General features: G+C 39.3%; 2 protein-coding genes across 3 annotated transcripts in view; one reads left to right on the top strand and one right to left on the bottom strand.

The window, feature by feature from the left end:
- Positions 1–447: 447 nt before the first annotated feature.
- clpb (ClpB family mitochondrial disaggregase) lies at positions 448–42,284 on the bottom strand. Its single transcript, XM_087794851.1, has 16 exons — positions 41,652–42,284; positions 41,528–41,579; positions 35,695–35,781; positions 27,725–27,828; positions 26,455–26,583; positions 20,276–20,373; positions 14,067–14,181; positions 9,511–9,588; positions 7,629–7,684; positions 7,501–7,545; positions 6,202–6,363; positions 5,987–6,143; positions 5,218–5,291; positions 5,026–5,145; positions 3,589–3,693; positions 448–1,139 (listed from the first exon to the last, which is right to left on the bottom strand). Exons 1-16 carry the CDS (start codon positions 42,103–42,105, stop codon positions 942–944), a joined length of 2,034 nt encoding a protein of 677 aa, XP_087650977.1. The 5' UTR covers positions 42,106–42,284; the 3' UTR covers positions 448–941.
- A 7,868-nt stretch (positions 42,285–50,152) lies between these two features.
- stard10 (StAR related lipid transfer domain containing 10) overlaps positions 50,153–60,948 on the top strand; it is a 26,184-nt gene continuing 15,388 nt past the window's right edge. The window contains exons 1-2 of one of the 2 annotated variants that reach the window (XM_087796062.1): positions 50,153–50,317; positions 50,578–50,754. In XM_087796062.1, coding sequence (XP_087652188.1) covers positions 50,315–50,317; positions 50,578–50,754 — 180 coding nt within the window. In that variant the 5' untranslated portion in view covers positions 50,153–50,314. Of the gene's footprint in view, positions 50,318–50,447; positions 50,755–60,948 lie in introns of both variants that reach the window. The other variant, XM_087796063.1, reaches the window with a different exon arrangement.

Below are 60,948 nucleotides of genomic sequence, written 5' to 3'. Positions count from 1 at the left end.
TGTTTAGAAGAGAAGAAGAAGAAGAAGAAGAAGAAGAAAAGAAAATCAATGGACGAACGTTAATTACACCACACGTGTTGGACACGTCTGTCTCTTGTCGTCCTACAGCTGAGACGGAGATGTTCAGTCGACAGAAGCTGTTGGGGGTCCTGGAAAAAAAAAAGAAAAAGAAAAGGCGGGAATCTGTCTTTTCTCCCCGCATGCTAATACCTCCCCATTGGGAAACATTCACACCAAGACTGTGTGTGTGTGTGTGTGTGTGTGTGTGTGTGTGTGTGTGTGTGTGTCGTCCCACAGAAAAGCCGAAGATTCCAAGGAAATTCCTCTGTCATGTCGTCTCACAAGGTGGACAAGCGTCATTGTTGCAGGATTCCCACCCAGGCGCTGACGTGTCGCTCACACACACACATCCATCAGGCGTGTCAGTGTCAAGACAAACAAGAGGAATCTTTTTTCTTTTTTTTTTTTTATCTGCCGAGTCCATGACTTTATTTACACGGGCATCATTTTGTGCCTCGTCAACACGCTGTTCAAACATTTATGACACCATTTTGTTTCTTCTCGACGCCTCGGAAAAATTCCTCGCTCGGCCCCGGCGTTAGCGTCGACGTCGACAACATGGCGGTCGCGGCAGCCATTTTTTTTTTTTTACACAGATGACTCTCGTATCGGCTCGTCGTTCTTCACGCCGACACTAGAAATGCGTTCATCGCGAGAGGATGATCTGAAGCTACAGCACGAGACAAGAGTGTTTCTAAGAATGTTCATTATTAGCATGTGACTTCCTCACTAGTGTTTTCAGTGACCTCTGGACTCATCCATGACCTTGAGGACAAAATATTTGGCCCACTTCTTTGGTCTTTGGACTTCACATTCAACGACTCGTAACAATCTGGACTAAGAACTACCTTTGGATGGGGTGACGTGCTGAGGTACTGGTGTCAGTGCTCCTGACTGAGGGGGGGACGGATGTCCAGAGTTCTGGACGAGCTGTCGTCCCCCACGACCTCCAGGCGGAGGCTGGGGGCGCCACTGTCCTCCTGACCCTCCGCCTGGACGCAGAGACGAAGGGTGCAGCCTTTGGGCAGAAGCTCCTGCTCGTAGGCGGCGGCCAACTGGTTGACGACCCGACGCTCCACCTGCAGAGCGGAGGAGATTCAGTCAGAAAATACTGTCTTTACTGTCAAGGATATTTGGATTAGAAGAAATTAATTTTCCTCTTGGAGTAATACTGAGGAGCCTCTCGGAGTAATACTGTGAAGCCTCTCGGGGTAATACTGTGAAGCCTCTTGGAGTAATACTGAGGAGCCTCTCGGAGTAATACTGTGAAGCCTCTTGGAGTAATACTGTGAAGCCTCTCGGGGTAATACTGTGAAGCCTCTTGGAGTAATACTGAGGAGCCTCTCGGAGTAATACTGTGGAGCCTCTCGGAGTAATACTGTGAAGCCTCTCGGGGTAATACTGTGAAGCCTCTTGGAGTAATACTGAGGAGCCTCTCGGAGTAATACTGTGAAGCCTCTTGGAGTAATACTGTGAAGCCTCTCGGGGTAATACTGTGAAGCCTCTTGGAGTAATACTGAGGAGCCTCTCGGAGTAATACTGTGGAGCCTCTCGGAGTAATACTGTGAAGCCTCTCGGGGTAATACTGTGAAGCCTCTTGGAGTAATACTGAGGAGCCTCTCGGAGTAATACTGTGAAGCCTCTCGGGGTAATACTGTGAAGCCTCTCGGAGTAATACTGTGGAGCCCCTTTAGGAGTAATATTGAGGAGCCTCTCGGAGTAATACTGCGGAGCCTCTCGGAGTGATACTGAGGACCCTCTCGGAGTAATACTGAGGAGCCTCTCGGTGTAATACTGTGGAGCCTCTTGGAGTAATACTGAGGAGCCTCTCGGAGTAATACTGAGGAGCCTCTCGGTGTAATACTGTGGAGCCTCTCGGAGTAATACTGTGGAGCCTCTCGGAGTAATACTGAGGAGCCTCTCGGTGTAATACTGAGGAGCCTCTCGGAGTAATACTGAGGAGCCTCTCGGAGTAATACTGTGAAGCCTCTCGGGGTAATACTGTGAAGCCTCTCGGAGTAATACTGTGGAGCCCCTTTAGGAGTAATATTGAGGAGCCTCTCGGAGTAATACTGCGGAGCCTCTCGGAGTGATACTGAGGAGCCTCTCGGAGTAATACTGAGGAGCCTCTCGGTGTAATACTGTGGAGCCTCTCGGAGTAATACTGAGGAGCCTCTCGGAGTAATACTGAGGAGCCTCTCGGTGTAATACTGTGGAGCCTCTCGGAGTAATACTGTGGAGCCTCTCGGAGTAATACTGAGGAGCCTCTCGGTGTAATACTGAGGAGCCTCTCGGAGTAATACTGAGGAGCCTCTCGGTGTAATACTGTGGAGCCTCTCGGAGTAATACTGCAGAGCCTCTCGGAGTAATACTGAGGAGCCTCTCGGTGTAATACTGAGGAGCCTCTCGGAGTAATACTGAGGAGCCTCTCGGAGTAATACTGAGGAGCCTCTCGGAGTAATACTGCGGAGCCTCTCGGTGTAATACTGAGGAGCCTCTCAGTGTAATACTGAGGAGCCTCTCGGAGTAATACTGAGGAGACTCTCGGTGTAATACTGAGGAGCCTCTCGGAGTAATACGGAGGATCCTCTCGGTGTAATACTGAGTAGCCTCTCGGAGTAATACTGCGGAGCCTATCGGAGTAATACTGCGAAGCCTATCGGAGTAATACTGAGGAGCCCCTCGGAGTAATACTGAGGAGCCTCTCGGAGTAATACTGAGGAGCCTCTTGGAGTAATACTGAGGAGCCTCTCGGAGTAATACTGAGGAGCCTCTCGGAGTAATACTGTGAAGCCTCTCGGAGTAATACTGTGGAGCCTCTCGGAGTAATACTGTGGAGCCTCTCGGAGTAATACTGAGGAGCCTCTCAGAGTAATACTGAGGAGCCTCTCGGAGTAATACTGAGGAGCCTCTCGGAGTAATACTGCAGAGCCTCTTGGAGTAATACTGAGGAGCCTCTCGGAGTAATACTGAGGAGCCTCTCGGAGTAATACTGAGGAGCCTCTCGGAGTAATACTGAGGAGCCTCTCGGAGTAATACTGTGGAGCCTCTCAGAGTAATACTGTGGAGCCTCTCGGGATTAATACTGTGGAGCCTCTCAGAGTAATACTGCAGAGCCTCTCGGAGTAATACTGCGGAGCTCTCGGAGTAATACTACTGAGCCTTGCGGAGTAATACTCCTGAGCCTTGCAAAGAAATATTACTGAGCGTCCTGGAGTAATACTACTGAGCCTCGTGGAGTAATACAGTGAAAGGGAGTAATACTTTGTAACTTTGACATTGGATATTTTAATTTTTGAGTCCAGTGTACCAGAAAAACCTTCTTACAGCCAGTAGTACAACCACAAAGCATAGATAAGGCACACTATCGACCTTTGAGATAGTTAAAGGATTTTAATCGCACATTAACAGTACATTAACAGTATTAAATACCACAGAACTTTATTTATGCCAGTTTCCGAGGCGTGGTTAAAACTGCTGTAGATCCAGCGTTGTATTTGTTGAACGGCTCTACATCAGTGCATGTACCTCGTATTTTATGGAGCGCGCCCCGTAGTGGACGTTATAACCTTCGGCCAACAGATCCAGAACCGGACGATCCCACTGCAGCGTGATGTCATGTCGCTGCTTCGCCTGATGAAGAGCAACAACAACAAAATAAAAGACAATCTTGTAGACAAGAAGCAGCGAAAGAGTGAAGGATCCTGACGAGCATCATGTCCGTCAGCTCTAATCAACGACCCCTAAATGTGTTTCCTCCAGACGCTGATCAATACTAGTGATCGGCTCATTTAGCCGCCGCTGCTAACTTGTCTTTCCATAAACACGACCCTGGGTTTTGGCTCTGGAGGTCCGACGGCTAATAAAAGACATCAGGACTGATTCACGTCCCTGCAGGAAGCTTGTCACGAGCTGCCAGATACAGGAAGACGTCGCCTCTGCCGCGAGGACGTCCTCCGCCCGAGACAAAGGAGAGACACAGATGCACCCGCAGAGGTCTGCAGCACTGATATCCATAATGAAATATTGACGAAGGCTCCACATGTTAAACGCTGTAATCACATTGTAGTGAGTCACAGCAGCACATGGTATTGATCTGCTCTTGAGCAAAGCAAAGGCCTTCCTCGTTCAGGGACGGTTTCAGATCTTCAAATAACTCCACTAGAGCCGAGACTTGGATGAAGAACTTGTATGGAAGTAAATCAGCGCCATTATTGAATGTTACATTTCAAATGTTGAAACTTTGAATGATTTTTATTAAACTTTCTAAATGATTTATTGTTAATTTATTAATTTCATTTTTTAAATATATATTCTCAAAACAATTTTTTTTTTTTACACATGAAGTTGTTTTAATTATTAGCGTTTTAAATTTAATAGAAAATGTAGGTATAATATTAGCACAATTTTGAATTAAAAAGGTGACAAAAAAATGTAGTAAATTAGAATAATTATCAAACTACATGTGTAAAAAAAATACACTTAAAGTCAATATCTTTTAATTTGTAGCCATTTAAATTCAATATAGAAATGTTTGCTTTTTACCACCAATATTTCTATATTGAATTTAGAAAATGGATCAAACTATGTTTAATTTTTTTGTTGAAAATATTGTTTTATAATTTTTGTTAAATTTATTAGAAAGCTAATCATTTTAGCCTTTTTACATACAAATGATTTAATTCGATATTCAATAAATGAGAATTATAAGTTTTTATTATAGAAATTATTTAATACAATTATTCAATAAAAAAAAAACATTTTAGTTAAGAAATGTCATAATAAAATAAACATTGGAAATGTTAAATTCAACCATTTGAATTTTAATTGCACTTATATACTTCCATTAACTTGAGTTAATCAGTAACAAAAACATCAATAAAACACTCCAGCTAACAACATGACTGATGTGATCGATGCAGTGAAAATATCGCCCGTCAATCAAATCTCTGTGTGTGTTTCTACCTTCTTGGCCCAGAACTTGAGCTCCTTGCTGACCAGCTGCAGCAGCTCGGATCGACAGAAGGGCAGGAAGTAAACAAACTCGTTTATCCGTCCGAGAAACTCGTCCCTCCGGAAATGTGCCTGGAACGAGCAGAGAGAAGCAGTCGAGTCAACGAGGTTTTCTCAGAGAGGAAGTGAGGATCTGTGTGGAACCTTCAGGATCGGCCGGATCTCAGATTCCTCGAACTGTCTGGAGATCTTGATGTCGTTGCCTTTCTGGACGTCCTCTGTTGAAGTGAAGCAACACGGAGGAACTTTTTTAAAAGATGAATCCAGAAGAACAGATCTTAGCATCACTATAGTCCTGGTAAAGTGAGGCCCGTGGGCCATATCTGTCCCTCTCCTTGTATTTATGCGGTCTTCACGAGGTCAGAGGAAAAGTAGAAAAACGACATAATAGAGAGAAATAGATCAATTATGAATTATGTTTACTAGTTTAAATCCTTTGTTGTTTTTTATTTTTTTGTTTTATAATTTTTTTTGGTATTTAGTTTATTTTACATGAGACAATAATATTGGATTTTCAACATTTTATCTTAACATTTCTTCTCATTACTTTTCATTTTAATGAACTGGATTTAAATGATTCATGTTTGACAAGTTGTCGTTCTATCATCTAACATGTGATATATATTAAAAATAATAATAAACCAAATTAAAAAGTCAATATTAATCTTAAAAACACAAATACAATCCTTGTTATGACAATTTTAATACATATAAACTCATATTATGCTAACTCTTATAATAGCTGTTGCAGTGCATCATGGGACTTGTAGTTTAAGTTGTAGAATTTACGTCAACAGGAGATATTTACCTATTGATTAACCGTCATACTACGACTTCCCTCTCTTTGTTTCAGCTGTTCCGGTCTTGATCAACGTCAATAAACATTCATGTGTGGTTCTGATGCTTCTCTCACCGAGTTTATCCGCCATCTTGCTTCGGCTGACCTCCTCGGCCTCACGCCGGAGCTGCAGTCCATGCTTGGCGATTTTGTCGCTGACCAGGTTGGAGGTCATGATGAAAACGGCGTCTTTACACTCGATCGTCTTCCCTTTTCCGTCGGTGAGACGACCCTGAGAGAGCGACGGATGTAAAGACGAGTTCATTTAAAAGAAGCGTGACGATGAGCACCTCGTCGAAGAGCTGCAGCATGATGGTCAGCACGTCCGGGTGGGCTTTGTCCACCTCGTCGAAGAGAACCACGGCGTTGGGACACGCCTTCAGCAGCTTGGTCAGCTGACCCCCTTCCTCGTGGCCCACGTAGCCAGGAGGAGAGCCGATGAACTTTGACACCTGGAAGGACCCGTGGTCAGATCGTGATCGGCTAGCAAGAGTACGAGAATACAGTCAGCTCATGAGAGCTTATTAATCCAACAATATTCTTATTTAAGGGAGAGATTTTCTCTCTGTTGTGTTTGATACAAAGATGGAGGCAAGTCTGGGCTTCTTCACCAGGACTGCTGCCCCTGTGATCCTTATTATGTAACTAAAAGCAAAGAGAAGTGGACGTTATAAGCTCTAACGTGTCATGTAAACAACGTGAAACACAACAACTATACCTCATGTTTTCACAGCATGCATTTGAGAAAATCATTTGTTTGTCATTTTGTTTGAGTGTATTTTTAACATCAATATTTAGCTTCATCTAGTAAACTCCATAAAACAACATTTCATTTTAATAAAAAACAGATATACACGCGAGAGTAACTGAGGAGAAAAACTTTCAAGGGTCATCATACATTTGATAAAATTGCTGCTATGGTTTGAGAAAATTGATATATCTTGGTGTTATTTCTATGATACACTATATTAATATATTTTGGCGTTTAAATCATAATTATTTTCAAGTGTGTATAAAACAGAATAATTCATTTTTTGTTTTTCTTTAATTTACAATTAACATTCAAATATTAACTTTGTTTATTCATTTTTGTGTTGCAATTAAACTCAGGCCACTAGATGAAGGCAAGGGTTTCATCCCCCGCAGCTAATGAACTAATGAATTCCCGCTAGATCCTGGCGATGGCTGAGGATGAGAGGATACAGTTGACTCCAGCAGCTCTAAAAGCGGATTTATTGACATATTTTGGTTGCAAAACTAATAAAAGCAGTTACGACTTCGTCAAGAGTCATGTGGTCTGTAAATTCTGCAACACCAGAGTCAAGTACTTGACAATACTACAAATAATATCATAAATATATCGCGATATATCCTATCTTTGCCCCTGTATCGTGATACATATCATATCGTCGGATCGTGAGCCATTAATGCAGCATCAAATTGATAAATTGAAGACCAAAGGTATATTTTTGAGAAAGTAATATATAATTAGTGTAACGTATCACAGTTTAATATACAGTAATATTGTAAGGTAACTAATTACTTTGGAAACTAGGGTAATAAGTAACTTGCCCAACACCGTGTCATACCTCGTGTTTCTCCTGGAACTCCGACATATCCATCCTGATGAAACCCTGTGATCAGACAAACCAAAAAAAAATACATCTTTTAATCTTTTCATCTCAAAACTACTGCATCATGTGCGGCCTTCGACTACCTTCTTGACGTCCTTGTGCATGTAGCGAGCCACCTGTTTGGCCAACTCCGTCTTCCCTGTCGGAGAAAAGAGAAACTTAAGTTTCATGAATTGACCTTTCTAAATCCTTTGTTGTTTTTTTTCACTTTGGGTTTTCGAAAAAGCGTTCTCGCTGCAGTGGAGCCAGTTTGCTGGAGAAAAACAAGCTTACTCATTTGTGACAGACGGACGGACGTCCCGCTCTAAGTGCTGGCCTAATTCCCAGACTCCACGGAGAAGCTTTCAATCATCTCCAGGAGTCACATTATGCTCGTCTATAAAACATTCTGCATATAAATGCTCATATATGATATTGATGCCTTGTGTTTGGTATGCATATGGGTACGATGACAGTGTGTGTGTGTGTGTGTGTGTGTGTGTGTGTGTGTGTGTGTGCGTCTTGTTGCTGTGTTTAATATTGATGTCTCATGGCCGGTGCTGTAGCTGAAGGCAACGGAGAATATGAACACCATCTCGCCTTCATCCATCTCTCAGGCCTGTCATTTCATCATCCCCGTCCTTTAGACTCATCTATCTGGCCCGTATCGTTCCCATCGCACTGCTTGAATGTCATAAACCCAAAATTAACGGCAGATCTGAAACAGCAAAACTAATAGTCAAAACATCATCGACTTTATTTCATCGACTTGTGTTTTTAACCTTCGACGTACTTCAGCGTCCTTTTCTTCAATCACATCTTAAACCACTTTACAACCCCTTTAACTTATTGATTTATCATGTTTATTTTGTCATAATATCAACAAATATTTGAGATTTATTTTTAATGGTAAAATACAAACATTAAAAAACTACAACAACACTAACTTACAAAGATGTTGTTACGTTCTCGGCTCATTGCAAAGCTTCTCTGAACGTTTAAGTTTGTTAAAACTGGACTAAAGACGCTACAAAATTTGAAGTCTAGTTGGGAAGTAGCCATTTTTCTAACAGGACAAGGGATTCTTTTGCAAATATTTTAAATGTTGTTCGGTTGTAAAACTACTCAATGGTTCCATTAGATTCCCTCATTAGGGTTGGAGACTATCCCAGCTACTTAGGGCGAGAGGCAGGTCACAAGACACGGAACCATTCACACACAAACTCACACCTACTGACAAGTTAGAGTTGTCAATCAACCTGTGTATGTTTTCGGACTGTGGGAGGCAATCGGAAGTACCCGGGGAATTCTATTTCTTAATGTTGGATTTGTTTGTTTTTAACCCTATTAGATTTGTTTTTGGACTATGGGAGGAAACCGGAGTACCCGGTGATAGCCAACCGGGTAGATCAAACAAAGTTGTGTGTTCAATGATAGCGATTACTACCTCCCTAATAGCAGAAAATTGTTTAGATTCCTACCGTTATACAAACGACAAGTTTGAACTTGACGCGTTTAATGTTTGTAACTATAGGATTTGTGGTTTTTTTTATCCCCATTTCATTCGTTTGATGACTGTGGGAGGAAACGCATGCAAACTACCTAAGTTAACAGTTGTATATCCACTGTGAATAATAACTTATACTAAAAGTCCCATGATGTACTGCAACAGCTATTATAACAACTAACATAAGTCTTAATTATAAAAAAATGGTCACAACAATTTTTGTCATAATTTTATTGTACTTTTTATGATTTTATTGATAATATTAAAGTATGATTTTGTGTATTTTTTGATCACATATTAGATGTTCAGTTGCGAGTACGACGCCTCATCAAATCCAGCTAATAAAGATTAAAGCCACAGTGTTTGTGTTTGCCTCCCCACCAGAACGTGGAATGAACTCGCTGTTGGCAGCCGAGTCTTTTGTTGATATTGGCAGAAGCTGAAGAGTTTTCTGGGTGTAAAGGTTGAGAGTGATTTACCGATTCCCGAAGAGCCGAGGAAGAGGAACACGAGAGGGTGCTCTTCATCGTACCAGCCGTTCTCCTTCCTCCTGATGGCTGCCGAGTGAAGAGACAACAAGGGGAAGAAAAGACCACCATTATCTGGAGCATTTGCATGTGTTGACTTTGCCAGAAGTTCGGGGCGGACTTAGCTGACCCCGAGGGCGGCCGGTCTCCCAGAAACTATGATAAAGGAGTGGGAGGGCAGGGATGAGAGAAGGGTCAGAGACATTTGGTGGAAAAAACAAGGAGAGAGAAAACAGAGCCGGAGAGCAGGGATGAGAGACCTACAGAAAAAATACCCACAATGCTTCTCCTCCCCCCGCAGTCAGTGGGGCCATTAGCTAGCGGTAATTGTGTTAGCCTCCCTGGCGCGGCCATGGCAAAATCAGTTTAGCATGGATTGCAGCCTCGCACACATGCGCTCGCTTAAAGAGGAGTGCCTACCCAGCCCTGCCATCACCCCAGCAACCACGCTCGCGCACAAAGACGAGACCATGCGAAAGGGAGACATGGATTTGGCGGTGGTTGTTGTTTTTTTTTTTTTTCTGCCTCTCGACGAACAAGCAAACACGAGCAACAATTTTCATCCAATTCTGACCCTGTTGAGAGGCTTGCGGCCGAAGCGGGAAGACAAACAAGCCGGAGTTTCATCAAGTTGTCGTGCGGCGAGGAGGCGACACCGACGGGCAAAAAACAACGTCGTGATGGAAAATATTTGATAGTTTGATACTGTGGTCTTAATGACGAGACAGCCGGTGAATCAAAAAAACGACAAGTGTTTGATAAACTGCCTTTAAAAATGTCCGAGGCTAACGAATACAGTGGTCCCTCGCCATATCGTCTTACGCTGTCTCGCCAATTTTCCTTCGCAAATGTCACTGCATAATACAACATGATATAGAAAGCTTCAAACACAATATTTATTTGAAGATTAGATACTCAACACATCCATCTTGGTGGGAGGTACGAATTGCTGCACCCACCTTATTTATGCTGCAAAATAAATGATGCGTTTCTACACACTGCTCTATTTAGTGACGGCGGATTGGTCGCTACATTACTGTATATATTACTTATATGTTGCCATGACAATAGTGATCGCAATCAGTTGGCTGGGCGGCAAAGTATGGTCAAAGCTATTCAGGTCACAGTTAGCGAGAGGGTTGTTGAGAGGTTTTAATTCATTTATTTGAGAGAGACTAAACATTGCATATCAGATCAGATTCTTATATGCAATGTTGAGTTTGAAAGTTCAAGTAAATGTTGTTTAGTTTAAACTTGTTCTTATTAATAATAAAATGATAGTGAAATATTATATGGTCTCTACTTCGGGGTTGTTTCAAAATGACACCCCCGCAATAAACGATGGAGGACTGAATATGAAATGGTTAAAAGTTAAAGGTTACTTTAATGCATCTTTAACCACACAGTTTCAAGTGTTGCGTAAGTAAATCGGCTCATTTAGTGTCAGGTATTTTCAAAGGTACTGATCCCCCCAAAAAAAACTTTGTTGCACATAAATCCAGCAACTAATGTCGAAGCTGTGCATCAAGTGCCATATATTGTTTCCCACTTGTCAGCTGTTGTAAGTGGAACTATATTAAAAAACCCTAGATGAAAAATCAACAAAATCTTAGATACATGTTTTTTAATACTTGAGAGATTAGTTAAAAAACTTTGGATACGTCTTAAGGCATCTGAAAGAAAAACATTTTCAGCTGAAACTTGAGGCAGCAGTTCTGATCTTCCTGGAAATGTCACACGTTCCATCCCAGGAATCAACCCATCAACTGCAGTGATAAAGAGTATATATACATTTTTATAAATAATTCACACGTTATAGCCTTATTTTCCGTCCCGAAAAGCAGCTTTAATCCTGCACGACTGACACGAGATGAGTGTTAATCCAGCGACTAATAGCTGATTATCATAGAGACTTGGCAGGAGAAGGGAAGCAGAGGTGGAAAAGCGGCAGCGAGATGGAGAGATGACACAGAAGTGCAGGGGTGGAGGGGGAGGTGGATAATGGGAGGAAAGAGGAGAACAGAAGGATGCGGGGAGAGATTAGGACGAGCGAGAGCGATAAGGAAGCGGAACACGAGGTAGAGAAACAAACGAGTGTGTCAGAGATGGACGTAGAGATGAGAAGTGACAAGAAGGGCTCCGGAGCTCCGGCTGTGTTATCAATGGCTGTGTGAATGACAGCGTAACCTTCCGCGTGTCGCTGCGTCTTCTTAGCTGATTGAGAGCGACTTTGACAGAAGGGCACATTGACATTTTCTCCGCGGACCCCCCGACGTCCACGACGAGAGCAAGACGACACAAAACAAATGAAAGGCCTTTCTAAATCACACGTGCATCCTCGCGCACACACACACAGCCGTGTGCGTCGGGCAGGTCTGGTCGGCTCTAACACGATTACTGCGGGATGATTCTCTTCAATAACTCTTAGCCCTGAGAGCTAAACCTGGATCAATTCAACCTCCTTCCTGTGCAAGTGTGGCTTTGTATCCTCGTCCATATCTGCCCACATTTTCATCGTCTCAGGATGTTTTCAACTCAAAAACAACAGTAAAAAACTAAGATGTTGATACGTTTGTTTTCAATAATTCTATCGAATATCAACATCAATTTCAATATGACAACTAGAATAAAAATGTATATATTTAGAATAATACACATATTTTGAAAATATTAAAGCAATAACAAAAGTGGGCGGGGTCAATAAAATGACACGTAACTCCTTTGGCCAATCAGATGACAGTCATTTCTCGTGGTTATTGTTCTCGAGTGACTGGAAACTGCTCTTAAGCTCCATAGGGAACTTTCAACTTTCTCATAAAGAACAGAAATAAGCAAAGATGGCGACGTAAATTATCAAAATAATGTTTTTGGGGCTCATGAAATGACACAGTTGTGTCTTTACTTTGGATTGTTCATTATGTTTTTTTATTTACTTAATAACTCTTGACAAATTTGATTAGATGAAACTTCATAGTTTGTTTCACGGAAGTAAGTATTGGTTTTCGTAACACAGGCAACAGGATAAAGGTTCATTAAAGTGGAAAAATATAATAATAATAATAAAAAGTTAGGTAAAAATGTTATTTTATTGTCTTTTACATCATTTAATGTATTTAAATATTATTAATTTGACTGTAAATCATTAAAAACATGTTGACAAAAAGTGTTTATAAGATAAAAGTATTTAATTTTACAAGTAATACTAGCAAAAGGACAAATAAAAGAACAAAATAAAGAACTTGAAACATTAAGTTATATAAAGAGTTTAACAAGTAATGAATAATACAAATAGGTATGATATAAGATTGCTTTATAATTCCATGCTTTTTCCATTAGGGCCACAGAAATGCTGTCAAAGGGCAACAACATAACTATATGTGAATACTGTCATTATTTTAAATCCATGTGATCACTTTAAGTGTCCTGTGAAGCTGGATTTTGTTCGCTAATCTTACACATCTTAGAACCTCTATGAGCTAAAAAAAAAAACACACAAGTCTCCAGCAATCCTTGAGAAAGCAGAACCGGGTACGCGGTGAAAACGGAGCACGGGTCATTTATCTGCCTGGGTTATAGTGGCTTTGTGATATATTAACTTCAATATCTTCTCTGGATCAATAAAGTGCTTCTTCATCAATGTCGTGAACTCCTCTACGACCACAACGACAGCCATCGTTTATCACCCTGGCAAAGACCTCCTGCATCTGGATGGTCCCACCAGAATCTGTGTCTGGTTCTACTCCAGGTTTCTGCTCGTTAAAAGCAACGTCTTTCCTATAGATTATTCTCTTATAATTTGACATTTTTAAATAAAGTGTGTGAGACGACATTATAATATGGGCTCCCGTGCGGACGAGGAGTTGATTACCTTCACAAATCTACGAGGGGGATCTTGTGGGAACATAAAAATAACACACGGCTTGTGTCTGAAGTGGGAAGGCGCACATCATCCGCGGATCGATACATGGCCTCCGCGGATGCCTGGTGTAATATCAGCTCTTTACTGTCTGCCGTGTTATTGTGCTCTAACTCATCCTCCCGCCTCTTCTTCTTCTTCTTCTACTTCTCAGCTCGCTCTTTGCTTTTTGACACAGAAGCCTTGTTGTCTCAACACTTTCCCGTCTGTCCTCTGCAGAGACCGGGGGAGAGTTCCGTAAAGATTGATCGAGGGGGGGGGGGTAGGAAAAACCAGGGGGGAGGAAGAGGAGGAGGACGGGAGGTTACTGTAGTATGTCTCCCTTCGCTGTAATTTGGTTACGGGGCCGCTCCGAGCTTGGCCCCTTCAGCTGTCGCACACATGCAGCACCTGTGTGCGTCTGACGGACAGCTCATTCATCACAATTAACCAATTAGAGCCCCGGCCGGTCTGCTTCGACCCTCCCCCTGCCGGAGGAGAGCGAGTGAATGGATGACGTGCCGGCGGAAGAGTGGAAGGGACAAAAACAAAACGGGAGAGAGGGACGGTCTGCATATGTTGAGTGGATTACTTTGTTGTTTTTTGTGTTTACCTGAAGCCACGGCGTTGATGGCTCCCTCCTGTCCGATGATGTGCTCCTTCAGCCGCCGCTCCAGAGGAAACCTCCGTCTTTCCCCGGCCTCCCTGCGAGCCTGGGCCTCCTGGAACTGGGGAGAGAACCACGAGATGAACTCAGCGGAGACAATGAAGAAGAGACAGCACCCGTCTCCTCTCAGCCGGTCACAGCAGGAGGCCTTCTTCAAACCGGGTCTGGTGCTGCTCGAGGTTTCTGCCGAGGTTGCTCATTGTGATTGGCTTGCACCAGTTTTTCTCTTCTCTTTTAATTTTAAAGTGTCTATGTTATGATTTGACACTTAAAATAATATAGAATTAACACCATATCACTTGGCAACATCAAGCTTGACCACAATAATAAATCAACACAAAAGAGTGAAACAGCAATATTGACCGTCTTGAGTAAGAAGAGCACTGTATAGTAAAACTCAAGGCCAGGGGGGAAAATCCTTTTATGTGGCCAGTTAACAGTATAATGTTCAGGTTGAAAAATTGAATTTTGATTTGAATCAAGTTGCTTTGTTTAAAATGAGGAACAAAGATGATTGATGCTTGTTTTGTTTATTTGTTTCAATCTCATCATTTTCTTTACATCAGAAAATGTGTACGGTTTTAAACAATCATACACTTTTAAACTACAATCAAACATTCTCAACTGTAGTCAATAATAAAATGTTACCAAAATCTTCAGCTATAATTAAACTATTTTCAACTATAATGAAACCATTTTCAACTATAATCCAACAATTTCCAACTATAATCCAACAATTTCCAACTGTAATCCAACAATTTCCAACTATAATCCAACAATTTTCAACTGTAATCCAACAATTTCCAACTATAATCCAGCAATTTTCAACTGTAAGCAACCCACATTTTTTAACTATAATCCATCAATTTCCAACTGTAATCCAACAATTTCAACTAATATCCCACAATTTTCAACTATAATCCAACAATTTCCAACTATAATCCAAAAATGTTCAACTGTAAGCAACCTACATTTTTTAACTATAATCCATCAATTTTCAACAGTAATCCAACAAATTCCAACTATAATCCATCAATTCTCAACTACAAATCAAAAAAATTTCAACTGTAATCCAACAATTTCACACTATATCCAACAATTTTACACTATATCCAACTATTTTCAATTGTAATCCTACAGTTTTCAACTATAATCCATCAATTTTCAAGTGTAATCAAAGCATGTTCACTGTAAACAAGATTAAAATCTCATGGTCACCCTCCTCTCCTCGGATGGCATCAGTACCGGAGTCGCTCCTTGAAACATGCTCGCTGAGATGGAAAGAGTGAGAGGCCAAACCTGCTTAATCCAAAAAAGAAGCCGTTCACTTTTACCTGACTGATGAAGTGTTGTTGCAATAGTAGCCTAAAAACATCTGATGCATGCACTTGGCGAAGAAGCAAATGGAATGAAAAAGAGCGCTGGAGAGCTAATGACTGATGCCTCGGTCCAGCGGAGACGCACCATTAAAACCTTTTGACATTTTGCTCCACTTATCCCAATTGAGGGTCTATTACGGATCCTCTTGTTTGCAGACCTTACAGCTACCTCCTCCCAGAACTTAGTTTTCAAAGTTATCGGGGTCATGAGGCTCAACCCATCTGCAACATTCCCACTTTTGCCATCAATAAGGAAATACAGAAGATAGAACGAAGATAGAGTTGACCCTGTGAGGTGCAGTGGGCTGGTACCGGTGTAATGGTCCTGGGTGTGATGTCACATCCTGCAGTTCCCAACTGATTTTCCATACATTTTGTAGGAGTGAAGGGAAATCCAAATGATTTTGAGGGCATTTTGAGCCACACATAAAACATGTTTATCCATAAAAAAAACATCTCCATCTACCAGATCATATTCCAAGTTGTCTTCTTTAGTCACTTCCTGTTCAAATGACAATACAGGATTGGCTGAGACTAGCGGAGGCTTTTTTTTTCCGTTACACATGAATCAGTATTGACTACTAAGTAGACAAGTGTGAACCACAGACTATATTTTAACCAAAGGTTGGAATTGTACCATTACACTGTCCGGGCTACTTTCGAAGACCAGGAAGTGAATAACTGTACAGAAGCTGATCTGATTGACATACATGGTGATTTTGTAAAATAGTAATGCGTGGTTTAAAGTATCCTCAAATTCTCATCATCATCAAAAATCAAGACAGTAGTAAGGTCCCAGAATACCTTGCGCATTAAGACCAGGAAAACGACGAGCTACAAACGTAATTATTTTCTTAGTTAATGGAGATGTTCTGTATACAATTACGAAAACCACTTTTTAGTGTCTTAATGTATTTTTCTCTGTGGTAAGGTTGTCTTATTAAGATTCAGCTGTCACGCACCGACATTTATTTAAGATGTAACAATATTACGCCGTAATATGTAGCGTTAATGATAGCTACGGCTGGTTTTTCACTTTAGTAAGTAAGTAAGTAAGTAATATTTATTTATATAGCGCTTTTCGAGACCAGGGTCACAAAGCGCTAAGAAAATCAAAAACAATACTCAAAAAAGTACATACTTTAAAGATCAAGATAATACTGAGAACAACACATGAGTTCGAGAAATTCAAGGAAAAGCCTGAACAAATAGAAACGTCTTAAGGTGTTTCTTAAAGGAGTCAGTAGACTCCATCAAGCGCAAAGAGAGAGGAAGATTGTTCCAAAGCTTAGGAGCAACAGCCTGAAAAGATTTCTCTCCTCTGGTCCCGAGTCGTGTGCGTGGAACCATAAGTAGATTCTGATCCACAGACCTCAGAGCCTGAGCTGGGGTGTAAGGCTGGATCAGATCAGTGATGTAAGGAGGAGCCTGACCATGAATAGCTCTGAAAGTAAGAACCAGAATTTTAAAGTTGATCCTGAAAGAAACTGGCAGCCAGTGAAGAGTTTTAAGGATCGGAGAAATGTGAGTTCTTCTACTAGAGTGGGTCAGAATTCTCGCTGCAGAGTTCTGAATCAACTGCAGACTTAGCATTACTTTTAATTATTTTCCTACCACCATCGGTCCATGAGGCTTTTGATACTGGACCGCACAGAAGGCAAAGTCTATATATTTATGTCATTAAAGTGGTTTATTGTCTGAAATGTGTTTCTACTGAATCAGACAGGAATTTCTCCGATGTAAGATTAGCCTGTGAAGGTGTCTAGGCTCTGGTTTCCGTCACATTTAATTCAAAATTAAGCCTGTAAACTAGCGAAAATTATGACACGGGACCATCTTGTTGAAAATAAAATCGACTCAAAATCAGTCTGTGGTGCAAAAGGTTGGGAACAGTGAGCTACAAGATGGTTGACTCAAGAACAAAAGTGGCTAAAATACTATTTTATATGAATGGAATTGTTGTTTTTTAGAGCTCGTCTTCACTAAGTTCCATTGTATAATCTTCTTCATCACTCAGTATCCATCATGATCAACTCACTTCCTATTCACCGTCCCACCGACTCCCTGTCTTCATCCTGCTGATCCCACGCTTTCTTCGAAATCCCTCCATCATTGCAACTCCCCTCTCTCCATCTTTTGCCACGGACTTCTTCCAACCCTTAATTGCACCTCTCTTCCTGCAGCTCATCTCCGACTCAATCGTCGTCTGGCAGACTCTAGGTTTGCAGCCGGCAGCGGAGGAGACCTGTTTATTCTCTCTCTCCATCTTGCTTAGCCGTGGCCGGCTGTCAAGCCTGGAGATAACTATGGATAACTTGAATTTTATTCCAGAAAGCCGCCTTCTTCTTCCATCCCGCCTTCCATTTATATCCAACCATAAAGGGGGTCACCACGGAGACTCGACCCGACCCTTCAAGCTTTGCACACGCCACTTTTTTTTTTCTTCTCCCCAAGCACTTATTTCCTCCCACAATCTCTACTGGCTTTTCCATCCAAGCGTTGCCTTCAAACGATCCGAAATCGTACACTTTCAACCCTTTCCCTTCGTCCAGCCGGTACTTCAACGCATTCTCTTCTACTTTGTCAAGTTGACCTTGAATATTTAAGTCACCAAAGTCCATTATTGCAACTTCCTGCAATCCCATTTGCTGTTTCGCCTCTCCTCGTTGGAATGAATAAATCCAACTTATCTTCTTGCTTTAATGCCTAAAAAGCTTATTGGCTCCATCACCATTTTTATAAAGTGTAATAAAGACACTTTGGGGTTGAAAACTGAATTCATCTGAAGCTACAAACGCACCAAAATTTATGCATGAATACCCTCTGTGATGACGACCTACACGACGCTGCTGAAAAATGTGGTCAAAAACTTTGTGAGGGCAGCTAATAAGACCATAAACAATCAAGACCTGGAGACGCATCTGAACTTCTCTCAACATTCAGACGCATTAAACCGTCAATGTAAGTGGATACAGGAAGATTATTGGAGTTAATGTCAGGAGGAAACTTTTATCTTGACCGCTAGCGATGGTACTTTTTTAAACTTATCTATGGAAAGACGCATCATCCATTGGAAGATGACCAAACTATGTTTAGCGGTCGCATATATTGACTGCAGGTTGCTAATAATTTGAATCTCAAAAACATTAAGTTTTATGAATATATTCATTTTTAATGCGGTTTATCCCAGTTACTTCAGGTGAGAGGCGGGGGGACACCCTGAACCGGGTCACCTGGGTATTAATCAAAAGTTTTCAATACATTTCGCCTGCAGTTAATACAAAACTCAGCAGCGAGAATTCTGACCTGCTCTAGTAGAAGAACTCACATTTCCCCGATCCTTAAAACTCTTCACTGGCTGCCAGTTTCTTTCAGGATCAATTTTTAAATTCTGGTTCTTACTTTCAGATCTATTCATGGTCAGGCTCCTCCTTCCATCAGTGATCTGATCCAGACTTACACCCCAGCTCGGGCTCTGAGGTCAGTGGATCAGAATCTACTGATGGTTCCTGAACACGCTTCTGGACCAGAGGAGAGAAATCCTTCCAGGCTGTTGCTCCTAAACTTCCTCTGTGTTTGATGGATCTGCTGACTCCTTCAAGAAACATCTTAAGACATTCTTATTTGTGCTTTTCCATGATTTTCTTGGACTCCTGTGTTGGTCTTATGTGTCTTGATCTTTTAAAGTATATATTTTAACCGTGTATTGTTTTTGTTTGTTAAAGCGCTTTGTGACCCTGGTCTAGAAAGATCTTTACAAATAACCTTTTCTTACTTACTTACTTACTTACTGCTGATATTATTTCGGGTTATTTTGTATACATTTTTTTCTGACCAATTTCCCTTACTTTAATACTGGTTCCTGGGCAATGCTTTTTTTCTGATACCAATTTTAAAATACTAATTTTACCTAAAAGAAAAGTATATAAGACAAAGTACAAATATTGGTTGGATTTTTCAGCTTTTGTAAATTTACACTTCAAGCTTTTTCTTACGTATAAAAGTCATGAAATAGTCTCCCGCAAATATATAAGAGGTATACAGAAAAGTTCTAGTAAAATTAGGATTATAAAATCAGGTCAAAATGTGTCTTATAAGAAAAATGCATTTAATTTACTAATAAAAGAAAGAAAAGGGTGTATCACCAGCAGCTTTATAAAGTCTTGATCACATTTGGGAACCGAACCTCGGCCCCAAAAGAGCCAAATGTCTTGGTATGTTTTGATACTCGAGAACTACGGAAGCATTTCGGGCGATGCCAGAAAATTAGCCAGAATTCAGTCCTCAGCCCTACACAGGACACACAGGACACACAACAACTTATACAAACTCACAATCAACCTCTATGTTTTTGGATTGTGGGAGGAAACCAGAGCACCAAGAGAAAAACCCACATAGACACAGGGAGAACATATAAACTCTATTATAGCAACTATTACCTCCCGAATAGGAGAAAATGATTCAGATTCTTACAACTATACTGACAATAAGTTTGACTTGTATTCTGGTTGTAAATGCTGGATCTGTCCGTTTTTAACCCCATTTAACCTCGACATCTTTGACAGTCAAAGCAGGTGTCACTCATTCAGAGGGAGACACAGACCTCCTGATGAGTGTTTGTACGTCACAGATGTCTGCAGGATGAAAGATGCCGACTCATCCTGACCAGAACCCCAGGAAACCACAAGGCAAACACCGGCAACACGCGAGATGTAACTTATGCTTCAATGACATGCTACGACTGAAAATACACATTCGAGTGTCGTGTTTTCTTACCTTTCCTTCCGACTCCTGCAGGAGGCTGCCGACTTCACCCTCCTTGGCGTAGGCTCGCGCCGTGTGTCCGACGCCGTTCTTATTCAGGGGATTGGCACCTGTGTTTTAGCAAAAACACAACAACGTGTTACCACTTTAGAGAGAATCAATATCCAACCCTCCTCAGCAGCAGGTTCAAAACACCAATTGAAAAAGTCATCGTGGAGGTGAGAGGTCACGGGGGTTCAGGGGTCACCAGGACAGACTGTGAAGAGGCAGAGGGGGACCCCCTGTAGTGGGTTTCATATCTGCCACACGTGCCGATAACACACTCTGACCTCTCCCGGCGTCGCACGGATCTATAGCCGCACTGTAGGTTGTTGCAGGCGGCGCTTAAACAAACACAACAGGAGGAGGTCAAACGGAAGGAGGACTTTTGCTCGATTATTGTGCGACACAAAGACCCGGCGGGTGAGGAGTGTGCCGGCGAAGGGCTTGTCAGAGAGGATAGTTAGCGAAGCCTTCTGCTCTGACCCGAGTCATCAATCCTTCAGCTAAATCTGTGTTTAACCTTTCGGTTAAACACACGAAACAAGCAGCGCACTTCGAATAAACCTCATTTTCAAAACCTTTAAAACCGAAAATAACAATAGAATTGTAGTTATTTTTAACCTCATTTTTTAACACAATACAACCATGAAGTAGAACTTACATGTTCCGAATCAAAAAGACACTTAAACAAAGTTGTTAAGTATATGATCATCTAAAGCATTTCACAAGAAAATTATTGGAAAGAAGTAACAATCCACATCACAATCATGGCTTGTTATAATTCTGTATAAATATTTTGATTTAAAAACAACAACAACAACAATGTAATATCTCTTTCAGAGTCTAAAAAAAATGGAAACTAAGTACATAATGATCTAACTCTCAAAGTGTGTTCCCAATCGAACATGTTTGGAAAATACTGTAGTGATCGACATTTTATGATCAATTTACTGAGCTGCAAAGCATCATGGGAGCTTTGCAGGTTGATTTCGGGGTCACCATTACTGAGAGTGTTTTTGAGAGGGATGGCACATGCAATGTTGCATTTTATAAGTTTCAATAAATTACTGATGCTGTCTGTGAAAAAGAGACTAAAAAGCAAGAGAGTAGTAAGGGGTATCCCAGAATGCCTTGCGCAAAGACCAGGAAAACGTAAAGTATGTTCTTAGTTAATAGAGATGTATGACATTATGAAAACCACACGATTCTCCATGGTAAAGTTGTCTTTATCAAGATACAGCCGACATGCACCGATATTTATTTAGGATGCGAGTAAGTAAGTAACAATATTACGCCGTAATATGTAGCATTAACGATAGCTCCGGCTGGTTTTTCACTTTAGCATTGGCGATCTTAATAGCTGTGTTATGATGTGATTTCCGCGGAATATGTCCTAGTGGTTTTATTTCTACAGGTAATTTTGTTGAATAATTGCTTATAATAAACTCGTGTTTACTCGACCATGAATGTCGTTTAGACTGAAGAAAAAAACAACTAATGATTGACAGGTTGCCCACAACTAGTTCATAAAACCCATGTATCTACATTTGTTGGTTATGATCACATTGTCAGGCATAATTGTGTTGAGCCTGTGATTTACCGTAACTAATGCCAGCTTCAGGACTAAATTGATGCCCATGTTTTGTGTTTTTTGATTTGCTGTTTTATTGCTCTAAGATATAAACTCACTCTCCTCCATCAATGACATTCAAATACAAATTAAAACTCACATCTTGAGATCGCAGATTAAAAACTCAGATTATTTATCCCAAACTATCAAACCATCAAACGCTCGTGGCACGTTTATCCATCCAAATGTCCTGCATCGCCCGCCTCGAATCGATATCGATGACCACAAAGGCTAATCATCACCAGGAGCCCCTGAATCCAGAGCGGTGCAGGTTCATCGATCCTCGCGACAATATAGCCGAACGTCCCACTGTCAGCCACCAAAAACATGAGGGAGGGAAGCAATAAAGCACACACTCAACACACACACCCTGGACATAATAAATAGCATCATTTAGGGCTTTAATATCTGGCCAACCCTCTGGGCCACAGCACTTTATAACAGGATCAACCCTAACGACACTCACGGAGGGAGACACACACACACACACAGTTGTGTGCGCACACCCACAGGATCCCTTCATTAGGAGTACTTTAGTTATGCCTATTAGGGGTACCCTCCCCTTCACCATTTCCTCCTCCCTCTCTTTCACTGCAGCTGGTGGGAAAGAGCCCCTGCTGCTCTTTGTGCGTGCGTGTGTGTCCTTGTATCTGCATTGTGTGCGTCTGCGAGCATGTGTGTCTCTTCTGGGCTCCTACCACCTACAGAGCTGTCCATTACCGGGGCGCCTCTGGCTACGGTCCTGATGTGCAGCCCAGGGACAAGCCGGGGAGAGCAGGTAGAGTGACCGCCCCCAGGGCGGGGGGCGGGGGGGGCCCCAGGGTTGGCCCCGCAGACTGTGATGGATGGAAATGCGAGTGCTGGGGCCGGCTGAGGCCAAAAGAGCAAACCCAGGGCTAGTAAGGTAACACGGACAAGCACAGGGGAAATAACAAGGTATGATATACACACACTTTGTGGTAAAAGATGACAAACTCACAAGCAAATAAGAGCAAATGTCCGGAAGCAAGTGCAGGGTTTTTTCTAATGAGGAGAAGAAGATGGAGGGGAAAATAACAGGTGCTGCATCAGAATGATACGGAGCCCCTGAAGGGACGTGGAAGAAGAAAGAAAAGATCCAGGGAAGTTAAAAAAGGATCTTATGAGGTAATGAAAACTTGAAAAGATGACTTCACAAGATCTTTTTAGCAAAACCTCTTCTCGAGATCTTTTTATGTTTAGCTGGTAAGATCTGTAGATCGACATAAATATTATCAAAACAAGGGAAAAATAAAAGAATATAAATCAAATATCACATGAAATCCAACTTGACAATGAAGGAAGACGTAGAAATATAACAAGTGAAACAACAATTTGAAAAAAGGTTTTTCTTTTTTTACTACTCAATATATATATAAATATATTTTTTAAATTATCAATATATATCTTTTGAATTATCCATATCTTTTCTAACTTAAATAGATACTGTTTTACTTATCAAGACCTTTTTAACTACTCAATATGTCAATATTTTTTATCTTCTAAAGATATTTTTAAAACTTTTTTACATCTGTTTAACCCTTCAGATCTTTTTAAACTATCAATATATTAACTAACTCTCTCAGACCTTTTGTTTAAATTATTAATACATTTTTCAACTGTATTAGATCCAGTTTAGTTACTTCTCCAGATCTTTTTTAACTACCCAACATATTGTTTTTACTTCTTAAGATCTATTTTGAATTCTCTCAATCCTTTTTAACTCCTCTAGATACTTTTCAAAAATATTTTTTAACTTCTCTAGATCCTTATTAACTTCTTTATATATTATTTTACTATTCAATATATATTTTTTAATTCTGTAGATCTTTTTTACTTCAAGATCTATTTTGACTTTATGAGACCTTTATGAACTTCTCTGCATAAGTTTTTTCTTTTCAAGATCTTTTTTTTTAAACTTTTCACAATCCTTTTAACTTTTCTAGATCTTTTTTTAACATCACGTCTTTTTAATTTCTCAAGATGTCCTCTTCTCTCTCCTCCACGTCACCTCAGGGGCTCCGTGGATTGATGAAACTCGCAGAATCTCCTCGTCCTTCCGCAGTAACCCACGCTCGAGAAAGTGTGATGTCATGATCCTAATTGGCCGTGATGGTGGCGCCGGGCGAGCAGTGGTCCCGTCAGACGAGCGGCAGCAGAACCCCGTCTTTAATCGGATTGTTTTAAAACAAATGTCTGTATTTTGCAACATTTCTTACCTTCCTAATTCAAAAATGCCTCTGCAGAACGTTTGATCCGGTTAGACCGGGTGATTTGTTTAAGTGTGCCGAGCTCCGAGAGGCCGGGTGAGACGGGAGGGACAGACAGAGCTCTGGACGCACCATCCATCATAAACACAAACAAGACATTAATATCTGCATCTGCGTATCAGTGTGTGTGTGTGTGTGTGTGTGTGTTTCTCTGAAAAATGATAAAAGATTGAAAATGACGCGAGCAAACCCAATCATGTAAAAAAAAGGGACAGGATCGGCATAAGAGGACATTTTAATTCTAGAAATTGAGGTGCAAGAGAGGCAGCTTTGTGTATATGCAAGCTCGCTCGCTCGCTCACACAGCAGCGCTTCCTGTCGCCGTTGTTACCCCAAGGGCACGTTCTGCACACGGGTCACAGTTCAACTAGGCCTAGCTTGTTTAAGAGCCGCTCAACTGGAAACTGAGGGGGGATTTCTGTGCCTCCGGGGTCTGCTGGTGTGTGTCTGTTATTAGCGCCGAGTCGACGACAGGTGCGAGGGCAGCGGGGATGAACGTAAAGCGCTGTATGAACAAGTGATCAATTTCAAATAAGCTCAGTTTGGCTGTTAATGCTGCTTTGGGATCTGTAACGGTTATGCAGCAGACGCTCGTGGACGGTTGTTGAAACCGTTTAAATGACTGACAGGCATCATTTCACCTCAAAAGTACCTGATACGAATTCATATTAAGCTCTTTAGGTGAATCAGGAGACCATAAGAAAACAACATCGCATACAAGGGAATTGAAAAAAGGAAGGCATTGAATTTCCCCTTCATCTCCACATCTTTCCTTCTTTTTTCTCTCGAGTCTGGCTTTGCTCAAGGTTTCTGCCTCAATGTTTAATCAATCATGATCGTTGATTTTCTGGGACGTGAATCAAATGCCTTCTTTAGTTCAATAACACCTAATAACATCAATCTTGAGGCCAACATTTTTTAAACATTTAACTTAAAACCCTTATACGTTTTACCCAAAATAAGAATTTCCGAAGAAATCTGTGTCCGTATAGCGGACATGAATGGGGCTCAGCAAAGTCATATCCAAATACCTCCGAACTGTTCGTCTATAATGTCCCTCTGTTATTGAAGGGCATGAGAAATTGTTCTGAAAATAATTCACTAAGTCTATATGTTAATATGCACTGGTGCCCGAACCCCCCTGTAACACCAACTACTCTGAAAATAATTGTAAGTAGAATTTTGGGTGAATCTGTTAATTTAAGTGTGTCTTAAACAGATCTTGTACCTCTATTGTACTCATCAGGATGTGTCTGTTGGTACAAAACTCTCTATTTATTTAAATATTTACATAAATGATCTTAAGCCCCGCCCACTGAAACACTTTGATTTTCAGGAGCTTAAATCTTGTTTACCATAACCACGCCCACTCTGCTGTGATTGGTCCAGCATTGAGGTTTTTCACCACAAGTCAGATATTGAGTACATTTCTCTACCTCCAAGGGACTTGTTGTATAAACAAAGCGGGCATGATTACAGCAGGCTGGAAGAGGAGCAAAACCATTATTACGTCATGATAGACTCTGCTCTTGTAACCTCTCATTCGCCAAGATTTCAGACGGGGGAGAACTTTATAAGTAATAAGTTCAAAACATGGTCATGATGAGGGACGTACTTCATCTTGGAGAGGAAGTCTTTCATATTTGAAACATGCGAGTGAGTCAGGAGAGTTTTCACATTAGTTGCTCTTTAAATAGCTTGGTATTTACTGGCCTTTTACTTAAGTTAAGAAATTGGTTTGAATGATTTCTGGTTTTGGAATACAGCAAAGTAACAGCACGGTAAAGACTGCAAGGATGGACTTCAAACAACACATATTGTTAACCTCCCTAAAGTATGTTCATTATGTTTCATGTGTAGATCATTTCTACTTACAATTTTCTGTGATTTAGGTTTGAAGTCTCACAGTGTGTTTGTTTTGGTGTTTTGGTTATTTTTCTGTTCCTGCTGGTCTGTTTAGCCCTTGTCGATGGGACGGAAACCCAAATAAAGACTGGAATATTCGTCAGTAGGATGATACATACTAATAATAATACTATAAAAAAGATTTTTCTAACCCTGATTCCCTTGGCAGGATCTCTGAATAGTAGGAAACCGGAGTACCCCGAGTAAACACAGGCAAACACAGGGAGAAGATACAAGTCAACACAAAAAAGCTTTCACTAGTCGTATCCGGCTACAGCTTGAAGAACTTTGACTCCCCATTAAGGTTAGGATCGTGTGAAACGTACCGAACTCCAGCAGCATGCGGACAGTCTGTGGATCGTCTGCCAGGGTTGCGTAGTGAAGCGCCGAGCAGCCACGGAAGAAGGCCCTGCTACTGAGCCGGCTGCTGAACTCGTCCTCTCTCGACACCAGAACTAGAGCAAGAGATGCAAACAAACACAATTATCTTAACGCAAACACAATATTCACAACAATAAGAAGAAGTAAAAACCACATGTAGAGGATGTTGGTGAGTCGGTAAAAAGTCTAACTCTGATATCTCCCAGTGAGCCAGGTGCGTCTGCAGATACATTTATTAGCACTAACCCGTTCATAGTCCCATGATAAGTCTCCACAAAGTGCCGCACTGACGGCACCACACGCCGCAAAATTGTTTTTCCTGCTTCAGCTCGAGAAGGACTTTGTTCATTTTCACAAATTCCAGCTCGACTGTCCAATGCGATGATAATAACCATGTAGATTGTGTTTTAGCGACTTCTTTGCCGAGCTCCTTCCACATACCGAAGATAGTCGATCATCTCTTTTCCATGCGAAGCACTCATCTTGTGCCACTCCTCCATCATCCCCCTTTTTTCTTTTTTTCTTATTCCCGCCGCCTCCTTATTCTTCCTCTTCGTATCCATCATGTCCTTCAGCGCTCGCACACTTTTCTCCTCCTCGCTGCTGCCCCCTACCCCAATAACTTCGTCTCATCTATTTCCTGGCTTCCTCTCATCATTCCTCCATTTCCATCACTCCCTCCCTCGCTCATTAACCTCGCTCTCCTTTACCTTCTTCCCTTCCATTCACTGCCTCCTACCTTTTCTGCATCTCCCCTTAATCACTCTCCTTCCTTTTTCCGTTCTCTCTCTCTATCTCAACGACAGATTGCGTGCAGTCTGTGTGTGTGTGTGTGTGTGTGAGAAAGAGGCAAAGGATAATCATAGCTAACCCAATAAAGCGTCGCACAAGCCCCCCTAGCCCATCCATCAGTTTGTGTCTGGGAAATGCTTCCCCACGCTACGCTGGCCCCACGTGGACCCAAACCTGACAGCCATATAAATGTCTGCAATATACATATCCCATATAAATATGTCTGTGGAAAGATCCACACACAGTTTGTGAGGCTTCCACCCAACCCAAAAAGAAAAAAAAAGAAACAAATAAAACATTGACTCGTCAGAGAGCATCTGAAATGAATAATGCACAACAAATAAACACGAATGCTAATACGTATGCAAATCATAAACGTCTCATAATCGCAACAAAAACATCGCAAGAAAGTGGAATTTATACCTTCCAGTGAGTGAATGCGCTTCTCCCTCGAGGTGTCGTGAACGTTGTTGAAGTCGTCGCCGGCATTTGGGTCGGCGCCAGCCTCGAGCAGGACCTTCACCACGCTGAGGGAAAACAAAGAAAACGGATTTATCGTCGACCGAGTTTTCATTAACGCGGCTGAATATTGAATAGAGGCAGAAGTAGAAGAAGTAATCAAAGCGAGGACGAGCCGGGAGAAGAATGGCGCTTCGCTAACTGCCGTGGTTGGAATTGTTAGACGGTAGGGACGGCGTCTTATGAAGGAACTTCATTCAAGTGAAATGTGAAAAGTTAATTTCTTATGTTGTACAAGTTGGTCATTAGAGATTTCAAAATACTTTAATCTGTTTCTTTTTAGAGTTATAGACAGAAATGTTCATTTTAATGTAGTGACTGGAGCTCAGGTTCATCTTCCTTAAAAGACTAAATCATTTTAAGCTTGTTCTATAGAAGCTTAAAGGCTAAGATGCTACACAAACAGGAAGTACTTCCAAAAAACAACTTCGGCGCTTCCAGTTTACTGTCTACACTAGAAGCAGTCACGATATTTACCCGTAGTACTTCCTGTTTGTGTTGCATCTTATCGTTTAAACTTCCGCTACTAAATGAACTTAAAATATAGTTGTTTTAATTTGTTTTAAACAAGGATCAATTTCTCTTGTCGAGGCTGCAATACAAGATGGACGTTACAGACGAGCAGTATGGAGATTTTTTTTTTTTTTGATAAAGATGAGCACTAGTCGCTACATTAAAATTAACAAACATTTTTGTGTATAACTCTAAAAATGAACAGTTTACTCTGAAAATAATCCCAACCCTTAGTCAACATGACGGTAAGTAGAAAATAGGTGAGGTTTAAATTTTGGGTGAACTATCACTTTAATACATCTTTACCCAGGATGCTCTGGGGCAATACTATTAAAATACCACTAAATGATCCCTATAAAGGCATTGTGCCAAAAAAAAACAGTCTTGGGGTCCGCTAACCCAAGCCAGGTTACCCTGGTCTGCACATCCAAACTTCAAACAACAACAATCTTCGGTAGCACCAACATTTTTAATAATGTGTCTTCATTAGACGTGGAAATTGGTCCGTTGGCAGAGGTTTGCGCGGTCTTAGGGAATTTCCTAAAATTTGGAGCTAAAGCTCTGGGGTGATTTTTCACATTTTTACAAAATAAACTTTAAAAATGAAATGAGCAACCTCGAATAAATTCTGTGCGTTCATCACCCTGGTGGCATAACATGGTTCTTAGAGCAGGGGCGTGTCCTTTGGCCACCATTGGAGGTCTCCATATTGCTGCATGTGTTTGTGTGCAGGCCTTCATTGGAGCGTACCGCCTTACAGAACAAACAGACCTCCTGGGCAACACCACTGACTGTGACCCGACGGACATTCCAGGTACCGTCTCTGTGTCTACACGTGAACATGGACGTTGGCTTTGACATTGAGGCGCAGACATGCATGTGGACAAGCACAATGACCACTCGCTGTGTGGCGACGAGGTGAAGAGTCAATAAACCAGGAGGCCTCGGACGGCTTTGTCGGAATATTTCACCACTTTAATTATCGGAGAAACATCTGCTGGAATACGATTTAAAAACAGTTTCATTAAATTGACCGACCAAATATTTCTGAAACTGCTTTGATTTATCAACTTTTTTTAAAATGAGACACAGACACACATCTGGTTGACAATTTGGTGTAAAATTCTGGTGACGTCCCTATATTCATATTTAAGGTAATTTTAAATGAATCAATGAATGTATTGTATGTGTGTCTTTGATCATTGTATGTTTGTCATGTTATCATTGTATATATGTCATGTGATCATTGTCTGTGTGTTGTGTGATGATTGTATATATATCATGTGATCATTCTGTATGTGTGTCTGTCATGGCCTCATTATGCAAGTAATTCAATCTCCATGCTTGTCATGTGATCATTTTGCATGTCAGGTGATCATTTTATGTGTCATGTTATTATTGCATGTACGTAATTTGATCATTATGTATGTCATGTGATCATTATATGTGTATTGTGCACATAATATGCCATGTGATCATTATGTACGTCATTTGATCATTGTATGCATGTCAAGTGATCATTGTATGCATGTCATGTGATCATTATACGTGTATTGTGCACATTATATATGCCATGTGATCATTGTATGTGTCATGTAATCATTGTATGTGTGTCTTTGATCATTGTATGTTTGTCATGTGATCATTGTCTGTGTGTTGTGTGATGATTGTATATATATCATGTGATCATTCTGTATGTGTGTCTGTCATGGCCTCATTATGCAAGTAATTCAATCTCCATGCTTGTCATGTGATCATTTTGTATGTCAGGTGATCATTTTATGTGTCATGTTATTATTGCATGTACGTAATTTGATCATTATGTATGTCATGTGATCATTATATGTGTATTGTGCACATTATATATGCCATGTGATCATTATGTACCTCATTTGATCATTATGTATGTCATGTGATCATTAATGGCATCATGTGATCATTTATGGGTGTCATGTGAACAGTGAATTTCCAAATTCATGATCTTTATCATGTATTCTTGGAATTTAAGTCCCAAATACATGTTTTTGAAGACCTTCACTCAGGTTAAATTTTTAACGTCAGGGATTTAAAAATCCAAACGTGACCAACTGATGGTTTGTGTCCGGAACACCCAGAAAAAAACGGCAGGTTCCTGTGGGAGAGTGGGGTGAGAAACGGCTCGGCCAGGTCTTTGTGTCTGACCTTGCTGAGGGTGGGGTATAAAGAACTTAAAGGGGGGTCTCCCATTGTTACTGTATCACTGTGGTTAGGGGGGGGGAGTCGGTGGGGGAAGTGACCCGCCGAGGGCTCTCCTCTCACCCCTGCAAGCACTTCTACAAACACGCCGGTGCTTCCTCCGAGACACAAGCAGACACCACCGGCAGCGACCGGTCACAGGAGAATGCACCGGCCTGTGAGAAGCCACGTCTGAAAGGGGTTAATGGCATCAGCAAAGGTAAACACGGGTGAAAAAGAAAAGAAACGGCAGGGAGGAGGAGAAGAACGCCCCGTAGATGAAAGAGATTTAATTATCAACTTAATGAGCTTTTAAAAAGTGTTTATAGTTTTGCTAATCAAGTGTTCATCAAGTAGTTAACTTTGTTGGGGACGTTAAGGAGGAGAGTTGCAAACAGTAATTGGAAACCGAACCAACGACCTGAAGAGGTTAATACGCTTAAACGCACGCAAAGAGTGCGAAACATCCTCGCGTCCCGATGCTTCATCCGTAGATACCTTTTCATATCGATGACGGATTATAGGAGTCCATAAACTTCTGACGCCTCACACTTGTGACCTCTGGTGCGAGGGTCTCCCGTCTGCCCCGCAGCGCAGACAGGAAGCAGACACTTCCCCGCATTATCCAGCGTAATGGACACCCCGAAGCCAAACTGACCATCCATGTCCCTGACCACCTGGCCCAGACGCTGGACCTCACTTGACCCCACTGACCGTGTATCACACCTGGGGTCAACTCGAGAGCCAGCAGGGGAGTCACCGCACCCCCCCAGATTGACCTCCTTTATAATCGATCCTGGAGTTTTTAAAGTTCAGTGTAGAGAGAAAAAGTTTGTTTGTGGGGAAGGTTTGATCTAAATCTGCAGGGAAGTCTCACAGCTGACACCAGCAGACTTTGTCGGTTCGGTTTCTACTTCATAAAGAGGAAATTTGATCATTTCATTTCAACACGTCGTGTTTCTTATACCAGCACAGCCAGTTTTACGCTTACTCCGAGAAAAAGGATGGAGTTACTGGTTGCCTTCATAGACTTGGTCCACATAGCTTCTTTTTTTTTAGGTATAAATTAAGCAACTGTTCAACACTATTAACTGTCGCGCTGATCTCCAATATCTTCATTTCAATGCCAGCACATTCCTCAAGCATGTTGCTGAGCAGAGAGGCTCAGAAAAAAGTTTTCTGAGACTTCCAATCAAAGTCAGACTGAAGTTGAAGGAAAGACACTCGGTGCATTTGGTGACGGAGGATAAACACAGAGATAATAAACATAGATTAAGCTTCCAAGAATGAAAAGACATTGGGACAATCGTAGTTCCGTCTATAGACAGTTTGGTAAATATACATTTGTATTATTGAGTTTGACACCCATCAGTTGGAGTTTGAAGGCATAAATTGATGTTACCATTAGTGGTGTGTGTTGCCAAGACTCTAGTGATACGATACATATCGCGATACAGGGGCAACGATACAATGTATTGCGATACTGTAGGAACAAGGATATCTTTGTAGTGTTGTCCAAGTACTTGACTCTGGCAAAATCTACAGACCTCATGACGAAGTTGTAACTGCTTTGATACGTTTTGAAACTAAAATATGTTGCTGCTGGAGTCGACTGTATCCTCTCGTCCTCAGTCATCGCCGGGATCAGTTTCCATTTAGCCCCCAGAAGTTTCATTGCAACAAAAAAATGATTCAAGGCTGTGAATAATATATATAATAATAATAATGTTAATTAAAAACAGAAATACAATTTATACACAATTTATTGAACTATAAACTAATAAATAACTATGGAAAATTAAACATGTTTTGAAAGAATAATTTTAAAACAAAATATCTTTACTTTTTTTAATATCAGTGCTGTTGATTATCATTACGGTATTTTTTTATTACGACAAAGTGTATATTTTTTCCTTGCACCTCCAGTTAACATGGTGGGTCTGTAATCCAACTTTATTGTCATTTTGCTGTGCATACAACAGTAGTCAAGATGAGAAAACGATTTAAATTTTCGTAGCCATATATACTTAGCAAATTAAAATGCGTTTCATGTTAAATTTTGGTTCCAAATGAAACTATAATTCCACACAGAAACCTTCTTTTGTGACCTTCTAATTTGATTTTCGCTGGGGTCTCCTTGGAGATTTTTTACTCTGGATAATCCTGGTCCCAAACTCGTGATCCCACTCCACATCACTCTCTCTGATGGTGAAGTCTTCAATCCAGCCACTTGTCTTTTATCCCCCCCCCACCCGCCATCGTATTTGTCCTGACCGGCTCGCCAGACAGGTCAGGACGATCAACAGGCGTTACACTCGGCTACACGCTCATTGTGCACGTGAATGAGCAGAGGGATGAACGGAGGGGGAAAGCGGCAGATAGAGATGGCCATTGTTGGTTAAAGAGTGCAAATACTGGGTCAGATCTAGCTGCACATCAAAGCAAAACAAACACACATCCGCCCCCTTTTTATGTGTCACCCCTTAATCCTCCTCCATCAAGCCTCACACCGCTGGACACCTACAAATCAAGCTCAGGCCGTCGTCGTCCCAAACAAAAATAATGGCGAAAGAGAACGTCCGGGGAAACATTCCCATTATCGCTGCCGCTCCAGGAAAGTAGAAATCCATTGAAAGGTCGAGTTGGGATAATTTAACAACATGATCCATCTTGACATTTTTGTTCGGGCTACAGGCTACACCTTCTTTGTGACGGATGCCGTCTGCGTTTTCACTTAACAGCCACAAATAAAGTTGTGTAGAACTGAGTAATAGCCTGTTGGCCTAAAAGATATTTGGTGATAAACACACACACACACACAGTTCCTGCGTGTTGCGAGAACACACACACAGCGAGAGCGAGTGAGTGATGTGTGTGGGATGATGTTCTGTCTTCCCCGCAGCACTGACGGCTCACCAGGGGGTTGGCGGATGGGATTAAAAAACAGAAGAGTGTCATCTCCTCGCTGAGTTATCGCCCTCATAACACTCACCAACACTCACGCCGTCTGTACCAGAGCAAACATTACATTTGCCGGCCCAAAAAAAAAACAAACAACAAAAAACAATCATCCGTGTGAAAGAAAAAAAAACAACACATTGTTAAACAAACGACACCATAAATGGAGCTATGATGTTCACATAAAGTGCATTTACGAGTCGTCGCGGAGAAATTATCTTTCAAACCACTTTTTAAATTGACCTGCCGTCTACATCGGCTTCGAAGAATTCCATGAATCAATTCTGTGTATCAGCAGAGGTGGAGAGAAGATGTTCCACTCAGGTAAAAGTGTTCTTAGTCGGATGGTATTTTAAGAGCAATAATATTTAATTAGAGTTTCTATAAATCATGAAAAAACAATGGGATTAGAGAAGCTTGTTTTCCATTAATCAGGTGTTTATTTGACATTTGTTTGGACAAATATGAGGAAAAACAGCTCATAAGAGTTTAATTTAAGCGTTCGTATCCAGACAAATTTCATGTTTTCTTCTGATATTGTACTGAAAAAAAGCTTTTAGGCATTCCAGGTTTAAATTAAACAATTAGTATTAGTATGAGTATTAGTGAGAATTTATCCTGATTATTTGTGTGATCCAACTGTGCTCCTATATATATATATATATATATATATATATATATATATATATATATATATATATATATATATATATATATATATATATATATATATATATATATATACTGTATATAAAAATCAAAATTGATTTTAATAAGTTCTGATTTCTATTTGTCCATGTCCTGATTTATTACTGCATGTCAGAAAGTATTGTTTTGAAGAAGTATCTGCCACAAAGAGGCAGCCAGAAGACTTGAAGATACACAGACTTTGGAAGTCTTAGACTATGGGCGTGACCAAGAAGGACTAGGTCTTATATAGGAACACCACAGGGACAGCTCATGAGGAGAAGTCTGGAGACGTAGTGGGCTGGAAATGGATGTAAAAGGTGAAGAAATTGTAGTCGAAGGCACGAGGAAGATGGAATTGATGATAATGTAGATGGTGATAATTACACTTTAGATCAACTCGTCCTGGGGGGCCAACAGAGGTCAATTCTTGTGGAGTCGACAGATCTTCACTCGGCATTCTGTTCTAAACATCTTTGACTTATTTAACTCAAATTTTGTTCCGTTTTTTATGGCTTTTTGTGAGGTTTCACTGTGAATTTTTCTCCAAATTTTAACGTGTCTGTATTATCAAAGCTATATAAATAATAACATTTAAAGCAATGATCTTTGTTCCTTAACCATCTGATGTTAAAGGAAAGTGGAGGCCATTGCTCTGCCTGGACTCTTGACTCGGACCAAACATCATGAAGGTCAGAGTCGACCCTTGGTTTAAAGGAGGAACAACTTTCAAATAAAGAAGAACAAAGATGTTTCTTCCGGACTCTGATTGAGACATTTCTAAGAGAGCTAATTTCAATTATTGAGCCGTTTACTTCCCACTAACTAAGCCATGAGACACAATAACAACTGAAGGTCAGTGTGAGTTGTCGTTGGTCTGATCTGCTCCAGAAACATACAAAACCATATGCTCGTGTTTAGGTTCACATGACTCCATCTTACATTGAAAATTCCACATTATCATTTTCACGGCAAAGTGAACAAAAAAAAGTGAACAGAGGGTTCCTGGCTCGAGGAAAAAAAAACAAAAACCTTGCTGAAATTGGATTTGGCCCGGTCTTAACCTCGGCCCCTCTCTGTGTGGTGTGTGTTCTGGGGGCCAGGAGGCTAATTCAATTTGTCGGACAGAGAGACGGGGGAAACGGGTTAAAGACCGTCTGTCGTCCTTAAAAGTTGCACTTCTGAAGACCTACTGTAACGAGGAGGAGGCTGAGACACGACGCACAATAACTCACCAGGACAGCTGCACGGTGCCGAAAAAAAAAAAGAAGAACTACACCAGCACGGAAAATTACCGGTAATTGAATGAAGCAGGAGGAACATTCATTACCCGGCCTGCCACTGAGGAGCGCTGTGCCGTCTCACTGAAATGTCATCTGTTGTTTTATTTGTCTGACAACTGACACAGATAGAAACGGATTCTCTAAGAGCATGATAAACAAAGTCTGGTCATGAAGAACGACACCTCCGCAGAGTGTGGGGAGGATCATGAAAACACACACCTGTGCTGTCGGTTTATGGCGGCCACCATCAGAGCGGTCCAGCCGAGGCGGTGCCGATGGTTCGGGTCGACGCCGTCTTTTAACAGCCTGGAGAAACAGATATACAGATTATAAACAAAGGATCAGATGCGTCGTATGTTACTTTAAAAATCCTTGTATTTATTATGTTTGTTCTAGGGGTGTGAGGAAAGAAAGTGACAGATGGCAATATTTTTTTTACCATATTTTATTGATTATTTTATTATATTAAAAAAAAAACTTTTTAAATCATGTTGTTATTTTTATGATGGTTTATAATTCACTAAAAATATGCAAATATTAACAGAGCTTGTTCATTTTTCTGCTGCAATTAAACGAGCGGCCGCTAGATTAGTTATTAGCAGCTAAAGGCACAATGACATCCCGGCCATGACTGAGGACGAGAGGATACAGTCGACTTCAGCAGCTTTTAAAGCTGATGTTTGGACATTTTTTGGTTTCAAAACAAATGAAAGCAGTAACAACTTCGTCAAGAGTTGTATGGTCTGTAAATTCTGCAACACCAGAGTCAAGTACTCAGCAATACTTGAAATATATAAAAATATCATAATATATGGTATTGTTATCCCTGAATTGTTATATGTATCATATCGTCAGATCTTTGCTAATACACACCTAAATGTATTCTCTTATATAATAAAAAAAAAATAACACAACTTTTCCAATAATTGTATTTTGATTGTCCAGTGACAGTTATGAAAAATTCTGGATCTTTTCAAATCATGTTGTTATTTTTCATCATAGTTCTTTTATGGTTAATAATTCAACAACATTTTTTTTATCTTCAATTAACGTGCAAATATTAACAGAGTTTGTTCATTTTTGTGCAGCAATTAAACGACCGGCCGCTAGATTAGTTATTAGCAGCTAAAGGAACAATGAGATCCAGAAGATGACTGAGGATGAGAGGATACAGTTGACTCCAGCAGCTTTTAAAGCTGATGTTTGGACATATTTTGGTTTCAAAACAAATGAAAGCAGTAACAACTTTATCAAGAGTTGTGTGGTCTGTAAATTCTGCAACAGCAGAGTCAAGTACTCAGCAATACTTGCCCTTTAAAGTATATACTTTATTGAATATTGTTTTGATTGTTTAAGCGCTTTGTGACCCTGGTCTGGAAAAGCGCTATACAAATAAAAATGACTTACTTACTAACTTGAAATATATAACAATATCATAATATATGGTATTGTTATCTCTGAATTGTTATATGTATCATATCGTCAGATTTTTGCTAATACACACCCCTTAATGTATTCTCTTATATAATCCAAAAAAATAACACAACTTTTCCAATAATTATATTTTGATTGTTCAGTGACAGTTATGAAAAGTTCTGGATCTTTTCAAATCATGTTGTATTTTTCATCATAGTTCTTTTATGGTTAATAATTCAACAACATTTTTTCATCTTCAATTAACGTGCAAATATTAACAGAATATGTTCATTTTTGTTCTGCAAATATACGACCGGCCGCTAGATTGGTTATTAGCAGCTAAAGGAACAATGAGATCCAGGCGATGACTGAGGATGAGAGGATACAGTCGACTCCAGCAGCTTTTAAAGCTGATGTTTGGACATATTTTGGTTTCAAAACAAATGAAAGCAGTAACAACTTTATCAAGAGTTGTGTGGTCTGTAAATTCTGCAACAGCAGAGTCAAGTACTCAGCAATACTTGCCCTTTAAAGTATATACTTTATTGAATATTGTTTTGATTGTTTAAGCGCTTTGTGACCCTGGTCTGGAAAAGCGCTATACAAATAAAAATTACTTACTTACTTACTTACTTGAAATATATAACAATATCATAATATATGATATTGTTATCCCTGAATTGTGATATGTATCATATCGTCAGATTTTTGCTAATATACACCTAAATGTATTCTCTTATATAATAAAAAAAAAATAACACAACTTTTCCAATAATTGTATTTTAATTGTCCAGTGACAGTTATGAAAAATTCTGGATCTTTTCAAATCATGTTGTTATTTTTCATCATAGTTCTTTTATGGTTAATAATTCACCAACATTTTTTTTATCTTCAATTAACGTGCATATATTAACAGAGTTTGTTCATTTTTGTGCAGCAATTAAATGACCGGCCGCTAGATTAGTTATTAGCAGCTAAAAGAACAATGAGATCCAGACGATGACTGAGGACGAGAGGATACAGTCGACTCCAACAGCTTTTAAAGCTGATGTTTGGACATATTTTGGTTTTAAAACAAATGAAAGCAGTTACGACTTTGTTAAAAGTCATGTGGTCTGTAAATTTTGCAACACGAGAGTCAAGTACTCGACAATACTACAAATAGTATCACAATATATTGTATCGTTGCCCCTATATCCTGATACACATCGTATCGTCTGATTCTTGCTAATGCAAACCCCTAATGTATGCTCTCATATAATCAATGAAATACCACAACTTTTCCAATAATTATATTTCTATCGTCCTGCAGTGACAGCTATGAAAAGCTCTGGATCTGTCAGTGAAACACTGGAAAGCCATACGTCACAATCCAGCCTAAATAGAAGAGACAGCGTTAAAAGCCGGACAGCTGTTACAGAGCGTTTCCTCGTAAGACACACCAGAAAAACATGATACATCTCCCTCGATCCGCAGCCACTTGACCAGTCGTCGTGTGTGTTAAAGTGAGCCAGGTGTGTGTTAAGTTGAGCGCCCGAGGGGAAGACATCAGGCCGTGGCAGCGTATTCATGTTGTGCGTCCGTCTGTTGCCTCTCGAGCAGAGCAGGCCGACAGAGCGAGTGTTTACAGGCAACACTGAAGCCTCTGGCTGCAGATGAGAGCGCGCTCGACTGAACAACCACCAACACAAGTGTGAGTTTAATTGAATAGAAATAGAATATTAAACTCTCATTCTGGGAGTCTATCCCAGCTACCTCGGGTGACAGGTGGGAAACCAGTCTATCGCAGTACACACGGAACATAACCACCACTCAACTGTGCTGCCTCATAAAATATACATATAATGTTTGTCTTTGATATTGTAAAATTAATAAAGTTGTTTGTTGTTATGAGACGAAATAAACACCGTGTTTTCATTAAGTTCATTGATCCACCTACATTTTTTATTGCCATTACAATCGACTGTACATATGGATGACCTTTTCAGAAATATATTCCTGGTCAAGTGATTATTTATCGAGGTAATGTGTTTTAAATGACAATCTATTCTCAAAAGAAAGTGATCCTATAGGTTTGTCGACGTCACATACAATAGAAAAACTCTATTTTAGATTATAAATTGAACAGCTTTCTATTTTTGGGGGGAAAATACAAACATTTAACCTTTTTTTTGAGGCACTAACTTATATTGAATTTGTAAACTATCATACACTATAAAATGTCTTGTGAGATTCTTACTATTTGTTTATCTACGTTCAAGTTAACCAGGTGTCCAAAGGTGAGCAGGTCCTGTAAACTCTCGTAACGACAAGTAATAAGTATGTCATAACAATGGTCACACTGCCCCAAACCAATACTAGATGTTTTCAAAGCAGTGTGTGTATCTGTGCCTCTGTTAAGAGTGTGTAAATTGTGAGTCTCTGCACAGCTTCCCTGAGTTACTCAATATTTGTAATGTAATATCGTTAGACAGATGGGACCAGGAATCACTGTAGGCCTCAGGACCGGTCCAGTGAGCCCATTTCGTCTCACTGTCTCCCAGTCAGTATGTAAACAATAACAGACTCCCTTTTAGTATCAGCTGCAGCGTGTGCATGTGTGTGTGTGTATGTGAGTATGTGTGTGTGTGTGTGGAGTCAGTTTTGGCATTTGGGGGAGATGAAGAGATCAAGGCATCGTAATTAGATTCATAATGGCATCGCATTATCCAATAAAATATTACGTTGATGTGATTTGTTTCATATACGAATCTACATAAGCTATTTAGGACAGCGATATATTGCAATTAAATGTTTTATTCAATACTATGTTACATCTAGTTAATTCATATTGCATTAAAATAGACCAAAATTTGCTTTTTTTAAAAACCGCATACATATAATATGTACCGGGCTATACTGACTCCTACTGGTCGTATTTGGAACTGTAATGGTTTCAAACTCAAGATGGTTTGTAAAATCGATTGACTTCATAAATAACAGAGTAATAAAATGTTGTTGTTTTTTTTTAAAACACTGTGATAAAATATTGATTGAATGCAAAAAAAGCCAGACACACATCAGAATCAGAATCAGAAAAACCTTCATTGCCTGCGTTGTGTTTGTTGTGGTGGCATTACAAAAGTAAAATAATATAAATGAAAAATAAGAGATTAAATATATAAAAAAAATATATAAAGCTACAATAAAATATTTTAATAATTATTTAAAATAGAAAATAAAATAAATAAAATGCATATGTTGATCAAATTGACAAATCAAGATTATTTATATCTAAAAGAGATCAAGGTGAGAAGGCTTTCCTTTATAGAGTACATTTTTATAACATTTTCACAAGGTAAAATTCTTTAGTATTGTGAACTAAATGAAATACCCAGACCTGATTAATCAATAATGTTTCTAGTATAAAAGCTATAAATACTATTTGCCTTTATCGAACACTACATCTGTTATTTTTGGAGTTAAAGTAAATCCTAAATATCAGTAGGGCTGGCTCTGTGGTTGGCATGGAGCTGGACTCACTGGTGACAGTTACTGAGAGGAGATCACTGAACAAACTACTGTCCATAATGGATGATGACATCATCCTCTGAATACTGTCATCAGTGAGCAGAGAAGCAGAATGAGTCCACGAATGCTCCTCCCATGATGCAAAACTAATAGACTCAAGGTCTTTGTATCCTTTGTCTTTGTTATTTTTCTTTGATCTATTTTCTTTATCTTAGACTTAGATTGTATCATCTTGTTCTTTCTCTTTATTTCTCTTTGTTCTTGTTCTTATTTTATTTATTTTTTTATTTTTTTTAATGGATAATTGCTGTATTGCTGTGGCTAATTGGAAAAAAACTATTTCCGGAAGGAGACCTCCTGAGGGATCAATAAAGTTATACCTACCTACCTACCTACCTACTTAGTGGAAAAAGTGAAGAAATAAATAAAGACGCTAAAATGAAGACTGTCATGAATATTTGAAAAACGCTGATTACATTTTTGTATATTAAATTAATATATATATATATATATACATATATGTATATACAAAAATACATCACCATCATCAAAGAATGGCCAAGAGATTATGGAGAATATTAAAAATATAGAAGCTATCCATCTTCGAGAAATGCATGTTCTTTTACAAATATGTTTGGCTACATTTTATTATACAATTATTTTACAAATGATTTAAAAATATATAATTTATAATAGTTTCTCTATGTTGGGAATTACATAACAATAAACAATAATTAAAAAATAAATACCAGGATTGACACATAGTGTTTAACTAAGATTGAATAAATGAACTACTGTATAAACACTAATTTTTATCAAACTTTTTTTATTTTATTTTTTTCTTTGACCTATGTTCTTTATCGTTATCTTTAGACTTAGATTGTGTCATCTTGTTCTTTCTCTTTATGTTCTTGTTCTTATTTTATTTTGATTCATTTTTTATGAGAAATTGCTGTATTTTCTGTGGCTATTGGAAAAAAAAACAATTTCCCGAAGGAGACCTCCTGAGGGATCAATAAAGTTTTACCTTACCTTACCTTAATTGTATGTCCCAGCTACATAGGGTTAAAGGCCATTGACAATTGTCTCTATATCAGTTTACTAAAGTGGGGAAATGTTTATTTACCTGGCTACATCCTCAGCATTACCAGTCCTTGCTGCCTCCATCAGAGCACCACCTTATAAACAGAGAAAGAAGGTAAACATTAAGATCAGGAGTAAAAAAAACACAACAACACTGCAATTTTTACCTTTGTTGTCGGAATCTCTGCCCAGGCAGAAGGCGACCGCCGCCGATGTCAACACACCGGCAGAGGCCGGTCCAGCCCGTCTGGCTCTCCCACGAGAACCCCGGCCCTCACCTCCATCCCTGGATCCACTCTCCTCCCAGAACAGGTTGTTATTGTCACCTTTGTTGGCCAGAGCAGCCCAGGAGCTTCTGCGGTTCTCTAGGCTGGACAGCCATCTAGGGGCGAGGTGGTGGTACTGCACGGCAGGACCGACGCTGGCAGCGGCGGCGGCGTCCTCGGTCAAAATCCTTCTCCTGGACACCCGGGAGGTGGTCACGATGGGGTTGTGGTTGTTCTCGGTCACTCGGACGGCCTGGCAGGTGGTCCCGGTGGCGCTGGTCTGGAGGACCCGGCTACACGGTGACAGGCTGCGCGACCTTCGGGCGAACAGCCTGATGGGAACCGATGTCAACATGGCGATAAACTCACCGAACGACGATGCCTGAGAGGAAACGCTGGAGTCTTAGAATTGTTTGGAAATGTATAAACCCCCCCAAAAATCTCCCTCTGACAGCTTATTATGAATGGAGGGAAATAATAACACGCAAGGACGCAAAGTGACGCTGACAGATACGTCGTACGCACAGGATATGTTCTCGCTGACGCGTTGCGATGACGTCACAATATTAGGCTATGATTTAATTTTTTTTAAAGCTTTTTATGAGTTGATTAAAAACGTACAAGAATGGGTTTGAGGACACTTTAATGTCTCCAAATAAATATGTGTCAATTTTGTAATAACTGTTTTATGTCCGCCAATTTGCGAAGCGTCATCAGAGCAGGACGCAATAGAAAGAACACAGAACAGAATAAAATTGACAAAGATCCTTTTTTTATGTTAATATAAATGTCTCATATGTGGAATTATTTATCCTGATATCATTCATTTGACGTGTTATTGACACAATACAATTTTTTATTAAAGTAATCTAGAATTAACTGCAGTGTGTGACGTCATTGCTAGGCGACTGCCGGAACATATTCGGCACGCCTTGCACTTTTCACAGCTTCTACGTAACCTGGATTTCACTAGAAGCACGCGACATACTCTGGGAAATGTAGTCAGCAAGATTCAACGTTGCATCACAAAATTTTAAACAATAATGATAAGTCGTGTTTTTCCAAAATGATATGGTTGTTTATCAGTGTTTTTTATTATCAAACACTTGTGTTTCTGTTTTGTTTACCTGTAGAAACAGCCTCGTTTGTATATTATGATGAATATTTATTCCAAATAAATCCTAAAAGTATATCAACTTAAATTAATAAATTTAGTTTAACGTAAACAGTATGCACAACAATTCCTAATTCACTATACATCACATTCAATTAATTGTATAACCACTTTTTATTGCAGTGGCGCGTTATATCCGGCAGATGTCGTCAAAGTGTAGAATCTCTCGACAATTTTTAGTTTGCACTGTCATCAATTGCAAAAAAATGTGTGACGATAAGTAATTTATTTAAACAATAAATGAATAAATAGTCTTTTTGCCGTTGTATGTCCATGTTTTTCATCCATATAGTTACATTGAGGTAATGAGGGATCCCAGTAGCTTAATTTTATTCTGAAAGGCTATATTTTTGGTTTTTCAAATTTAATTTAGCTTTGCAAGCTGTCCAGTTGCTATTGCCAACAGTCTCTAACCTTTTCATAGAGTGACTGGATGATGTTGAGCTTATGTCCACAGTTGTGTTTCCTCAGTACCTTCCACAATGGAAAATCTATTAAGTTTTAGTGAATCTCCATTTGATGATCTCAGTATTTTTCTCCTAAGATCCTCACATATGCAATTCGTTCAATAGTACTACGGCTTGTCTGAAATCCAGCTTTAAAAGCTTCAGCATTCTTTTCCATCCTGCTGTTTATAGCCTGCAGAAGTACCTTCCTGGGATGGCTTATCAAACTAACATTCCTGTAATTATCACATTTGTGAAGGTTTCCTTTCTTGTTAAGAATGATTATCAAAGATTTTGTCCATTGGGGTGGCCATTCTCCTGTTCTCCAGATCATTTTTATGCAAGATTTCAATAGTAATAGTTTTAAAAATAATGATGTAATGTTGTCAAAGCCAGCTGCTTTTTTATTTTTTTTTGTTTTCTCGCTGTTTCACAATTTCACTTTGCAGAATGTCTGGTTCTGATTCTTCCCTCAGTTGAATACCTTGCTCTAGGGTTTCCAGGACATTATCCTCTGTTTGAATGGGGTCATTATACAGTAATGTATTCAGTCCATCGTTCTTTTACCTGAATCTTTTAACAAAGGTCCATCGGCATCTTCTATCACTGATGTTGTACCTGATTTTAGATTTTCAAGTTCCTTTATCGTTTGGTATGCTACCTTGCTATCATTCCTCTCAAACCCTCGCTGAATTTTCTTGCACTTCATTTCAAGAAAATCTTCCTTTGCTTTTACGATTCACTTCATCACATCAATATTGGAAGCTTTGTATCGTCTTTCACTTTCGTCAACTTGATAACGGCTTGACCCAAGTTCCCTTTGTTTGTCGCACATCATTTCAGGCGTCATCCAGGGTGACTTTAGTTTCCTGGCTTTACCTGGCACCTCCAGGGCAGTTTGTTGACAATGTCAAGGAGACAGTCATCTCTTCAACATCAGTAAGGCCCAGTAATGGAGAAAACCTTCCATCGATTTTGATGTTGAAAATGTCTCTAACTTCTTGATCCTTTAGTTTGTCAAGGTTGTACTTAAAACGAGGCGATGGTGGTCCAGAGATTTTCTTTAACTTTTAAGTTTCTTCTTTTGCTAGCAGGAATTCTGCTGATTTTTGTCGGCGAGAAAATAATGGATCTGGTTCTTGGTGATCCCGTCTGGTGTCGTCCATGTTACCCGTCTCGATGTCTCATGGTTGAACAGAGTATTAGCCAGGACCAGGTCATGCATTTTTGGCAAATTCTAGCAAGTGCAATCCACGTTCATTGGTTGTTCCTAATCCACATTTACCCACAGTACCAGGTGTTGTTGGTATTTGTACTAACCTTTTCATTCCAGTCTCCCAGGATCACTTTTAAATCTTTCTTTGGTGTTTTCTGCAGAGTTGCTACAGTTTTGTTATAGAAAGCTTCAAGCTCTACTGTTTGAAGTCGGCGCATATACTTGGATGATGGACATGTTTCTGGGGTTTGTTTTCATCCTAAGATTGGTGCACATTCTATGACCGATTTTGTATGAACTTGATGTACAATGAAGAACTCCTCTTTCATGACCTCCACCAGACTTTGTGTCCATCATCTGTAACCAATTCTCCAGCATGTAGCCATTAGTAATTTCTGCAATGCCAACTATACTCCAGTCATATCTTGATAGTTCATATTACAATTACCGTATTTTCCGGACTATAAGTCGCTCCGGAGTACAAGTCGCACGAGCCATAAAATGCATAATAAAGAAGGAAAAAACATATATAAGTCGCACTGGAGTATAAGTCGCATTTTTGGGGGAAATTTATTTGATTAAATCCAACACCAAGAACAGACATGTCATCTTGAAAGGCAATTTAAAATAAAAATAGAATAGAGGCAACAACAAGCTGAATAATTGTACGGTATGCTTACGTTACATGACACAACTGAGAACGTGCCTGGTATGTTAACATAACATATTAAGAGTTATTCAGAGAACTATAGCATAAATAACATGCTAAGAAGTTTACCAAACCATCCGTGTAACTCCAAATAACTAAAATCCAATGAAATCTTCATCCTCGGTGTCACTTTTAAACAACTCTAACTCCGGAGGTAGAAGATGCGGCGCTTCCTCTTCTACGTCGAAATTATCGACACAGGCCTAGAGCGCCCTCTTGCGGTTTAGTTTGAAAATAACATGTGAAATGATATACCGGTAATAATGTGTTAATAATTTCACACATAAGTCGCTCCAGAGTATAAATCGCACCCCCGGCCAAACTATGAAAATAACTGCGACTTATAGTCCGGAAAATACAGTGGTTTATTTTACCATCTCCATCTAGTGACCTTCGATCCATGAGCCTATAACAACTTCTTGTTTAACGATGTTACATTTTCTTTGATTGCATGGCAGTAGTATACTTTTCGTATCAGTCCTGTCGTGCCGTGGGTAACCCGGGCCTCGACCAATCCGGTATGGTTGAATTCTTTTTATATATACTAACATACTAAGAAGAGAAGAAACTTTGAAGGCATAGTAAACATTAGCATGGTAAACATTAGCAAAAGTGGAAGTAGTATTAGAAGACAATACAACCACACTATGACAGCAATACATAATAAGAATACAGAAAAGGTAGTAAACAAAATTTTCTTCTGGTTCATTTTTATTTGAATGCTATATGTCATTTATATTCTTGCAAATATGCTCTGGCCGACGATTGGAGCGGTAATTTATGTGCCTGTTTTGTTACTCTCCGGCTCCGGCTTTTACCGTGTAACACGAGGCATGAATCATTGAGGACACTGTGCTCTGCCGCAATAAATCCACTGGAACCTTCCTCAGCGGTTCACCTGCAGTGTCGTGGCTGTGTTTGCATTAAATATCCGACACTGTTATGCAAACCCGAACCGCGGATTTAATCAAGATAGATATCGACCCCTTTTTATCGATTGAAACGCATTTCATTATAGATCCCCTTGTTGATACTTGTGCATGTAGCGTCACGCTTAATTGAATTACCACCTCATGAGCAAGAATTATTATTAAATTATATTATTGATTGATTGAGATAACTTTATTCTAAACGTAAGTTTTCACAGCAGTTGGAAAAAATAAGGATTTACCATACAAACACATTATATTAAGACATACAGTGAACATATTACAAATAATAATAATAATTTAATGGTAAAACATGCACAATAATATTATAAGTGATTATTATTTTGTATTTTTTTCAATAATAATCAAATAATTAAACAAATGTATTTAAAAATTAGTCAAATGTAAAACAATAATTACAAACTTGACAGTTATGATGACAGTTTACTCGTCATTGTGGATCTATCTCTGAGGGACAATTTTGTCACTGTCCAGTTTTTTTATCTCTTGATGTTTCGATTGGCTGCTGAGTGCGTCGATCAATCCCGATCTCTTAGTGTTTACCGACGGAGGAAGCGTCACTCATGTCTGAGGGATGCTGAAGCCATAAAAGACTGAAGCCAGCCTCCTCTCCTCCGATGTGATGAGTTCACGGAAAGGTGCTGCCGTATTGTGCGGCAGTTGCATTCAGGGGCTGTCAGGAACATTCAGATTTCAATGGGAGATGGATTTCCATTTTTTTTTTTTATGAGCTCTTCGCTTTAATATGATTTTAATAATCGCTGCTTCTTATTTGCGTTGATTCAGATTCAAAAGTTTACATTAACCTGACGGATAATAACAATTATTACAGGTTTCATTAATACCCTTTTCTTCACGTATTCCCTCTAGGAGCGGCTGTTTATTTCAGTAAGACTTCAGGAAGACACTTTGGACAGGTAGTCAGTCTTTCTCAGGACAGATGTATGTACTTTTTTGAGTATTGTTTGATTGTCTAAGCGCTTTGTGACCCTGGTCTCGAAAAGCGCTATATAAATAAATATTACTTACTTACTTACTTACTTACTTACACATGCACTTTCACTTTGATTCATTGATGGATCTACTGACTCCTTCAAGAAACATCTCAAGACATTTTTATTCATGCAGGCTTTTCCTTGATTTTCTGGAACTCCTGTGTTGTTCTCGGTGTTATCTTGACCTTTAAAGTATATATTTTATTGAGTATTGTCTGGATTGTTTAAGCGCTTTGTGACCCTGGTCTGGAAAAGCACTCTATAAATATAAATAACTTACTTACTTACTCTGTAGTCCCTGGAACTGTTTTCAATCGCCCTAAAATGGGCTCAAAATAAATCGTCTGACTGAACCTTCATCACATTTTCTCTGTCACATGACGGAGCCAAACAGCTTTGTCGTTTATTGGCAGCACTCATCCCTTTATCTCTTGCCAATCATTTTTGAAGGGTTTTCAGAAAGAACAGACTGTTAATTTTCAATTGAAAATGAACTGAATATTGTTTAATTGTGTTGAGACTATTCTCTATCACTCAACTCTCTAACTATTTCTACCCTTGGTTTGATACCTTTGTTGTTGTTATTTGACTGTTATTTGACAACTATTCAATTGATTGAGAGTGGAGTAAACTTTGGGTTTCCCTTTTCATTGGTAGTCCCAAAAAAGAATTTGGTTCATTGAGGCATTTGTTACTGAGCCACACAGAGATATTCTATTGATTATTTTTGAAAGAAAAATATTGTTTTGAAAGAAAAGATTGTATTTTCTTTGGAGTAACATAAGTCTGTAAAAAAAAGAAAAAATTCAAATAAAAGAAACCTTTAAATTAGTGTATATAGGATTTATTTTTACCGTTTATCTGAATGTTGGTCTGTGAATATAACGCCAAAATTGAACTGATCCATGGTGAAAAAAAGTTAGGGAAACCAATGGTGTTATATTTCATAAGGGGCAACAATCCATGTGTCTTCTCGTTTAGACTATTGTAACAGTTTATTATATAATTTTCGTGAAGGATCTGTCTCGCCTTCAGTTATTACAAAACTCTGCAGCGAGAATTCTGACCCACTCTAGTAGAAGAACTCACATTTCTCCGATCTTTAAAACTCTTCACTGGCTTCCAGTTTCAAAATTCTGGTTCTTACTTTCAGATCTATTCATGGTCAGACTCCTCCTTACATCAGTAATCTGGTCCAGCCTTACACCCCAGCTCGGGCTCTGAGGTCTGTGGATCAGAATCTACTGATGGTTCCTGAACACGGTTCAGGACCAGAGGAGAGAAATCCTTCCAGACTGTTGTTCCTAAGCTTGAGAACGATCTTCCTCTGTGTTTGATGATCTACTGACTCCTGAGTATTGTTTTGATAGTTTAAGCGCTTTATGACTGTGGTCTGGCAAAGCTCTCTACAAATATAAATTACTTACTTACTTACTTCAAGAAACAGCTTAAATTATTTTTATTTGTTCAGGCTTTTCCCTGAGTTTCTGGAACTCCTTTGTCTGTTTTATTTGTCCTTTTAAAGCATATATTTTAACAGTGTATTGTTTTTGTTTGTTAAAGTGCTTTGTGACCCTGGTCTAGCTTTACAAATAACCTTTACTTTACTTACTTACTTACAGTTTATACTGGGTCTTATGAGGGGCCATCAAGCAAAAATAAAGGAGCAAAAACTATAGAGTAGTAAAAACAATAAAATAAAAAGCTCAAGTTATTATTTTATTGTTTTTCAAATATTGTTAACTTGATAAAAGAGCACTTTTCTCCCACATATTTGTGTATGTCCACATAGGTATTTCAGGTGAAATAAATACTCACTAAAAAGATCAAAAGGGGAGGACAAAAGTCCTAAAACAAAAACCCTATCGTCATATTTAAATACGAGTAATGATTAATTTATATAAATACTGAACAATGATGTTAGTTTCCACATGATCTTTGACCTCAGGAGGACAACATAAATAAAGTCAACCGGCCACACCTCGTCCTGGTCTGATCTAAATCATTTTAAAATTTAAGGGCCGCTTAGACCTTCTGCAGATGTTAGCTCGACTGAGAGAGACAGAAGTATATTTAATGTACTGTGAGTACACTTACTTTAGACTGAAATTTTATTAATATACTTGAAGTTTAACTTTCACACCCCTTCAGCAAAAAGCAGTATTTTTAACTGTACTATATGTATGCTTATTTTATACTCAAATTTAAGTAGTATACTTATTTTATACTTAAACTATGGGTATACTTATTTTATACTCAAATTGATAAAGTATACTTGAAGATTAACTTTGACACCCTGTAGCAAAAAGCAGTATATTTAAGTGTACTATATGTATACTTATTTTATACTCAAATTGAATAGTATACTTATTTAATATTCAAACTATAGTTATACTTATTTTATACTAAAATCTAAGTAGTATACTTGACGTTTACTTTTTAAATCCATTATCAAAAAGCAGTATTTTTAACTGTACTATATTTATACTTGTTTTATACTCAAACTGAAGTAGTATACTTATTTTATACTTAAACTATAAGTATACTTATTTTATAGTTAAATTTGATAATGTATACTTGAAGTTTAACTTTGACACCCCTTAGCAAAAAGCAGTATTTTTTTAAGTGTACTATATGTACACGTGTTTTATACTCAAATGAAGTAGTATACCTATTTTATACTTAAACTATTATAAAATGTAAGTGTTTATTTATCCGTATAACCACTTCAGAAATACGGATAGTAAGTTTAGAATAAATTTAACAAATACTAGTGCAACACAAGGACAATGTGAGCATTTACGAGCCGCCCATGAACGCATCACGGGGAGGTGTTTCCACCGGAGCTGCGGCGGCGCCTGTTTCCACCTCCTCCTCCTCCTCCTCCTCCTCCTCCCTCTCTCCCCTCCTCCTCCTCCTCCTCCTCCTCTTCCTTTCATTTCCACCGCATCCACACGTTCTCCCGCGACAGGAGCTCCGAGAAAGATGGAGAGCACCTGACGCGTCGACTAGGAAGAGGAACATCTGAAGGGAGCTCCTGGACAGCAGGCGACGCGAGGCGGAAACAGCGACATATGGTGAGGGAGAGAAGAAGAAAAAGTGGCTCCTCGACATTCCAAACTTCTCAAAAAAAAAACCATATGGTTTCCTCCCCACGACTGCACGTCAGATCCCGGTTCACCTGTGTGTTCTTGTTTGCTCTGGCAGTGTTTGGAGTGTGTGCGCCTCCCTCAGCACACACACACACACACACACACACACACACACACACACACACCACGAGACCTGCATCCTTCTTCTCGAGGAGCTCAATTGAATCAAGTTCTTCAAACACCAGGAGGTTCTGGATCTGACTCGAGCAGACATGACTGTCACCATCCCGGACGACCGGGCGTTCGCCAGCTTCAAGGCGGAGTGTCTGGACGAGGAGGGCTGGGGGGTCACCTACTGCAAGGGGGGCATGACGGTGTGGACCCAGTGTCTGGAGGAGGGCAAGTCCGTCCACAAGATCAAGGTGAGGCCGCGAGAACCTTCTGCAGATGTTAGAGAGACTGAGAGAGACAGAAGTATATTTAATGTACTGTGAGTACACTTTATACTGTAATGTTATTAGTATACTTTACAGTTACAGTTTAACTTTGACACCCCTTTAGCAAAACACAGTATTTTTAAGTGTACTATATGTATAATTATTTTATACTCAAACTGAAGTAGAATACTTATTTTATACTTAAACTATGAGTATACTTATATTATACTGAAATTGATAGAGTATACTTGAAGTTTAACTTTGACACCCCTTAACAAAACACAGTATTTTTAAGTGTACTATATGTATACTTATTTTATACTCAAACTGAAGTAGAATACTTATTTTATACTTAAACTATGAGTATACTTATATTATACTGAAATTGATAGAGTATACTTGAAGTTTAACTTTGACACCCCTTAACAAAACACAGTATTTTTAAGTGTACTATATGTATACTTATTTTATACTCAAACTGAAGTAGAATACTTATTTTATACTTAAACTATGAGTATACTTATATTATACTCAAATTGATAGAGTATACTTGAAGTTTAACTTTGACACCCCTTAACGAAACACAATAATTTTAAGTGTACTATATGTATACTTATTTTATACTCAAATTGAAGTAGTATACTTATTTTATACTTAAACTAGGAGTCTACTTATTTAATACTCAAACTGAAGTAGAATACTTATTTTATACTTAAACTATGAGTATACTTATATTATACTCAAATTGATAGAGTATACTTGAAGTTTAACTTTGACACCCCTTAATAAAACACAGTATTTTTAAGTGTACTATATGTATACTTATTTTATACTCAAACTGAAGTAGAATACTTATTTTATACTTAAACTATGAGTATACTTATATTATACTCAAATTGATAGAGTATACTTGAAGTTTAACTTTGACACCCCTTAACAAAACACAGTATTTTTAAGTGTACTATATGTATACTTATTTTATACTCAAATTGAAGTAGTATACTTATTTTATACTTAAACTAGGAGTATACTTATTTAATACTCAAACTGAAGTAGTATACTTATTTTATACTTAATCTATGAGTGTACTTATTTTATACTCAACTTCATAGAGTATACTTGAAGTTTAACTTTGACACTTTAGCAAAAACAGTATATTTAAGTGTACTATATGTATACTTTTTTTTTTTTGAGTATACTTATTTTATAATCAAATTGATAGAATATACTTGAAGTTTACCTTTGACACCCATTTAGTAAAAAGCAGTATATTTAAGTGTACTATATGTATACTTATTTTATACTCAAACTGAAGTAGTACAATTATTTTATACTTAAACTATAAGTATACCTATTTTATACTTAAATTGATAGAGTATACTTTAAGGTTTGATAGCCCTTAGCAAAAAGCAGTATATTTAAGTGTTTATGTATTCTTATTTTATACTCAAACTGGAGTGGTATACTTATTTTATACTTAAACTATGAGTATACTTATTTTATAGTCAAATTGAAGTAGTATACTTATTTTATACTTAAACTATGAGTATACTCATTTTATACTCAAATTGATAGAGTATACTTGAAGTTAAACTTTGACACCCCTTCAGCAAAAAGCAGTATTTTTAAGTGTACTATATGTATACTTATTTTATACTCAAACTGAAGTAGCATACTTATTTTATACTTAAACTATGAGTATACTTATTTTAAAGTCAACTTGTGTATAAAATAAGTATACTCATTGTACACTTGAATTTTTTTATTTTTGAAGATATATCAAGTGTAAACTTCAAGTATACTACTTCAATTCTAGTATAAAATAAGTATACTCATAGTACATTGTATATAATTATCTTTGCTAATAGGATATCAAAAGTTAATATTAAGTATACTACTTACATTTAAAAATAAAATAAGTATACTCATTGTAAACAAAAATATTTGTATCTTTGCTAAGAGGTGTCAGCAGTACTACTTATAATTATTTTATACTAAAATCTAAGAAGTTTACTTTATGTTTACTTTTGACATCCATTAGCAAAAATAAGTATATTCAATGTAGTATAAGTATATTGAAATTTAAGAAGGATATTTAATGTTTAATGTAAAAAGAGTATTAAAGTGTACTATGAGTGTACTTATTTTATACTAGAATTGAAGTAGTATACTTGAAGTTTACAGTTGATATCTCTTTAAAAAAAAAGAATATTCAAGTGTACAATGAGTATACTTATTCTATACCTAAATGAATAGAGTATACTTGAAGTTTACCGCTGACAACCCTTAGCTAAAATAATTATATTTAAGTTTACTATGAGTATACTTTTTAATAATTAAATTTAATTAGTATACTCGATGTTTACTTTCGACATCATGTTCCTTCGGGCTGCTTCCTTCAGGGGTCGCACAGCGAATCGACTTCCTCCATCTAAGCCTGTTCTCTGTATCTCTCACACCAACCAACTTCATGTCCTCTTTCAGAACATCTAACATGTTCTCTGTAGCCTCACGGTTCCACTTGGGTTCCTCTCATTCACACACGTGTATTAAGTCTTGCTGCGACTAACCTTCAATCCTCTCCTTTCTAAAGCATTTCTCCACCTCTCTAGCTGCTACTCTGCTCTCATCACAGATCACAATGTCATCTGCAGACATCATAGTCCACGGAGATTCTTGTCTAACTGCGTCTGTCAGTCTGTCCATCACCACCTCAGAGCCGAGCCCTGATGTAGTCGCACCTCCACCTTGAACTTCTCTGTCACACCTACAGCACACATTACTGCTGTCTCATAGTTGACATACATGTCCTGCACCTGTCTAACATACATGTCCTGCACCTGTCTAACATACATGTCCTGCACCTGTCTAACATACATGTCCTGCACCAGTCTAACATACATGTCCTTCACCAGTCTAACATACATGTCCTGCACCTGTCTAACATACATGTCCTGCACCTGTCTAACATACATGTCCTGCACCTGTCTGACATACATGTCCTGCACCTGTCTAACATACATGTCCTGCACCTGTCTAACATACATGTCCTGCACCTGTCTGACATACATGTCCTGCACCTGTCTAACATACATGTCCTGAACCTTTCTAACATACATGTCCTGCACCTGTCTAACATACATGTCCTGCACCTGTCTAACATCCATGTCCTGCACCTGTCTAACATACATGTCCTGCACCTGTCTGACATACATTTCCTGCACCAGTCTAACATACATGTTCTGCACCAGTCTGACATACATGTCCTGCACCTGTCTAACATACATGTTCTGCACCTGTCTGACATACATGTCCTGCACCTGTCTAACATACATGTTCTGCACCTGTCTAACATACATGAGCTGCACCAGTCTGACATACATGTCCTGCACCAGTCTGACATACATGTCCTGCACTTGTCTAACATACATGTCCTGCACCAGTCTAACATACATGTCCTGCACCAGTTTGTCATACATGTCCTGCACCAGTCTAACATCCATGTCCTGCACCTGTCTAACATCCATGTCCTGCACCTGTCTGACATACATTTCCTGCACCAGTCTAACATACATGTTCTGCACCAGTCTGACATACATGTCCTGCACCTGTCTAACATACATGTTCTGCACCTGTCTGACATACATGTCCTGCACCTGTCTAACATACATGTTCTGCACCTGTCTAACATACATGAGCTGCACCAGTCTGACATACATGTCCTGCACCAGTCTGACATACATGTCCTGCACTTGTCTAACATACATGTCCTGCACCAGTCTAACATACATGTCCTGCACCAGTCTATCATACATGTCCTGCACCAGTCTAACATACATGTCCTGCACCTGTCTAACATAAATGTCCTGCACTAGTCCAACATACATGTCCTCCACTAGTCTAACATACATGTCCTGCACCAGTCTAACATACATGTCCTGCACCTGTCTAACATACATGTCCTGCACCTGTCTAACATACACGTCCTGCACTAGTCTAATATACACGTCCTGCACTAGTCTAACATACATGTCCTCCACTAGTCTAACATACATGTCCTGCACCTGTCCAACATACATGACCTGCACCTGTCTTACATACATGTCCTGCACCAGTCTAACATACATGTCCTCCACTAGTCTAACATACATGTCCTGCACCAGTCTAACATACATGTCCTGCACCAGTCTAACATACATGTCCTGCACCTGTCTAACATACATGTCCTGCACCTGTCTAACATACACGTCCTGCACTAGTCTAATATACACGTCCTGCACTAGTCTAACATACATGTCCTCCACTAGTCTAACATACATGTCCTGCACCTGTCTAACATACATGTCCTGCACTAGTCTAACATACATGTCCTCCACTAGTCTAACATACATGTCCTGCACCTGTCCAACATACATGACCTGCACCTGTCTTACATACATGTCCTGCACCAGTCTAACATACATGTCCTCCACTAGTCTAACATACATGTCCTGCACCAGTCTAACATACATGTCCTGCACCAGTCTAACATACATGTCCTGCACCTGTCTAACATACATGTCCTGCACCTGTCTAACATACACGTCCTGCACTAGTCTAATATACACGTCCTGCACCTGTCTAACATTCATGTCCTGCACCTGTATAACATACATGTCCTGCACCTGTCTGACATACATGTCCTGCACCTGTCTGACATACATGTCCTGCACCTGTCTGACATACATGTCCTGCACCAGTCTAACATACATGTCCTGCAACTGTCTGACATACATGTTCTGCACCAGTCTGATATACATGTCCTGCACCTGTCTAACATACATGTCCTGCACCTGTCTAGCATACATGTCCTGCACCTGTCTAACATACATGTCCTGCACCTGTCTAACATCCATGTCCTGCACCTGTCTAACATCCATGTCCTGCACCTGTCTGACATACATGTCCTGCACCAGTCTAACATACATGTCCTGCACTAGTCTAACATACATGTCCTCCACTAGTCTAACATACATGTCCTGCACCTGTCCAACATACATGACCTGCACCTGTCTTACATACATGTCCTGCACCAGTCTAACATACATGTCCTCCACTAGTCTAACATACATGTCCTGCACCAGTCTAACATACATGTCCTGCACCAGTCTAACATACATGTCCTGCACCTGTCTAACATACATGTCCTGCACCTGTCTAACATACACGTCCTGCACTAGTCTAATATACACGTCCTGCACCTGTCTAACATTCATGTCCTGCACCTGTATAACATACATGTCCTGCACCTGTCTGACATACATGTCCTGCACCTGTCTGACATACATGTCCTGCACCAGTCTAACATACATGTCCTGCAACTGTCTGACATACATGTTCTGCACCAGTCTGACATACATGTCCTGCACCTGTCTAACATACATGTCCTGCACCTGTCTAGCATACATGTCCTGCACCTGTCTAACATACATGTCCTGCACCTGTCTAACATCCATGTCCTGCACCTGTCTAACATCCATGTCCTGCACCTGTCTGACATACATGTCCTGCACCAGTCTAACATACATGTCCTGCACCTGTCTAACATACATGTCCTGCACCAGTCTAACATACATGTCCTCCACCAGTCTAACATACATGTCCTGCACCAGTCTAACATACATGTCCTGCACCTGTCTAACATACATGTCCTGCACCTGTCTAACATACACGTCCTGCACTAGTCTAATATACACATCCTGCACCTGTCTAACATACATGTCCTGCACCTGTCTAACATACATGTCTTGCACCTGTCTAACATACATGTCCTGCACCTGTCTAACATACATGTCCTGCACCTGTCTAACATACATGTCCTGCACCTGTCTTACATACATGTCCTGCACCAGTCTAACATACATGTCCTGCACCAGTCTAAAATACATGTCCTGCACCTGTCTAACATACATGTCCTGCACCGGTCTAACATACACGTCCTGCACTAGTCTAATATACACGTCCTGCACCTGTCTAACATACATGTCCTGCACCTGTATAACATACATGTCCTGCACCTGTCTGACATACATGTCCTGCACCTGTCTGACATACATGTCCTGCACCTGTCTGACATACATGTCCTGCACCTGTCTAACATACATGTCCTGCACCTGTCTGACATACATGTCCTGCACCTGTCTGACATACATGTCCTGCACCTGTCTAACATACATGTCCTGCACCTGTCTGACATACACGTCCTGCACCTGTATAACATACATGTCCTGCACCTGTCTGACATACATGTCCTGCACCTGTCTGACATACATGTCCTGCACCTGTCTAACATACATGTCCTGCACCTGTCTGACATACATGTCCTGCACCAGTCTAACATACATGTTCTGCACCAGTCTGACATACATGTCCTGCAACTGTCTAACATACATGTCCTGCACCTGTCTAACATACATGTCCTGCACCTGTCTAGCATACATGTCCTGCACCTGTCTAACATACATGTCCTGCACCTGTCTAACATCCATGTCCTGCACCTGTCTGACATACATGTCCTGCACCAGTTTAACATGCATGTCCTGTACCTGTCTAACATGCATGTCCTGCACCTGTCTAGCATACATGTCCTGCACCTGTCTAACATACATGTCCTGCACCTGTCTAACATACATGTCCTGCACCTGTCTAACATACATGTCCTGCACCTGTCTAACATACATGTCCTGCACCTGTCTGACATACATGTCCTTCACCTGTCTGACATACATGTCCTGCACCTGTCTAACATACATGTCCTGCACCTGTCTGACATACATGTCCTGCACCTGTCTAACATGCGTGTCCTGCACCAGTCTAACATACATGTCCTTCACCTGTCTGACATACATGTCCTGCACCTGTCTAACATACATGTCCTTCACCTGTCTGACATACATGTCCTGCACCTGTCTAACATACATGTCTTGCACCTGTCTAACATACATTTCCTGCACCTGTCTGACATACATGTCCTGCACCTGTCTAACATACATGTCCTGCACCTGTCTGACATACATGTCCTGCACCTGTCTAACATACATGTCCTGCAACTGTCTGACATGCATGTCCTGCACCTGTCTAACATACATGTCTTGCACCTGTCTAACATACATGTCCTGCACCTGTCTAACAAACATGTCCTGCACCTGTCTAACAAACATGTCTTGCACCTGTCTGACATACATGTCCTGCACCTGTCTAACAAACATGTCTTGCACCTGTCTGACATACATGTCCTGCACCTGTCTAACAAACATGTCTTGCACCAGTCTGACATACATGTCCTGCACCTGTCTAACAAACATGTCTTGCACCTGTCTGACATACATGTCCTGCACCTGTCTAACAAACATGTCTTGCACCTGTCTGACATACTTCTCTGCAGACTTCCTCATACAGAACCCCAACTCCTCTCTCGCCACCCTATCATAAGCTTTTTCCAGATCTACAAAGGCATAATCTGACCTTCTCTGTATTTCTCTACCAACATTCTTAAAGCAAATACCGCATCTGTAGTACTATTTCTGGGCATGAAACCATACTGTTGCTCACAAACGCTGACTTCTGCTCTCAGTCTAGTTTCCACTACTCTTTCCCATAACGTCATTGTACGGCTCATCAACTTTATTGCAATTCTGAACATCTTCTGTACCCTTGAAGATAGGCACCATTACACTTGTTCTCCACCCCTGAGGCATCTCCTCACTCTCTAAGATCTTGTGGAATAGTCTACCCAGGAACTCTACTGCCTCCTCTGCTAGACACTTCCATACCTACACATGTCTCTTGATAAAAAGAGGCATATTCAAGTGTACTATGAGTATATTAAAAATTTAAGAATGATACTTAATGTCAACTTTTGATATCCCATTAGCAAAGATAAGTATATTCAAGTGTACTATGAATATACTTACTTAATGCTAGAATTGAAGTAGTGTACTTGAAGTTTACTTTTGATATCTCTTTAAAAAAAGAATATTTAAGTTTACTATGAGTATACTTATTTTATACTCAAATTGATAGTGTGTACTTGAAGTTTACATCTGACACCCCTTAGCTATAAGCAGTTTATGTAAGTTTACTATGAGAATACCTATTTTATACTTAAATTTAAGTATTATATTCGATGTTTGCTTTTGACATCCTTTTGTAAAAAGTGGCATATTCAAGTGTACTATGGGTATACTAATTTTTAAGAAGGATACTTAATTTATACTATGAGTATACTTATTTTATACTAGAATTGAAGTAGTATACTTGAAGTTTACTTTTAATATCTCTTTAAAAAAGAATATACAAGTGTACTATGAGTATTCTTATTGTATACTAAAATTGATGTAGTATATTTGAATTGTATTGTTGACATATCCAAGTAAAAAGAAGTATATTCAAGTGTACTATGAGTATACTTATTTTATACTCAAATTGAAGTAGTATACTTGATGTTTACTTTTCACATCCATTAGCAAAAAGAAGTATTTACAAGTGTACTATAAGTATACTCATTTTATATTGAAAAGTAATTTGTATCCTTGAAATTTGTTTTTGACATTTCTCAGCAAAAAGAAGTATATTCGAGTGTACTATGCCTATATTATACTAAACTTGAAGTAGTTTACTTGAAGTGTACTTTAAACATACTTAAAAATACTACACTGTTGTTTACTTATACTAAAGTATACTTTATACAATTTAAAACAAGTACAGTATACTACTTTTTATGCTCGTGATCCAAAGGTAAACTGCAAAGGATTATGGGAGTGGGTTATAATGTGTTGCAGAAAACCAACTTCTCATGTTATTGAATGCATTGAAATATACGTGTTGTGAAGCAATAGGCTACAGAATCAGAGATGAAAATCAACACAAACACTTTGGAAACATGATGTGTCCTTGTCCATCTCGTCTTTGATGCTTGATGCATCTATTGAGAGGAAAATATGTTATATATACTTGTATAAATATGTTATATACTAAGGTTGCTCGTTCATATCCTGTATGACTCTGTTCAGTATTTAAACTTTACTGTTTGCTTAAGTTATGTAATAAACCAAAATATGACTGGAAGTATTTACCTATGACATTGGTATTATAGAGAATACTGTACTTTAAGTATACTTCTGTAAACTAAGCTATAGAGTCGTTGTGTAATCCTAGTACACTTGTAGTATTGAGATAAGTATATTTGAATTTTACTGCTGTAAACTTGAAATGTTCCAATTCAGTCCAAGGAAGTATCAGATTAGTATACTTTTAGTACACTGCATTTACATATACCTTAGTATACTTACTATAATTATACTTGGGTACTTGATACTACTTACTTTAAGTGTACTCCTTTTTTTAAGGGTGAACATAATCTTCCTCTAGTCGCCCATCATATGGTCGAAAAGTTTCATGGTTTGTCAGAAGTAAACTAACAAAGCAGTTGAACTAACTTGAAATTCAACGGAATACGTTACAGTTGTGGTGTTTTACTTCTTAAAAAGGGTTTCTATGACGACTGACTATTTTGTGATAGAGACCTTCCAGGTGACAAACAAAGTGAGAGTTGGCTGCTGAGCTGATCTGCAAAAAAGGTTTTGGAATATAATATAAGTTTTTATTTTCATTTTAGCTTTGATTTAAAAAAGGTACTTGTTACTTTCATTTTCTTCTTTTAAGAGACATGATACGTAACAAGTTTTCTTTGCCCGATTAACGTTTGTGTTTTTTTTTAAAACATGATAAAATTATGTTTTTTTTCCTCTGGTCACAGTTTGTAAGCAAAAAAAAGCTAATAAACCATAAACATATTTCAATGAAATGTTGATAGTGGTACAAGGAAAAGATGATTTAAATGTGGGGGTGTTCCAAACTACCATCTGGATCCGAGGATCATTTGAAGATCTGTCACTCTCAGTGGCGCAGAATCAGCTTCTCTCGGTTCCACTGAACTATTAGTTATAGACGACATAGTCACAGACGGAACATGGCGGTACAGAAGTGTAGGTGCGAGTCAACAGCAGAGAACAAAACAATAAACACTTTAATATACATAACAGAGTCCAATATTTTAAAATTACAGAACCAGAACCGACTCAGGAATAAACAGGAAGCAAGAGGCACGAGGTGGGAACCTGGAAACAGAACAGAAAACAC

The sequence above is a fragment of the Callionymus lyra genome, chromosome 7, assembly GCF_982586985.1.
Source record: "Callionymus lyra chromosome 7, fCalLyr1.hap1.1, whole genome shotgun sequence".
Classification (NCBI taxonomy): domain Eukaryota; kingdom Metazoa; phylum Chordata; class Actinopteri; order Syngnathiformes; family Callionymidae; genus Callionymus; species Callionymus lyra.
Note: the sequence above shows the minus strand (reverse complement) of the source record. Positions and strands in the feature narration are given on the sequence as shown.

What these genes read in the sequence shown, in the direction of transcription:
- clpb (XM_087794851.1), bottom strand. Translation starts at nt 42,105, where the DNA reads ATGTTGACATCGGTTCCCATCAGGCTGTTCGCCCGAAGGTCGCGCAGC. An exon ending in AGTTCCAGGAGAAACACGAG is followed by an intron (nt 6,364 to 7,500) that starts GTATGACACGGT and finishes GGGTCCTTCCAG; the next exon opens with GTGTCAAAGTTCATCGGCTC. An exon ending in AGATCCGGCCGATCCTGAAG is followed by an intron (nt 5,146 to 5,217) that starts GTTCCACACAGA and finishes TGCTCGTTCCAG; the next exon opens with GCACATTTCCGGAGGGACGA.